This window comes from Micropterus salmoides, unplaced genomic scaffold (genome assembly GCF_014851395.1).
Source record: "Micropterus salmoides isolate LMB-PRFRI ecotype aquatic unplaced genomic scaffold, ASM1485139v1 Ms_hic_scaffold_5, whole genome shotgun sequence".
Classification (NCBI taxonomy): domain Eukaryota; kingdom Metazoa; phylum Chordata; class Actinopteri; order Centrarchiformes; family Centrarchidae; genus Micropterus; species Micropterus salmoides.
In genome coordinates, this window is record NW_024044237.1 from 6,613,376 (window position 1) to 6,685,464 (window position 72,089).

The 72,089-nt window shown below is 40.3% G+C and overlaps 2 protein-coding genes, 3 long non-coding RNA genes and 2 other non-coding genes across 7 annotated transcripts; all 7 read right to left on the reverse strand.

Annotated features, from left to right (window-relative positions):
* Positions 1-1,547: 1,547 nt before the first annotated feature.
* On the reverse strand, positions 1,548-7,940 carry LOC119888802. The gene is made up of 6 exons (XR_005441948.1): positions 7,694-7,940; positions 4,512-5,622; positions 3,882-3,947; positions 2,659-2,716; positions 2,435-2,489; positions 1,548-2,150 (listed from the first exon to the last, which is right to left on the reverse strand). It is a non-coding gene; the product is annotated as an uncharacterized LOC119888802 (long non-coding RNA).
* Positions 2,554-2,625, reverse strand: LOC119889465. Its single transcript, XR_005442058.1, has one exon. It is a non-coding gene; the product is annotated as a small nucleolar RNA SNORD63 (small nucleolar RNA).
* On the reverse strand, positions 3,498-3,693 carry LOC119889464. Its single transcript, XR_005442057.1, has one exon. It is a non-coding gene; the product is annotated as a small nucleolar RNA SNORA74 (small nucleolar RNA).
* A 2,991-nt stretch (positions 7,941-10,931) lies between the features above and the next one.
* Positions 10,932-13,294, reverse strand: LOC119888803. The gene is made up of 3 exons (XR_005441949.1): positions 13,109-13,294; positions 11,633-11,769; positions 10,932-11,394 (listed from the first exon to the last, which is right to left on the reverse strand). It is a non-coding gene; the product is annotated as an uncharacterized LOC119888803 (long non-coding RNA).
* Positions 13,295-17,221: 3,927 nt separating this feature from the next.
* On the reverse strand, positions 17,222-24,138 carry LOC119889334 (UPF0602 protein C4orf47 homolog). Its single transcript, XM_038700263.1, has 4 exons — positions 24,064-24,138; positions 20,882-21,067; positions 20,552-20,715; positions 17,222-18,932 (listed from the first exon to the last, which is right to left on the reverse strand). Exons 1-4 carry the CDS (start codon positions 24,136-24,138, stop codon positions 18,878-18,880), a joined length of 480 nt encoding a protein of 159 aa, XP_038556191.1. The 3' UTR covers positions 17,222-18,877.
* A 4,382-nt stretch (positions 24,139-28,520) lies between these two features.
* Positions 28,521-35,832, reverse strand: LOC119888805. Its single transcript, XR_005441950.1, has 5 exons — positions 34,221-35,832; positions 33,582-33,830; positions 33,054-33,149; positions 29,897-30,101; positions 28,521-29,766 (listed from the first exon to the last, which is right to left on the reverse strand). It is a non-coding gene; the product is annotated as an uncharacterized LOC119888805 (long non-coding RNA).
* Positions 35,833-37,047: 1,215 nt separating this feature from the next.
* On the reverse strand, positions 37,048-43,871 carry LOC119888804 (UPF0602 protein C4orf47 homolog). Its single transcript, XM_038699537.1, has 4 exons — positions 43,782-43,871; positions 43,303-43,411; positions 41,806-42,025; positions 37,048-40,324 (listed from the first exon to the last, which is right to left on the reverse strand). Exons 2-4 carry the CDS (start codon positions 43,400-43,402, stop codon positions 40,129-40,131), a joined length of 516 nt encoding a protein of 171 aa, XP_038555465.1. The 5' UTR covers positions 43,403-43,411; positions 43,782-43,871; the 3' UTR covers positions 37,048-40,128.
* Between the last annotated feature and the right edge of the window lie 28,218 nt (positions 43,872-72,089).

Here is a 72,089-nt window from a genome sequence, read left to right on the forward strand (position 1 = left end):
TGTTGCGTCTTGTCAAGTGAGAAGCTGTGGGAAACTGCGATAGGTCAAATTTGCAAGTCGCACTGAATTCACAGGGATTTGTTGAATGTGCAAAAAGTCGCAATTGCAAGATTGGGAAATCTTGGGACTGACTACAGCAGAAAATGTGAATTATAAAACAGTTGCCAACGCACCTTTTCATCCCGTCTGACTTTGATAAAACTAGCTGAAAGCCATAGACAGGATTGAGAAAAGTACAAACACATTGCTGCTTCAAGTATTTTCATGGCATTTGTTGCAAAATATGCCCTGTACTACGGAGCGAGGTAAATGGCTTATCCAGGTAACTTCAGGAGTAACCTTGTGACGTCGGGTGTAACTTGCGATTAACCCGTACTACCAAAGGTGCATAGGTGTTAGACCTCTGTTGCCACTGCACTTTACGCTGCGTCTCTAAACTGCTCCAAGCAGGTTATCTTTGTGGTTAATTGTGATAACCCTGTGGTCGTGGACAACACACATCTGTACTCTGTGTTACTGAGGAGAAGTAGGATATTAATAACATTTCACCCTGACTTGTTCCACTGGGCTGCAGCTGAAATTAAGTTATTTTTAACACAGCAGCATTACGTCGATATAGCGAGCCCTGCAGCCTCGGTGATTTTAGATCTTAATTAACGTGACAGTTTCTTAGATGTAGCCCATCTCTGGCTATAATTGAATTCTCCGAAATGTTTTCACATAGTCCTATTTAGATCCTATTTTACGTGTCCAAAAAATACAGAGCCAGGGTGGGGGTTAATAACAGAAAAAAGATCCTAGTTGAAAGTGTTAAAATTAAAACAAAAATCCCTGAAATTAAAGTCACAAAATACACCCATTCCACAGCAAAGTCTAAGGTGCATGATTGTGAGCTAAACTCACGAGTATTTCCTCACTACTAAACCAGATTGCAAAGTCTAATAACTTTTCACTGCATGCCTAATACACAGCAGAGAGGTGCGCGATGTTGCAGCCTTCCAAAGTTAAATGTATCTCAAATGTGTGACTAATGTCAGAATATTCAAGTTTTACTTGTAGGTTGATCTTGGAAATAAAATTTTGTCTCAGATGACCCCTCTCTGCAGTCTCCCCACCATATGTGCAGTCATACCTTTACATCTTAATCATTACATAAGAGATTTGAACTACTATAAAAACACTGGAGATAACCTGGCTATAAATTTACTCAATGCCAACAAGCCTCCCTGGCTTTGTCGGCTGCCACCATATTACATTTAGCCGTCTTGTCATTCATACACACACTCAATATGCACTCGTGAAAAAACTGCCTGCACACGCCCTTTTTGTGAACGCACACCAACTCCAGTTGTATTAACAGACTCAACATCTTATCCACTTTCGTAGTACCGTTTAACCCTAGTGTAGACAGTCAGTTTGTCAACCCTGAGTTTGCCTGACAATCCCAAGTTAACTCCCTTCATAGTACAGGCCACTGATTTATTCATTAGTATTGGATTCAACTCTGAAACTGTCATCCCACAATCAACAATCATTAAACGGGACACTGATGCTGCAAAGTTTTATTCAAACACCTGTACATGGTACAGGTGTACATTTAGGATAGACTTTACATTTATTCATTTAGCTGACGCTTATCCAAAGCGACTTACAATTGCTATACATGAGGTGGCATGCCTCTGGAGCAACTAGGGGTTAAGTGTCTTGCTCCACAATGGTGATGTCTCAGTGGGAATTGAACCCAGGTCTCACACACCAAAGGCAGGCATCTTATCTATGCGCCAGACACAGAGCAAGCCCTTACATGGGGCAGTGGCATGTAGAGAGATTTATAGGTGCTGGGGAATTTTACCGGGCGCCAGTGAAGCTGCCATGGCCTAGTGTAAGCGAGAACCCTGGAAGCAGAGTTCTCCACATGTTTATAGCCCGGTACAAATTGGTTTTATACACTTCACCCAGGTTAAATTCTATTGTCAGTCAGGTGACAAGCCGCAGCAACTGTGCTTCATTCGGCTCAGCTCAAACCCTACGTCAGTGTTTCACACAGGCTGTAGGGTTTACCGGTGACTGGCAGCAGCCCAGTCACATCCCAGCAGGTGGACTGAGACAGGAGCTTTTCCAGTAATCCAGACCAGCCTTGCACCATTACACTGAAAACACACAAAGTACATGTATTACCAAACAGCTCATACTCAACTTAGCATAGACAATTACAAGTAGTGTGTTTCAGGTCTTCAGTCAGGTTCTGGTAAATGGTTTTTACTTAAACCTGTGCCAAGTCCTGAGGTTTCTCTCCCAATACTAAGATTCCACAACAGAGAGGAGGAGGTCTCTGCCACGGCAGTACAAGATTGGGTTTACAGTTTGTGTGTACACACACACACACACACACACACACCTGTGCATCACTGCTGTATCCACATGTCATACATACCTGGCTCAGGCTCAGCTCTTTGCTGCCCCCTGCAGACCAGCTGCTCCACATGCCCCTGTGGAGAAAAGAAGCAGTCTGTAGAACCAGAACCACACTGATCCCTGCTGACAATCAGCTGCTATGCTCAGCGTTTAAAGTTCACCATGGTGTTTTGTCAGCATGATGTGTTAAATTTTCACTCATCACAGCACAAGTATTGTACAGGTACAAGGTACAATGCCCACCTTCAGTTAGCCTGCAGCATGACTGTCAGCTCCACAGCAAGCAGCTCAGCACCTCTGTCTGCAACACATTCAAGGAGAAAAAAAAGAAAAAAAAAGTGTCTAGTTACTAACTGACAGCAAGCTTTTTTTGGGTACTACCTTGAATTGACATGTCAGATGTGAATCAAGTCCCATTAAGTACAAGTTCAGCTTCTTGTCTTCCAAATAGCAGGCATGCAAACTGGTTAGGGGTAAAAAAGGTTGTTTAAGCTTACATGTTGTATAGATAACTTGCTATTGTGCACTGCAACATGAGAAAGACACCAACACGAAAGGCGTCACTGTGTTGACAAGTGGTGGGGACATTAAGGGCTAAAATTGGGTGACAATACACTGAGCTCATGAGAGGAGATGATACATATTTGGTGTCAGGAGAGCAAGATGAGATTATATTTTAACACTACTTTAAAGGAAATAGTCAATGCTGAAATATAGAAGTTGTGGGGGTCTGTGGGTCCTCCCTCTGAGCATTAAGTGCAGATTTAGCCATTAGTAGTGACTATTGGTTAGGCATTTGCAGCTATAAAGTTGCATGGCTCATGCTAGAGTAGACTAGCACAAACTAAATAAGAGCCCTTTTGTTTGTCAATGGCATGCCTACTCCTGACTATCTGAATTTATCTGTTGCTATTAAGGCTGGAACTAGTTTTCAAAATGAAGTTTGGGGATAAAAAAAACCCCAAAAAACCCCCCCACTGTTTTAAAACTGCAAGAGCCAGGACAAATTTCATGTCTGACTTCTGGCTTTTGGTCAGGCTCTAAGATGGCTCCCAAAAGCACACCTTGTGGTGTAAATATGCAATGTGCAGCCCTGTACTAGGCCTGCTCTTGGACCAGAACAGGCCACTCTCGTTGGGCCGCGCTCTGCAGCAGCTCAGATGCAGTGGACTCTAAAACAGAGCCTACACAGCTGAGACCAGGTACAGAGACTTCCTCTACCAGCACTGTAACACTGAACCAGGCACAAACCGCCTAGCCAGCTGACTGAGAGCTGGGTCCCTAGTGTGGGTTCTGTTACAACAACAAGTAGTGTTGGGAGAAACCTGAGCATAGCCTCAGGCAGAGGGCCATAACTCAACAATCTACCCTGTGCCACTATTTTAACCTGCAGGACAACAACCCTGAGTTCTCCTTGGAGACAAAGTGATCACTGTAATACTTTAATTACAGTTCTGTGCATTTACCTGAGTCCTGAAGAAAACACGGGGGCCTGGTAGCTCTGTCCCATGGCTGCCGCTCTGCCACAACAGCTGGGGACACAATAAGGGACCCAGCATTTATGGGGGACATGAACATCGTGTTACTACAAAATGATTGGCCACACTAAAAGTCCAACACATGAGCATTATAAAAGCATTACTAGCTATTAACATTTATGACATTTCATGTTAACATTTGATATTGATGCCCGCTTCTACAGCATTTTAATGGAAAAGGGACCCTCAAACTTGCAGACCCATCAAATTACCCAATAATGTAACTAAATTTCTACATTTTAAGAGCACTAACGTACCTGTGCAACTGTTTGGCAGTTTACGCTAACGTTCGCGCCATTTAAACCGTCGCATCAAACCACGATGCGCACTTTTCACTGCAATCCGAAAATTCCAGCGCCAACAGCGTCCATTTACAGGACGCACGTGCTTCGATGTTGCGAGGCTTACTGGCAAATGGCTCCCAGAAAAATCAGAGACTAACGTTATGCTGGCTGTTCTGTCGCCAGCCTACATGGATAACTAGACCACTTGGGCTGAGTCCAATAAGTGCTCATCAGCGATGTGCCGCGGACATTTGTTTAAACTGCTTGTACTCACCATGTTCGACAGAAAGCCTCGCCGCCGCAGAACAGAGAGGCAGAGAGGGAGTCACGCATGGTTTTATAAAGTGCCGTACGACGCTATGCATTATGGGAACGGACACTCCTTCTTCCTCTTTGACATTAAACGGTAGGTTGCATCCATGGTGTCGCATCACTGCCATCTTCTGGAGTTAGTTAACTCCTGAAGCCTCCCCCATCAGCCCTGGGGGGAGTTCAATCTCAAAACGTTTTGCAACGTTTTCTGACTGAATGACATGTTTCCTTGCAACGTTGCGCAACGTTCTGCAACGGGCTTCGAGGTATGTTTTCTCGCGTTTGGTGGGCTCGTCTTACACCAAATCAGCTGCCACAAGTTTGTAAACACAACGGTCGGCGTTGGAAAGGCAAGAAAATTCAGAGCGCTTGCGTACACAGCAGGGTGTTCAAGGCACCACCGTTTCCGTGGAAAAAAACGTTTTGCTACGTTTTGTCGGCGCTGAACTCGCCCCTGTTCTCTTAAGAAAGCTGACTAGACCCCTTCCTATCATTGTCGGTGCTCAAAGATGTTTTATCTATGTTGATGCGAAGAACCGTCCAATTAGAACCAGCATATAACATCAGCATTTCATTTTTTACTTTCTACTAACATCCTGTATATGCAAAATGTCTATAACTACCATCTTCATTTTTTCTGTATCATATTTTGTTAAGTTTAGATCATGCAATATCCAATTAACGTAGGAAACTGAATAAAAAAGAATGTAGTTGTATTTTAAGTATATTTAGTCTGATCCATCACAAAACAACACAGAAACTATTCCAATACACAAGCAGCAGTTTAACAGTTTAAAATCATATCTTGAAAACATCAATATTAAAAGGATACAAATGTAAAAAGTGTTTTTATGACTTGAAATAATGTGCTGTAACAGTAATTACTGTAGAATGATAGAACCTGTAGTCAGTAGTGTTCAGGTGTTGTGGAGTAAAAGTTAAAACAAAGGACTGAGCAAAGAAGTAAGGTGCAGGAGAGGAAAGAGCCACGCTGAAAGCTGGGACTGTTTTTTCCTGTAGAGCTGAACAAAGGTGCTTCATTGGATGGGTTCTGCAATCAGCACCGCTGGCACCTGAAAGACAAGATGGGTAGACATTTACTGACAGGATAGTTTCTTCCCAACTGCCTAAAGCTACTGAACTCTGAGATCGCCTCAGAATGATAACTTCTCTGGCATGCAACAGTAATTAGGCTGGGAATACACTGTTTACTAATATGTGCATTGCTGCTGGACACTGTGCAGTAGTGTATGCTGACAGGCAATGTGCAATAATAATATAAGCTGCAAGACACCTGTTGACCTTGACCACTCAAGTTTACTCTTTATTATTAAGATCTTATTTTATACTTAATATTGAACTGCACTAATTGACTTGCTTTCTTTTGAGAATTCTAATCCACCAAAGCGGCTGTCACACACCTAATTTATCGCCTAAACTTATCTAACTTTACCCAACCTAGGAACATCCCCCTAGTTACAGCCCAGTCACAGGTGTTGTACAGAGTTCTGCACACCTGCCGAGAATTGCATGCAAGTCGCGGGAGATAATACTGATATCAGTGGCGTAGACTAGTTTTTTGTAGTGAGTATACTGTGATTTTTCCTCCCAGCCTCATACCCACCCAACCCAGAGCGAGGTCCCATGAGCACCACTACACTCACTAATACAAACAGTATGCATGTATATGTAATAGAGAGCACTCTGAAGCACAGCTCAGGCTATGTGTTATCAACACTGCAAAGACTTTAACAGCCAATGACAGTTACAGTTGGGCAAGGGCGTCACTTTGTGTTGAAAAGTGGTGGAGACAGAGACAGGGCTCAGATTAGAGTTGTGACAAAACACTTAGCATACGAGACGTGAGAATCCAGAGTGTTGGGGTCACAAGAACAAGACTAGAAAATATTGTAATACTATATAAAAAAGTATTCATTGATGAAAATGTACAATTGGATGATCTGGGGGTCCTCCCCCAGAAGATTTTGGAACATTAAACACGTAATTTCCTGCATTCTGGAGACATTTCTCTGGTGGAAATGTCTTTATTTATATAAAGGGGAACAGGTGGCAGGTGACAATTCTGAATGTAAAATTATAATTGAATATAATGCAGTAATCAGTAACATTTTTTTTTTCCCTTAAGTATTTTTTGGACAATGCAGATCTGTTTTTTTCTATATTTGCATTGCATTGCATGTGCCAAAAAAACCCTTTCTCATAGCACTTCCATTTCTTATTTAATATTTCTTGTTGCAAGCTATTTTTCAGAACATTTTTAACAAATGCTTTCAAAAAGTGGTGGCGACATGTCCCTAGCATCCCCAGTGTAAATGACACCTACGCAGGTGGGGAGAATAGATTGATTTTCTAATGTTTAGTGTTAATAACCATCTAACTCAGCCAGTTAGGAGCTACATGAAGCCTTAGATGTCATATAAATCTGGTCCCTGGAGCCCGGGTTTTATCAGTGCACATTTAACAAAGTTAGTTGCTATTGTTAACTATTGTTAACAATAATGGAGAGCTGAGGCTTATCAGTAGCAGTAATAACAATGAACATAGGCTATGTGCAGTTCTATCACCAAAACTCATTCATTACAGAATATTTGTAACAGTGAAGACGCAAAAAGTGGTCCACATCTTCTCAAGCACACTTATCTTCCAAAACCATTGTCAAACTTAGGTTATGTAGCTACTGTATCAGCTTAAAAGCACGAGCAAGCATCCAGGAACTGCTACTTCTACTACTTACACACACACACACACACACACACACACACACACACACACACACAGACAGAGTATCCTGCATTCATTGATCCATCACATGAACGTTATTTAAGTTAACTAATAATAGATGCAATTTAATATATCAACAATGCTGTTCCAGTTCCATTAATGATAGCGGTTATGATAAACGTATATGTTACGATAGCATCAGCCTCATATGGCTCGTTTTCTGTGTTTCTGTAACTTTAACATTCGTGTCATCTGCTGCAGCTGCAGTGTCCCCCGCTATGGTCCCCCAGAGCGGCAGGAAATTCAGCTGCAGGCTTACGAAAACACTAAAAGAGGGTAGCTTGAGTTTGCTCGCGGTTCACGTCTCCTTTTGTGATTCATATTAGTTAATTCCAAACTCACTCCGAGTGATCGCCACGCAGCTGTGTTGTTGTTTGGTAGGTGACGTCAGATCCCGGTCTCAGGCCACGGAAGCTCCAGACGTCAGTTTAGTGCTTCGCAACACAGACGAGGTTAATTTATCATGAACGAGTGAAAGTTCTGTCACCAGGGACGTGCACAGGGGGGTTGCTCTGGTTGCCCGGGCAACTGCCCGTTTGCCTTTCCTGACTCAAGTTGCCCTTCCGACTCGCCCTTCCGAGAAAAAAAAATAAAATAAAAACATAATCGCGATCGCAAAGCCTCATTCACTTCCATTCGGGCACCGAAAGTGAAAGTCAGTAGGGGAAGGGCAAACTCTGTTTAAGTGGCTGCACTGCTGCAGCGCTGCCTGCACGTCAGTCGATTCTGTTCCCTACCGGAATTCCTGTTTCCTTCCTTTATGCAATCATACTACAACAAATCATGCGTAGTTTTGCCCAGTTACCATACGTGATACGTACCAACAGAAGTGAATACGAGCTAGAAGCGCAACTGAATGTACGGGAAGCCAAAAGGTTAAAAAAGGATTGTATTTTTTTCCGAAATCTAAGCGTTTTTTTATTTAATATTTTATTAGAAGCGAGTTTTCCCCATCTGTCAATTCAATCTAGATTATTTATTTTCAAATAAAAAAAAAAAGGAAAAAAAATAAAAAATAATAATGATTAAAAAAAACAATAAACAATAATATAAGGAACTCTTTTTCTCATATGTATTTTGGTGACATTTATATTGTTAATACATTTTGGATACTGTGTTTAGTGCCTTTTTTCAGGTCAGAGCAACTGCCCTTCAAAATTCCTGTGCACGTCCCTGTCTGTCACTAAAGGATGTTGTTATGTATAATCTTGCTATTTTAAGTGGGTATACGTAAATCTCTGACCGTTCCTAGTGGTTATACGGCGTATACCTGCGTATCACGTAGACTACACCACTGATACATACATATACAAATACATAAACACACTCATATTTTCAGTTGGATGGCTGTTTGGTTTATAGCTTGAACCCCTGAAAGGTAGGTAGCCTAATTGTACTTTCGCTGGCTTGTCTCCTAATGAAACCCATGAGGTATCTGAAGGAAGTAGGCTACAGTACTATAGCAAAAAGCACATACCTATGGCACGCATATTGGTGTACCGGATCAGCTGCCAGTTTGTGTTGAGGGTGCCAGAGCAGATGGGGCAAAACAATGGGCAGAAACGCAGTGATAGCTATGGGAAAAAACTTTTTGCCTGCAACTATCCATAACTCAATTTAACATGAGATCAGCTTCAATAATCCAGTTGAGGCAGATGGCCACCCTGAGGCATGGTTCTGCTCGAGGTTTCTGCCTGTACCCATTCTCATTCCCAAGTTGTCACATATGGACTCATGGTCAAGACCAATCGGTGGCAGTTTGTAACACACTGGGTATGCCTATAGCGTCATAGTTGAACGCAGTGGGGGAAGCCCTGTAGCGTCAGTTTTAGATGGTAAAAGCAGGTATATGATATTTAACAGGAAAGACTGAGTAAGGAGGTGGTTGGAGGGCCAGAACCCAAACTTTCAACCAGGAGACTGGGGTTTGTGTCCCGTGTGAAACAAAAAGTCAACATTTAAGGTTCAGTGTGTAATATTTCTGAGAATCTATTGACAGAAATGCAATTGGTGTATAAAGACCTTACATAATGAACCATTATGTTTTATTACCTTAGAATGAGACATTTATATCCACATAACCACGGGTCCTGTCTTCCATGGACGACTATGTTTCTACACAGCCGATAACGGACAAACAGCGCGATTCGTCACTACGTTCTTCTGCTTCTTCTTGTTGAATTCTGGCAGTGTAGACGCTCATCACTACATTAATACGTACATTCGAAGAAGTAATAATATACAGCAGGGGTTGGCAAATAAGTTTTGAATCGGAGCAATTTCTTTTATCCATTAATAGATGGGTGAGAATATTAGACATAATATTTAGACTGACTTTAATGGTGTGCAGTTAGCTCTCCCTGTCACCTATCAGTTGAGCTAATCCATGATGTGAGAGCCAATCACTTTGCCTGTCACTACCAAAATGCTACCAAGATTTGACCAATCAGATATCGCCCCACTAACAAGAATTATGAAATCCAATCACCTTGTGTTGCGCCTTCCATGATTTGTCCCATTCCCACTGTTGGTCACGGTGCTGGCCGCTTCAGTAGAATCAGGGGGGCCGCCAGGAATTTTGGGCCCCACGACAAAAAAACTCAAATTGTACCCCCTCTGCGCAGCTGTCGTCACCACTGCTCTAGGACTTAACTGTCCCATCAAAAGCTTTACATAACTCTAATTAAAGGCTTGCAAGTGTCTGGCTTCTTGTAGTTCAATATTAGTACTGCTGGTGATTTGTGCATGCAAGTCTGCATACAGGATGCAGTTCACTATTTGCTTCTCAAATAAATTGCCCTTCATGATGGAAATAATAAAGTCTGTATCTATAGATGTCATTTAACAGCCATAATTCAATTTAAATGAACGTATCAAACTGGATTATTTTCATATAGTCTGTAATTTACATGCAGGCTGAGGTAAGCTGCTGTCCAGCATCCAGTACAGACAGGAAGTTGTTTTTTTATTTTATTTATTTCATAATGATCATTATGTGAGAAAATAACTTGTGTTTGAATTTCTGTCATTAAGAAATATTTCATTGTCTTTTTTGTTATGATAAAAAGAGCGAGAGAGACAGAGAAATCCCCACAGACTCCCTGGAATGATGCTAACTGGCATGTCATTCACACAGTGTTGCTCGCCTTCTTCACTGGGACAGTTATGAGGAGACTGGGGTGCTGCTGACTTATCTGTTGTTAGTCTGCTAAAAGGGGTAGGGGCAATGATTTAATATGAATATCTTGCTAAATGTTTCCCTGCACTGATTAAAGGTTGATGAAATGTAGGCTAACGCTAGTCTGTAGCTAGCTAGCTTATTTCACTGTGGACATTAAGCCAACAGGTTAACACCACTCGCAGACTAAAGGCTGCCCACCTTTCTTGGGGAAAAACTGGGTTACAGATTGACATCCTTTCCTTTGTCTTTCCTCTCTTTCCTTTTTGAAAACCAGATTTTGGTTTACTATGCAACATTGGGATCACTGTATTTCTGGAGCATCTACTTACTGCATGTAAACACCATCACTGATGAGTGCGCTAAGGCAGGACCAAACCATTTCACGCAGATACAGGGTGGTGGTCGGTCAATATGGAGGTTTACTTTTTTGTCAATGGGGATTTTTAACTTTTACTGCCAAAAACAAGAAAAAACAAAGAGATCATTCATTTTATTATTATATTTGAAATATATTTATACTCAATGATGATGGTTTATATAATGTATAATATAATATAATTTGATAGTAGTTTATAATTATTTTTTGGGGCCCCTGTCAGTCAGGGCAAGAAGGACAGACGCTTTAATGAACTGGATGGAGGCTGTAAAACGGTGTGTACCTAGTGGCATGTTAAATGCAGAAGTTGTGCTGCGGGATCAGTTTATGGAGCATGTGATAGATGGTGCACTCTGTAGGGAGCTAAAACAGTTTGAGGCCACGGCCACCCTGCCTGATGTTAGGGGAAAGGCAACCTGGTGGGAACGTGAGGGTTTGCCCGGGGGAGTGAGGGCCCGTGGTCACATTGATGCTACGGTGCAGCCACTGGAAACAATAAAAGTAGCTTATTGGAATGACACACTGCTAAATAATCTAACACAATATTTACAGCACACTTATGGTTTTGAGAAGATTAAGACATAAACAAAAAACTGACATGATAATCACCTAGCGTTAGTTTATTAAGGTAATAAATATCTCAACTGAATGTCAAGCTGACCAAATGATATGCTATGTTACAGCCAATATGCACTGAATATGATAAGTTATGAGATTTACATACCTCCTGATGGTCTGCCACGATATTGCTTCTGCTGCTGCTTGTTTCATGGCAGTTGGCATCCAGCTTGTTGGTGCAAAGGACAGGGACTCTAATCAATCATATGTAGTGATACAATACTGACTGGATCTGCCCACCTACTGACAAAAAGATGAACCGTGAGTGAGCAAGCAGGTTAAAGTTTTGCGAGCTGCAGAGCAAGGACTACTTTGGATTCTGCACGCGCTGAGTTTTCCCCTCGTGGGTTACAATACTCAGGGTACAAATTTAAGACTTTTTAAGACCTTTTTAATACCTAGGATGAAATGCCAATGCCAATTAATACCAACTTCACTGCCATATTATATATATAGAAAATGACTATTTACCAAGTTACCTGAATTTAATAAAACATTTTATTATTGTTATACTCACATTAATATTTAATACACAATAGCTTTTTGGGGTGTGTTTGTACTCTGATTACATAAAATGAATACAACATTCGTTGCATTAAGAACTCTTATATTATGAACCCAAAAATACATAAACAAACAAACAAATAGAATAATAAAAAATGAAACAAGTGCAGTATGAGTTGTTACAATTAGTTACACCTTGGCTAGATAAGGTAATGTAATAGAATATGCCAATGTAAATGCCAATTGCTTTAGTGATTATTGATCCTGTTCCGTTTTTGCATTCTTCTTCCCGGCGATCGGCGCATCTGGGTGATGTAAGTTTAATGTGTGTTAGCATGTTGGATGTTTCCATTCACATAACGGTACAACAGCGGCGCAACGCCGCCACACAGACACAGTCCTCGTCTTAGGCTACGTTCAGACTGCAGGCCAGTGTGACCCAAATCCAAATTTTTTGCCCATATGTGACTCAGATCTGATCTTTTCCAGTTCGGAATTGGTCCACCTCCATATGTGGTCCAAATCCGATACAGATCGGATCTTTTTAAATGCGACCTGAGTCTGGACACTCAGGTTGCATTTGATGCGACTTTGACGTCACTGTAGAGCAGCTGTTCTGCCGCAGACGGAGCCGCGCTGAACGAAAAAGCTCCACAAAAAGCCTTTATCAAACATGTGGCTCTCTTCCTCCTCTACCTCGCTATCATCTGCTCACAAATTCCCTTTCTTCCACCTGAAATCCACCGGACCGTAAGCTCTCTTCTGAGTTACGTGCATGCTATTTGTCCGAACGGACAGAGTGGGGAGAGAGAGAGAGAGGGAGGGAGGGAGTTGTGGGGCAGTTGCATTGTCCAGAAACCGTAATGAGAAGAACAGAAAGTTGTGACCACTTGTCATCATTCGGGTGAAATGTGACCCGTGAGAGGACAATAAAAAACGGGAGTCTCCCGTGAGCTAACCGGAGCTAACCTCTGTTGCTCCTTGTTTACTTTTGTAGCCTGCAACAGCGTGCTGCCTGCAGTCTGGACGTAGCATTAGATACAACTCTCTCAACGCTGCTGTTGTAACATTCACTGACCAGGAACCTGCAACGGGTCTTCCAGTTCTGCTGTTTCATTAGTGCTCGCCATAGTGTGACTGACTCGCATTCCACTCCGCTTGTTATACTGTCTTCAGCCCCACTGCCCTCAGCCTCGTCCGCCAACTTGTCCGCATCTCTGGCCTTCTGAACTTCAGACCAGCTAATGTTAGCTTATTAGTAGCACGTCAGAGACGTTTTGTTTTCTTTCCTAACAACTGACTAATTCACACCAGAGGTTTGATGGCAGCACTTGTGCACCACAAACACTCCACAGTCCATAGCGTAAAGCTAAACACTGACTTAAACAGTAACGTTACCTTACTGCTTTATAACATCAAACGGAGTAAATTGTAAAGTCACACACACAAAAAAAATGTATTTATGATGTTACGGCATTTTCTAATCTTACGAAAGGACAAGAAAAGATTTAAGACCTTAGTAAACGAAATTTGAAACTTTTAAGGCCTTACTTAAAAGTACCCTGAATACCGCTTGAATCTAATGACCTCTTGCGTAAATGTTCTTTGCAAGATTTGGCAGTGATATGCCACCTTATTAAACTCTATGGATTAAGAATGGCATGTAAAGGCAGATGACCCAAAACTTTTAGCAATATAATGTGTGTGTGTGTGTGTGTGTGTGTGTGTGTGTGTGTTTGTATACATGCATATTTAATTTTTTAACCTTTATTTTAACAGTAAAGCCCCATTGTTACACAGTCTCTTTTCCAAGTAATTTAGGTACACAGAGGAAACTTCACTTCAGTATATGTATTTATTTTAAACATAGCTTACAATTTCCAAAAGACTGGAAAAACAGATGGTAAGGTTATATATGTAACCAGGCTTTGAATTAAAAATATATCTTAAATATCAAATTGATTTAAATCTTAAAATGTCCAATATTAGATAGATAAGTTAGATGTTATTGTCCCATGGAAAATTTGTCTTGAACATAAGCAAAACATTAAAAAAGAAGAACGCATCAGTTGCACAAGCCCATCTACATCAGAGAAAGTGTACACATAGTACAATAAATAATAATAACAGTGATCAACAACAAGAAGGACTGCCACGGCATACACACATTTAATTTTAATGGACAGGGACAAAGAAATATTTGAAGCAGTTTGAAGCATTTGTTATGATTACATTAATATGATCAAAAACTAAGTCAACAACTTTGCTAACAGTCAAACATCAAGAAAGTGGGAGAACACTTATTTCACGAAGCAGGCCTGGTATGACTACAGTCTAGACCTACGCTATATGAAAAGTGCCCTTAGATAACCTCTCTTATGATTTAGGGCTATATAAGTAAAATTGAACTTAATTGTATTTAAGGTATTATTAATGCAAAGATTTGTGAAAAGATGCAGTAAAATAGCTTCTACAGTTGCTACCAAGGACAGTGCATTAGGCAGGTGCTGCTCCTCCAAAGTCAAAAGCAATTTCGCAGTCACGCCGACCTCAGCAAAGAAAGTGCAATTCTGCGTTGTACTTCTGGCATGTCATAGTAATCACGTAGCGGTATTAATGATTATGTCAGTGCGACCGCGCTGGGAAATTGTTATTATGCTGGGTCGGGAAAAGCCAACTTTCCTACAAAGCCCGTCTGCTTGCCTTCTCATCGGAGCAGACAGTATGGACTATACCATGATGGGCAACAGTAAAGTGCACTATGTACACCAACGTCACAATTTACCCAAAAGTCGAAAGCACAAAAAACACTACGTATTTCGTTAACTGCACAGCTACCTGTTGACAACAACTTTTCTACTTTCTGGGGATGCCCAACTCAATTCCCGGACCAAGTAGACAAACTGAACTCACCACACTGGAGACAGACAGCGTCGTCCAGGTGGTCCACGAATTGGGTGAGTCTTTGGGTCTGGTGATAACTGCATCTCCCTGTCTTTGTCCAGGAATTGACATGAGCCATGGAAATTTGTCCTCTATGATTTCAGTATTTTCAGATATTGACCTGGACTCATAAAAAATATTGCAACTAGGAATCTATCAGCTGTAGCCAATGAAAAGGCCCGAAGGAAGAGGAGGAGGGTTAATGTTTTATGTTAAAGATAATATCATCTGCCATCAAATCCAGTGGCGTTGTGATAATTTGGTTGGATTTATTGGTCTTAATATTACGCTGTCTCCACAAATGTTTTTTACCCTTGTTGGTCTGTATAGACCACCCTCTTTTTTTTTTACCAGCTAACTAATATACTAAAAGAATGAAATTTTGAAAAAGAGGTTATTTTAATGGGGGATTTTAACATAAATTGGGAAGATAAATGTATAGTATAGGCGCAGCCCTCTAAGGCTATCGCTATTGGGTTTACCCCTCTGGGCGCCTGTGCTGCACCGAGAAAAGTTGTCTACGCCCACCCACAGCGTGGGCCTCTCCTACGTCCGCACCTTGTATATATACAACGGTGAGACCTGGCCTTCAAAACCTATACGAAATAGAACAGAGGTGCCCTTAAACAACTAACGAAATGCCTTTGATCTGATACAGCTAATTAAGGAACCAACAAGAATAACACAGCAATCAAAAACACAGATAGACCTGATATTTAGTAATGAACCAGAAAGAATTGTCAAAACACTTAATATAATAACTGGGTTATCTGATCATAACTTAACCCTTGCAGTTAGGAAATTATCCAGAAAGTGCTTTAGTTGTGGTGTAAAAAACCCCTGTGAGCCCACTCAGCTCAGAATACCTAAAGGAGATAAAAATAATTTGGTTAAAGGGATTAAATGGAATAATATTCTGTCTCGTTCTGATGTTGACTCTGACTCTCAGATTTTTCTCTCCACAATCCAATGTATAATGAATACCTTTTTAAGGAAAACTAAACCTGGCTGCAAACAAAAAAGCACTCTTCCATGCTTAAGAGGTGATATACTGTTGAAAGCCACCCTAAAATCTGAATTAGTAACGGATAGATTAAGAAATACCTTTATAGAAATAAGGTAACAAGAGACATTAGGAAAGCAAAAGCTATATTTTTTATTAATGTTATTGTCCAAGCAAAAGGAAATACTAAATTGATTTGGGAGAAAATAAAGAGGCTGACAAGTAAACATCATAATGGTAACGTACAGCGCATTACTTTTGTAACATGTTAAACACTGCCTATAAATTATAATAAACCTCCCTTCCCTTAAGAGTTCCTAAGCCAAAGATGTGCATGGACTGGACACAATGTTCCTGAAAATGTTCAATGAGTGTTTTCTGACCCACTAACAAATGCTATCAATAGATCCATTAATGAAGGGGTCTTTCCAAAAGCATGGAAGACAGCTATAATAACACCAATTTACAAAACAGGTGATCCATCAGAGGTATGCAATTATAGACCAATTAGTATAGAAGCTATGGTGTCAAAGGTAATTGAAAGGTATGTAGCAGAACAACTTACTAGCACTAGATTGCATCCTATGCAGTTTGGCTTTAGATATAACCATTCAACGCAAAGCGCAAACTGCTTTTTCCTTGAGAATGTGAAATCTAAACTAGAAGGGGGAGTTGTTGTGGCCATATTCTTAGACCAAAAGAAAGCCTTTGACACTGTGGATCATGATGTCCTACTTGCAAAGCTCTCATTGTAACTTCACCCCCAATAGTATTAAATGGATGAAACCATTTCTTGAAGGCAGAGCTCAGAAGGTCAAAGTAACAATCAGGTGTCATCAGCCTTCAATTGTGGTACTGATGTACCTTTAGGGATCAATTCTGGGCCCCCTGTTCTTTAGCCTTTACATAAATTACCTATTCACTGTATGCAATGAGTTTGAAATTCAAATGTACGCAGATGATCATGTATGTACATGCGACAAACAAACAGCAAGCTGCATGTAAGCTCACAGCAGTGCTGGCCGATGTCACACAGTGGCAGCAAGCTGAACATACAAATTGTCTTCATTTAAACTAGTGCTGTCTAACAATTATTTTTTTCTTAATTGCGATTAATCGCTGAATTTCAATAGTTATTCTCCATTAATTGCATGTTTTATCACATGATTAAAATTCTATTATTATTATTATTATTATTATTATTATATATCTTACTATATAATCTATATCTCTATAAGTCTGTATTAACAATGATAACAATTCTTGCCAGTGTATCTTCATTGGAAATCAAATTAATGCAAAGAAAGTTAGTTTTTGAACTTGACTAAGATTTATTTGATTATTTCAAATCAAAAGATGTGCAACGAGACTGAGGTAAAACAATCAATGTAAATAAAATATACTCTTCCTTAAGCTTGCTTTCAAAAATTCTACAGCAAAAGTGCATGTACAAAATGTACACACATTATTATAAAGTGCATAACAAACAAAATACTCCATTGCTACATTATTTTTGAATTCAGTTGAAACCAATGAGACAGCACTTGCTTTAAGTAGAAGTTTCAGTTTGACAGCTTTCTCTGTTTCATACAGGCTATGTATGCGTGCAACAATTGTCCCCCGCAACGACAATGTATATAACTTACACTCTCCAAAATAGTGCTTTGCCTCAGTCGGCTAGCATCAACCTGATTAGCTGTACTAGCTGTATGCTTAGCTCGTTGATGGTAACGTTAGCTTAAACTCGAAGTGCTTTGATGATATTTTAATTCCTTTTCACGCAAGGTGCATACTGCTTTTGACTTGTCAACGGAGCCGTCTGGGACTGTGTTGTTGTTCATCTCCATGGCTGCAGCAGGAGGTAGGAAGTGTCTGTCATGACAACAAGTAAAGGTGCATCGAAGGGTCAGAATAGTAGCAGCCAAAGATCTTTTTAGCAAGGATTCTTTGGTAACAGCGCCAGTGATGGTGTAAAATAAGAATATTTGACACACGCGATTAACATAATTACAAAGCATTATGATCAGTCCTTAATCCCATTGCGATTAACGCGTTAATGCTGACAGACCTAATTTAAACATAAAGAAAACAGCTTGTATGTTCTTCACGAAGAAGTCTCCAGATGATCTCACACCCAATATTTACATTGCAGGGGAAAAGCTGACTGTGGTTTCTGATTTTAAATATCTTGGTATAATAATTGATTCTAATCTTACATTTAAAAAACAAACTAAGAAGGAAATAAATGCAGTTAAGTTAAATCAGTCGAACTTTTGCCATATCAGAAACTAACTGTCTAACTGTCTAACTTCTAAGGCAGCAACAGCATATTTTAATGCCAGGATTATGGTATGTTTGTCATACTTTTTGACTAGTTGGGCACGAGCTTCCTGTGCAACACTCAAACCTGTGCGGTTAGTATACCACCAGGCTTCCAAGGTGCTTGACAGAAAGCCAAATACTTATCACCACTGTTACAGCCTAAACAATCATAGTTTACTGAGCTGGGACAATCATATTAAATTTACAGATTGGTTGTCTTGATTTTGCATGACTTGACTCCACCCCCTCCCCTTATTGCTTTTATAAAGCAGAAAACAACTGATAATAGACACACTAGGTCTGTAGCAAGAGGAGATTGTGTAATAACTGTGAGAAGGACTTTTACGTGTTCTTGTAAGTACTGTTGTTCCTGTTTTAGTGCATTTTATGTAGTTATGATAACACCTGCCCAGGGACTTAAGGCAAACATTAGCCAAGCTGGCTAAACTGGCACATTTACAGAGATGTTTATTAATGTGCACTGTCTCTGTAACCTTAAACTGTATAAATAAAAAGATAAAAATAAAATATGCAGCAGGTAAAGAGTCAGACATTGCCGGTGCAGCATGGGTAATGTAGTCAGAAGGTCATCACAGTTGGAATGGTTGAGGTGTAGTTAACAGAGTGCACATTCCTGAAACAAGAAAAAAGAAACTATATATAAAATATTGCTTAATAGATTATTTGCCTTTTGACTTTTTATCTTGTAGAATCTGGCAGGTGATATTACAGCTCACCTCAGCTGAAATGGAATATACACTCACCTAAAGGATTATTAGGAACACCATACTAATACTGTGTTTGACCCCCTTTCGCCTTCAGAACTGCCTTAATTCTACGTGGCATTGATTCAACAAGGTGCTGAAAGCATTCTTTAGAAATGTTGGCCCATATTGATAGGATAGCATCTTGCAGTTGATGGAGATTTGTGGGATGCACATCCAGGGCACGAAGCTCCCGTTCCACCACATCCCAAAGATGCTCTATTGGGTTGAGATCTGGTGACTGTGGGGGCCATTTTAGTACAGTGAACTCATTGTCATGTTCAAGAAACCAATTTGAAATGATTGGAGCTTTGTGACATGGTGCATTATCCTGCTGGAAGTAGCCATCAGAGGACGGGTACATGGTGGCCATAAAGGGATGGACATGGTCAGAAACAATGCTCAGGTAGGCCGTGGCATTTAAACCATGCCCAATTGGCACTAAGGGGCCTAAAGTGTGCCAAGAAAACATCCCCCACACCATTACACCACCACCACCAGCCTGCACAGTGGTAACAAGGCATGATGGATCCATGTTCTCATTCTGTTTACGCCAAATTCTGACTCTACCATCTGAATGTCTCAACAGAAATCGAGACTCAGACCAGGAAACATTTTTCCAGTCTTCAACTGTGCAATTTTGGTGAGCTCTTGCAAATTGTAGCCTCTTTTTCCTATTTGTAGTGGAGATGAGTGGTACCCGGTGGGGTCTTCTGCTGTTGTAGCCCATCCGCCTCAAGGTTGTGCGTGTTGTGGCTTCACAAATGCTTTGCTGCATACCTCGGTTGTAACGAGTGGTTATTTCAGTCAAAGTTGCTCTTCTATCAGCTTGAATCAGTCGGCCCATTCTCCTCTGATCTCTAGCATCAACGAGGCATTTTCGCCCACAGGACTGCCGCATACTGGATGTTTTTCCCTTTTCACACCATTCTTTGTAAACCCTAGAAATGGTTGTGCGTGAAAATCCCAGTAACTGAGCAGATTGTGAAATACTCAGACCGGCCCGTCTGGCACCAACAACCATGCCGCGCTCAAAATTGCTTAAATCACCTTTCTTTCCCATTCTGACATTCAGTTTGGAGTTCAGGAGATTGTCTTGACCAGGACCACACCCCTAAATGCATTGAAGCAACTGCCATGTGATTGGTTGATTACATAATTGCATTAATGAGAAATTGAACAGGTGTTCCTAATAATCCTTTAGGTGAATGTATATCAAAATATAGCATTCAACTAATGTCTTGAAAATGTTCATTCACAGGCAATGTTAACTCACTTTATTTTTATATAAAAACGGTATGGTATTCATTCCAAGAACAAAAAACAATAACAGAAATTTTCCGTGTATAGCAAGGCGACAGTGCTAACCACTGCACCACGATGCCGCTTTGTAGTGATATATATTAACATTTATTCCTGTTGCCTTAATTATGGTCCTCCAAGTGAGAACAGAGATTGGGGAGATCAATAACAGAGAAAGGGATCAAACCTGTTTACATTAACTGTGATGATACTCTTGACAGGTGTGCTCTTAGGACCAGGAGCAGGACGAAAAATTGGCTCTTGATTGGCTGATTTGGAATGGCGAACGACGTATGGATCAGCAGAATGTAAGGGATAAGTATCAAATGTCCCCGCTTTCATTCCTCCAATCTAACACAAGACACATTCACATAAACACGCAGATAAACTGTTAAAATAGTAAAACATCAACATCACATGTCATGTCATTAATGTCACTGAATGATCAGCAATAGATTTTTCAGTCAGATATTCCCCTCTAATCCTGATACAGTACAGCAGATAAAGGGATAATCACCTTCTTGCCGGGGGAAGGTGGCTTGAAGGGAACTGGAGAAGCTTTCTGTGCAGGTGGGAGTGGTGTGTGTCCTGGTGGGAGGGGCTTGTCATTGCGGTATGGATTGCCTTGGAAATAATCTCTGGGGTGAAGGTTGAGTTTAAAGGGACCTTCTCTTAACTTGGAGCGATGGATTGCTGCCTCCTTCTGTATCATACACACATACAATTGAAATGTTAAACTTAATGTTAAATAAGAAGTTTTTAATTAAAAATCACAGTGGTTTTCACCAGTACATGTAACACTTTAAAGACCAGGGGTCTCATTTATAAAACTGTGCGTAGAATCCTCACTAAAAGTGTACGTGCGCCCAAAAGCCAAATATGGCGTACGCCAAAAAATATTCAGACTTATAAAACCGTGCGTACGCACACTTGTAAACAAGTTCCCTTTATAAATCACAATCAACTTGAAATGTGGCGCATGTGAGGGAGCTCCATGTCCGACCCTTCAAATGCCCATAGTTGCCTATAAATTGTCAGTGAAACGCCCCTCATTAATATTAATACGTCCTGACTGCAGGAAGAAAAGGAGGCAAATTCTGACAAACTCTGACAGAAAAGCTACAAAAAGAAATTTAACTCAGTCCTTTTGGTGAAGCTGAAGCATGGTGTGTGGTGGGTAAAATAACGCACTTTCACGCAACGCGGAGGAAAGGGGGAACCGGAGCTCCACCCCTTTATAACCGATCTGCAGGAAGGGCTATCCCTCCTGAGTAGTGACGTCACTGGCTGGAGGGGATGACCCAGGTACCCAGGTTGGATTCCCCCGTTTGAAAAGAGGTGAAACCAAACGCATTCCGCTTGTGTTTGAACATTTATTTAGGCTCCACACACAGCCCACTCACTTAATGAGGCTGCCGATGAGTTAAAAGAAATATGACTTGTTGTAAATGACATAAAATAGGGTTATATTTCCATAATGTATTTTTACAAGCAGCGCATCACATCCACACGCTGGCGCACAGCGTTTGGCTCCATAAGGAAACGAACATGTGATAATAATATATGAAACTATGCTCGGGCATTTGCACATTGAATACGGCATCAATTTAAATGTAATTTGTCCTCTTGTTCACCTTATTTATCTGAATAAATTGCGCTGCATGGATATGATTCCTGATTACACTGTACAACATATTTGAGACATTCTTTTGCAGAAACAGATGTCTCCATTTGTGTTTATGATCCTAAAGAAAAATGCACTATTGAATATTCTGTGTGAATACGTGTATGCATATAAATAATTGTATTGGGGTTTTTTAGTTGTTGTTTTTTTATTTTATATGTAACCATATTTTAATGTAGGCCTATACTTATTTATACACTTACACTTATTTATATGTTGTGTGTGTAGCATGAAGGAACTTTGGACAAAACACAGAAAGTGCATGTGCACAAAAATTTTCTGATTTACTGTGCAAACTACGCTGCTTTCCCTTAATAAATCACAATCATATTGAAATGTGGCGCATATGAGCCAGCTCCTTGTCCAACTCTAAATGTTTATAAATAGTCAGTGAAACATCCCTCATTAATTTTAATACGTACTGACTGCATGAAAATAAGGACAGAAAAGCTTTAAAAAGCTTTAAGAAATTTAACTCAGTGTGACACTGATGTTCCTTTTAGTGAGGTTGAAGCAAGGAAAATTATGTTTGGTGGGTAAAACGCACATACACGCAATGCTGTGCACCGGAGAAAAGGGGGCACCAGAGCTCAATACAGACCAGTGATGGTGGTGGAAGGGGACACATATAGGCAAGATGGATGACCCAGGTGCATAATTTCTTAACTAAAAGGGAGTAAATGTAAATGCTCCGTATTTGTATAGAGCCTTTCTAGTCTTTTCGACCACTCAAAGCGCTTTTACACTACATCTGTATTCACCATTCACACACAATCATACACTGAGCCTAAGTGCTCAAACAGAAACTAACATTCACACACATTCATACACTGGCGGAACAAAATACTAAAAATAAATATAATTAGTTTTATGTGACATAAGTGGTACACAGAAAGGAAGTTTTTCCTTGCCTCTGTCTCCTAGTGCTGCTCTTGGTAGGAACTGTTGGGCTTCTGTAAATAGCATCATAGAGTACGGTCTAGACCTGCTCTTTTATGAAAAGCGCTGTGAGATAACTGTTGTTGTGATTTGGCGCTATATAAATAAAATTGAATTGAATTGAAAAAGATTAACTTAATAAATAGTGTTTCCAAACCGTGTTTTTGCAGGCAATGCATCACATCTACAGGCTGGCGTACAGCTCAAAAACTATAAGGCCATCATCATGTGATATGTGAACAATATATATGAAACTATGCACTCTTATTTGCTTAACTATGGCATCCAAAACGGCATCAATTTAAATATCATTTGTCCTACTGTTCACCTCATTTATGAGAATAAATTGCACTGCATGCAAGTATTAATTACTATGATTCCCAATTAAAATGTACAACGTATTTAAGGTGTTCTCTTGCAAAAACAGATATCTCCGAAAACCGTTTCATCCCTCTCCAGTTTATGTGCATAGGCATGGCTCAGAGTTTGCATGAAGGACCGCACATTCTCCTGTCAACTTTGGTTTATATAGATCAGAACCCTTGAATGGGAAGTGGCATAAGCAAGTTTCCAGCCCGGTTTTGTGCATACACACTGTTATAAATGAGACCCTAAGACATGCTGTGTCTTAAACTTTGTTTTCACGGTGAAATTAGTTCATTGCAATGGAGGAGGCAAAATGAATCCAAGTTTTAGGACACCCCTCCGAGTCATTGAGTTCAGGTGTTCCAATAACTTCATGGCCACAGGTGTATAAAATCAAGCACCTAGGCTGCAGACTGCTTCTACAAACATTTGTGAAAGAATGGGTCGCTCTCAGGAGCTCAGTGAATTCAAGTGTGGTACCGTGACAGGGAGCCACCTGTGCAATATGTCCATTTGTAAAATTTCCTCACTACTAATTATTCCACGGTCAACTGTTAGTGGTATTATAACAAAGTGGAAGCCATTAGGAACAACAGAATCTCATGGCCGAGCAGCTGCATCCAAGCCTTCCATCACCAAGTGCAATGCAAAGCGTCAGATGCAGTGGTGTAAAGCACGCCGCCACTGGACACTACAGCAGTGAATCACACTTCTCTGTCTGCCAGTCTGATGGACGATTCTGGGTTTGGCAGGTTGCCAGGAGAACGGTACTTGCCTGACTGCATTGTGCTACGTGTAAAGTTTGGCGGAGGGGGGGTTATGGTGTGGGGGTGTTTTTCAGGGGCTGGGCTTGGCCCCCTAGTTCCAGTGAAAGGAACTGTTGATGCTTCAGCATACCAAGACATTTCGGACAATTTCACGCTCCCAACTTTGTGGAAGCAGTTTGGGGAAGGCCCCTTCCTGTTCCAACATGACACAGATGAGCGAGTTCGGTGTGGAGGAACTTGACTGGCCTGCACAGAGTCCTGACCTCAACCCGACAGAACACCTTTGGGATGAATTAGAGACTGTGAGCCAGGCCTTCTCGTCCGACATCTGCGCCTGACCTCACAATTGCGCTTCTAGAAGACACACACCTAAACCTCGTGGGCAGCCTTCCCAGAAGAGTGGAAGCTGTTGTAGCTGCAAAGGGTGCACCGATTCCATGTTATTAACCTTCATGTGCATGTAAAGGCAGGTGACCCACATCTTTTGGCAATATAGTGTATATCAGTACTTATGTGGGTATAATGTTATTATAACCAACATAAATGATGACCACAACTGAGTAAGAAAATAAGATACAAAGGGAATAATCCAATATTTCTGTCTGTTACCTTCAGTAATTCTTTGGCTCTGTTGTAGGGGTCTGAGGCATACAGCTCAATTTTGGACAGTGTCACATTGGGATAACTGTAGGAAATAACATGGTATTTACTTCAACAAAAGTGACGTACAAAAAGAATATCTTTGTTAGAGAGTAGGTTTTAATTATTAAAAAATACACACATTTTATATATTTAAAGGGGCTATATGTAGTTTTCAGCAGCCCGAGCGGTGAGGTTTCAGATTGCAACCACACTACCTTCCCAAGTGTGTGTTTGTGTACGTGCTAAAACTTATCAGATTCCGACACAACGGAGACGGCTTCCCACAAAATGCTGCAAACTCAGGTAAACTCCCACTGCAACGTAATATTATTATCAGCGTAACATTGAACTAATCAATGATCGCTGCATGACAACGTTAGAATGACTACATTTTGCCTTATATGTTGGCATGAGCTCACCTGCTGGCTTTTCGATGACTGTGTATGTTTGTGTTACTGTATCTTTCACTGGAGGCTCAGCAAAGTCAGCATAGCAAAATTTAATGGATGATAACAAAAACAATTAGTGAGCTAGACTGAATATTATAAATGAGATTGTTGGCACACTTTCTAACAGTTAGACCTGATACGCAACATTACTGTAGTGAATGGGTCTTCCACTGTAGTGTTTGTCCTGCATAGTTATGTTGCATTATTGAATATTATGTGGGTCACATAAGTTACAGTGACAACACTACTGCAAATTACCACAACACGACAGCAAATCACCACAACACTACTGCAAATCACCACAAGACGACAGCAAATCACCACTACTGCAAATCACCACAACACTACTGCAAATCACCACAAGACGACAGCAAATCACCACAACACTACTGCAAATCACCACAACACTACTGCAAATTACCACAACACGACAGCAAATCACCACAACACTACTGCAAATCACCACAAGACGACAGCAAATCACCACAACACTACTGCAAATCACCACAACACTACTGCAAATTACCACAACACGACAGAAAGTCACCATCCCACTACTGCAAATTACAACAACACTACTGCAAATTACCACAACACAACAGCAAATCACCACAACACAACAGCAAATCACCACAACACTACTGCAAATTACCACAACACAACAGCAAATCACCACAACACTACTGCAAATCACCACAAGACGACAGCAAATCACCACAACACTACTGCAAATCACCACATCACTACTGCAAATCACCACAACACTACTGCAAATTACCACAACACGACAGCAAATCACCACAACACTACTGCAAATCACCACAAGACGACAGCAAATCACCACAACACTACTGCAAATCACCACAACACTACTGCAAATTACCACAACACGACAGAAAGTCACCATCCCACTACTGCAAATTACAACAACACTACTGCAAATTACCACAACACAACAGCAAATCACCACAACACAACAGCAAATCACCACAACACTACTGCAAATTACCACATCACTACTGCAAATCACCACATCACTACTGCAAATCACCACAACACTACTGCAAATTACCACAACACGACAGCAAATCACCACAACACTACTGCAAATCACCACAAGACGACAGCAAATCACCACAACACTACTGCAAATCACCACATCACTACTGCAAATCACCACAACACTACTGCAAATCACCACAACACGACAGCAAATCACCACAACAGCAAATCACCACAACACTACAGCAAATCACCACACTACTGCAAATCACCACAACACTACAGCAAATCAACAACAACTGCAAATCACAACTGCAAATCACCACAACACGACAGCAAATCACCACACTACTGCAAATCACCACAACACTACTGTAAATCAACAACAACTGCAAATCACCATAAAACTACTGCAAATCACCACAACACTACAGCAAATCACCACAACACAACTGCAAATCACCATAACACTACAGCAAATCACCACACTACTGCACATCACCACAACACTACAGCAAATCACCACACTACTGCAAATCACCACAACACTACTGCAAATCACCACACTACAGCAAATCAACAACAACTGCAAATCACAACTGCAAATAACCACAACACTACTGCAAATCACCACACTACTGCAAATCACCACAACACTACAGCAAATCAACAACAACTGCAAATCACAACTGCAAATAACCACAACACTACTGCAAATCACCACACTACTGCAAATCACCACAACACTACTGCAAATCACCACAACACTACTGCAAATCAACAACAACTGCAAATCACCATAAAACTACTGCAAATCACCACAACACTACAGCAAATCACCACAACACTACTGCAAATCACCACAACACTACAGCATTGGTGAGACTGAAACGGAAAGGGTAGGTATGTATTGGACACTGATCCTCCTCCTTATTGGTTGCGCATCTCTGTCAGTCATGTTGTAAAGCATCTGTGTGTAGTAGAGCTCTACTGCAGTATTGCAGCTTATTTTCAAAGGAATATGGACCAAAACATTGATGTGAGTGAAATAATTCAGCATTATTTCAATGAAGGACACACATACAAGGTCATACTTGATCTGCTGTCAACTTTACACAACACAAGAAGCTGGGTTATTCTGGAGAAATAACTTCTCTCCCTTAGTAGATGTAAGGAATGCAATTTTGATGGAGTTACGTGGACCAGGGCAGTTGTTTGGTTACCGCACTATGTGGTACGGACTCAAACAGAAGTACAAACTTAGTGTTAAACGGAGTACTGTGATGAGGTTGTTGAAACAACTGAATCCGTGAGGGACTGAAATAAGGACCTGTCGTAGATTTGTTCGGCGCACTTATCATTCTATGGGCCCAAACTACATATGGCATGTGGATGGATATGATAAACTCAAACCATTTGGCTTTGCTTTATCAGGCTGTATAGATGGCTTTTCTAGGCAAATTATGCGGCTTGTTTGTGGACCTACAAACAATAATCCATAAATCGTCGCCCACAATTACATTAATTGTGCAGAGTATTGGTGTTGTCCCTTTGAGATTACGGACTGATCACGGGACAGAAAATGGGATAATGGCAGCTATTCAGTATACTCGCCGCAATCATCATGACGACTACTATGCAGGCTTATCAAACCACAACTATGGGTCATCTGTGAGCAATCAACGCATTGAATCCTGGTGGTCCATTTTCAGGAAAGGAAGTTATGTTCATTTGTCTTTTTACTAGTTCATAAAATAATGTTATATTTGGAATGCCACATATAGCATGACAGGTGTTGCATTAAAGGTAAACTACTATTTCTAGGGCTCAGTTTTGGATGGATTTGTTCAGGGACCTAAGGGACTCTGGACATTTCAATGGCAGCAATGAACACAGGTGCTTACTGAGATTCTGCTTCAGCAATCTTCTACAGAAAGACCTCAATGAATACGTCGACTTCTGGAACAAGCACAGGATTCGGCCATCCAGACCTGCGTCATGTCCCGGGGGAATCCCAAATGAACTCTACCTTTTACCTCACAGGTAATCAATATTAGGCCTAACTCCTATTAAACTGCACTGATAAATGTTGTTTTCTGTTCTTGGTTAATCACAGTGTTCTAGGTCTGATATTTGTTAGAGAACCGACCACTGTCAATCGTAATTTACTGTTACCGGGTAACAGATTTGAGCACTTCCTGTCATATCAATCCGCTGATAGACGTTTACATACCGCCTAAAAAAGCCAACATTTGTTCTAATGAGATTTCCACTAAAAAGATGTTTTATTAAAGGCATGTATGAATCTTTACAGGTTCGGTTCAAGGGACTGTGGATTTGCTATTGAAGGAATGGAACTGGAGGCATTTACTGAGTCAAGGCAGATCTTTTCTTCATGCGGTGATCCAGACATTCAGGACTATTTAGAGCATGCAATGGTACAAAATGGATTGCAGAGGCCAGAGCATTGGGAGGCATCATTAGAACTGTACTTTGATCTCAAGGAAATATAGATGGATTATAAATAGAAAATGACCTTCCATTGAGATGCAGGTCACTAATGACAGCACATGTACAGACACCTGTTTTTTGTTATTGTTTTTACATTTTATTACATAGATTTTTTCTTTGTTAAATGGAACCTCAAAGGACAACAGCCAATGGGCATGAATAACGATAGTGTCAAAAAAGTGCAAAATTCCTAAATCAAAGCGAAAGGCAATGCATTCTACAAACACTGTTGCTTCTGCCCAGGGAAAATGTACAACAAATGCAATGTGCTAAGGCAAGGCTCTTAAGCCATTTTATTTTCAGTGTAGGCTACTAGGTTATGTAGGAACACTCTACAACATCCTTTGCAAATAACACTGATTTTGTTTTTAATGATTGTGTAATTTTCAGCCTGGATCTTATTTTCCTATGTTTTTGTGTTTAAGTGACTGGTGGGAACAATAATTTTTTTAATTTGTAGTAGGCTTAATAAGCAAGACTGTTGCAGTAGGCAGTGACGAAACAAGCTAAAGCTACATTTTAAGTTATTGGGCAATTTAAGTCCACAAAAAATGCTTTCTGTAAGACACTGATCATGTCTGTGGTGGGTAAAACAAGCACTTTGCGCTCCTTCAATTTACTTCCACAAAAACATTAAAAAAATTAATATTACATTGGAGCCTGTTTTACCACTGCTGACTGCACCAGTCTGGCTTAACACTAGACCATTTACAAAGATTGTTGTTACCATCAGTCACTTAGACACAAAAACATGGTCCAGGTTGAAAAAACTGAAGATACCCTCTAAGTTACAATATCACATTCATTTACATGCACCCAAATCCTGGGGAATTATGGACACCAAAACCCATGTTTGTTTTGAGTAGACAGTATGAGTCCAGATGTGGTAACCTCAGCTTATTGGCACATGTATTTGCCATCGGGAACAGTGAATTGTTAAGGAATTCAATGCTTGGTGCAAGTGTTATCCCTGCAGGTGGCATTGATGACAGCCCTGTGGCAAACATTAGTACATCTTCCAGAGATACTGTAGTCTGTGTTTCTGCAAGATAAAGGAAGTCAAACTTTTAGTGCTTTAGTAAGTGTAGTGCATTACCTTAAAACACAATATAAAATATTTATAGCATACTTTCAAATATATGTTAATGTATAAAAGGTTGAACATTTCAAACCTTCAGTGTCAAAGAGATAATCAACCCAAAATTGCAGCGTTTTCCCTTCCTCCTGCCTTCTGTTGCTTCCTGCTGGACTTAGTTCTGGTCTGAAGAGGGCCTCCATGTCTGCCGCAGTTAGCTTCCTGTTTGAGTAGCATAGGACAGGCGCTAGCACACCAGGATGCTGCTGCAATGCTGCAGACTTCCTAGACCATCTTTGAATCTATTGACAAATGGTTAATTCACAAATTTTAAGTTTCAAATGAGACATTTAGCAGATGAAAAGGCACACATTTACCACTGATAATAGCGTATTCAAAGCATCTTTATCACAATCTTAGCTAGTAACTAGAAAATACATTTCCTGCAGAAAAAGCATGTGAATGCTGAGAGCTGAAATAAAAGTGTTTGGTGAAAATGCATTAATATAAAAAAACTGGGAAATATTTTGCATAGAAAATCTCAAAACTCAAATACACTGCACTGCAAAAAAACCTGCACTTAGTAGTTGTAGCAGCCTCAGCATGTGTAGCAGTAGCAAAAGAAAAGAAAGAAAAGAAAGAGGGAGAGAGATCAAACAGACAAAGGTCTAATCAGACAATAAGCATCAGCTGTGTGTAACTGTTTGTGGAGTAGGGTTGTGCGGTAATACCCTATACCAGTGAATATAAAAATAGTAATAGTATTACTTTAATTTAATAATTTTGTCTATGCCTTAAGAGTGTGTGTCTGTGTCCAGCAGCATCAATGCCTGTGTTTGAAGATGCTTTAAAAGTGTTACAGGCTCTTCCTCCCCCTGGTGGCCTGGTGAGAAAAATTATAGGTGGGACATAGTTGAATTGAAATCTTTATTTCGAACATGCAAGAGAAAGTATAAAAAAATAAAACAGTGATTAAAGAAATAGGAGAAAAAACCAACAACAGATAAGCAGCAAAAGTATCCTTCTTTCCTGTGTTAACATTCTTCCATCACGTGTGCAAAAAGGAGTAGTAAGAAGCAAAACTTAGGTAATCCTACCCCTTTAATTCTTACATTCCTTCAATTAAAATTTTGATATTATTATTATTATTATGTTATATATATATATATATATATATATATATATATATATACATAAAAAATACACATACACAAACATACACACATTTTTAGTTCAGCGGGTGATGGGTGGAAGATGGAACCATTGTCTATGGATGGAACACATTGATGTGAGGTGTGGGTGTGATCGCGGTGCCGCCCATGCTACAGGTGTTTTTGGTGTAAAAGTTCCATTATGCGCCCAGTTAAAGTGTACAGTCGTGTTCCAGCGCCCAGTACCACCACTGCAACATCTTCCTAATTCATTTCTCTGCAAAGTTGATTGGAACACTAAATATAGTTAGTTCTCCCAACTACAGTCAGAGCCAAAAAGCTGACAGATGACATAACTGCTGTAAATGATGTAGGCTCATCGCGCTTCATCTGACTTTGTAAGAGGAACTACACGGCATCAGAAGCATATGAGCTCTTCTGAAGACAGGGGAGGATGCTGTAGAAGTACTGAATAGAAAAACTAAAGTTGTGATACTTAATAAAAAGTTACCGCCCCAAAAAGCTGTCAAAACACCCATTATAAACTTAGGAATCGGCTGAAAAAAGCATAAAACTAAAACAGTGATTTTTCAAAAAAAACTCCAATATTTCAATAAGAAGTGATTTAGCTTCTTTCGAAGGGGGGTAGTGCGTTTAGGCTGAGGTGGTGGAGCGCAGCGGGGGGGCGAAAAAACTTGAGATGGATTCAACTTTTAGAGAAACGCAGTCCGTCACGCTACGGTGGCCAATCATGTAACCAGTAATCAGACTTGGCAGTCTGTTTTGAGGTGGTGTGAGAGTCCTGTACAGTAAACACAACACACCACTGCCTCTAAAAGTTTTAAAACACTGTAAGATTAAAAAGTTAACCAAATCACACCCATAAGTTTGTGTAACAGCTGACTGTGTCCTGCAAGACCAAAGAACAGTCCCTCAATCTCATGGTGCTGTTCTGCAGGAGGAGATCTTGCAGAGAACTGAAAAATATGACCTAAATGACTATTGGTTAACAATAACAAACAAGCCAGACAAATGTATAAAAAGGCTCATTACAGATGGCTAGGGTTCCCTCTTTTGACTCACTGTATATCCTCCACTGAACATTCTTAAAACAATGCTAAATCTTTTTAGAACTCTAGGTTGTATTATTACCTACCCATGACATACATCAGTTGCACCTGAGCGCAGGTTATGGAAAATATTTTCCTTCTCTCCTCTCAATTCCGTCCCATTTATAGCTACACCACATTTTACAAATATATAAAATCACATGGTTTGTAAGCCATGGGAGTAAATTGGGAAAGAGAGAGAAAACCCTACTGTCTGGAATCCATTGATGAGAGCAACTGATAAATATAACCACCAATATTCAGATATATACTGCATACACTGAACAGTACAATCAGTGCTCTAGCAAATTTCAGTATTGATTTAAAGAAATTTAAAGAATGTGAACTTCACGAGCATGTCATTGTTTTCAGAGTAAGAGCCTAGGACAGCTCCATCCCACACATCTGACCTAGCTACATTAAACCTGCTGACTTTTTTGTGGTCAAGAGCAAGTGACAAATCTGTAACGATTTCTTGAGCAGATGCACTTGTGTGACTAGAAAAAAGTAAAAATAAAGTAATAAATTACTTCAGATGTAAAAGATCTCATACTTGCATATTTAAATCACAAGAAGTTGGAACACAAATGCATACAACATAATTATAAAGGAAACTTCTGAGAGTACAGTCATTTGGGCACAGTACACAGTTAGGCAGCATTGTTTTTCAATCCATAGTTTTACCAGGATAGAGCAGCCAAATATGCAGCTCTACTGGGAGTCAACAACAAAGTGCAGAGTACCTGTTATTACTGTTATCCGACGAAGGTTAAAGTCAAGGGCAACTGGACTTGGTTGAAGATACTGGAAGACGTTTCGTCCCTCATCCAAAGGACTTCTTCAGTTCTGACTGACTGGCAGGGAAACTCAGCTATTTAACCATTTAACCACTGAGTTTCCCTGACTTTAACCTTCGCTGGATAACTGTGACCTGGATGACTGAGAATCTTCACAGACATCATGTTATTACTGTTGTAATAATTTAGTGACTTACTCAGGTTCCTTTGTCAAAATATGTCTTTCATTAGCAATTTCCTCCACCTCATCTTCATCATCAATGACAACTGGCGAATACAGGTCTGTGTACTTCCTGCAAAAAGAACACCAACGTTTTCTCATACAAGAAAAAACTTCCACACTTAAATACACACCCATAATAATTGCTCCTGGTGGCAGAAGATCCTGTGGTACTTTGAATAGCTTCCTCTGTATCAGACAGTATAATCTGAAATATGTAGAAAATCATTGGTTTTTAAAAAAAAACGTGATATATTAAACTACAAAAGATTCAAAAGTCTGCCAGTGCAATACCTGAGATGGGACATTTTATATTTAAATGGGGAGAAAAACACAGTACTTCACATAAGGTTGCTGGAGTCAAATGTATGTATTCCAGTAGCCACCTTTTGTAAAGAATACCTACCTACCTACCTATTACCTAGAATAGAAAGCTCCAGCTAGAAAGTATTGGGGAAACTGGCAAGTACGCCTGGTGCCTTGTGGGCCCTGCCAACCGTCTTACCTTTCTCAAAAATTTGTGATCCTCTGATATGCTTTCCCAACTTGTGCCTTATATTCCTTCAGCACAAAAGGACGGTCTGTTCAAGGCACATCAACATGAATCTGGGTACAAGAGGATGAAGGGTCTGTGGTCTTCAAGATCCCTATTGAAGTCCTTCATCTTCTTCTCAGGGTCTATAAGCAATGGAAGTGTTTTTTCACACAAAGGTTTTAAAACACCCTTCTGCAGTGCCATCAATCCAATATTTATCTGCAATAGAAAACATGGAAAACTCATTTTCATCTGTTTATATAGCAGGTATATTAAAAATACCTGCACACATAAACACACATAAATGTACCAGTATATTTAAAATCCTGTCTACATTACAGCTCATTTTATCAGTTCTGTAACCAGTTTACCACAGTCTATTCTATTTTACAGTATTATTTGCTATAGGCCTTTGTTGCTTTATTTTATATTTTAACCTGGTACTGTTTTCTCTTTTTCTCTTTTACTACATGTGTGATTTTCATTTTGTAAAACATTTCATTGTCAGCATACTGCTTCAGTAGTATAATAGTTGTGCACATGACATTAAAAGAACTTTGACATTAAAAGAATTTTGATTTGAAAGTATTTTGATAAAACGTAACTTACCTCGACACTTTTCCCATTCCCCCAAATGAAAAGTCTTTCCTCTGACTTTTTCTTGCGGTATTGCAAAAAAGTACAAAGAGTTGGGTTTGTGGATCCGCACTGGTTTGACACCAACTCTGGATGAGAAGCAAAAATAACATTAAACATTATCTGGCAAATTATTTAGACAGAGCTCAAAACCGTTTTCTGCTTTGCAAAAAAAGATTATGTTGCACCACAAGCTTCTCAACTATCATCAAATGATAATGTAACGTTGCCAATTAAATAACGGCATACTACATTACTTTTTTAACAGGTGTTGCAGAGGCTTTACCAGCTCACCTTTTGGGTCGTTTTGGCTCAATAGCGTGACTACGATACAGCTTACCTACGACACTGAAGTTTCGCAGCTTCCGATTCGGCAGTTAAGGGGGAAATTATTTATTCACTGCGTTAAGGCTTTGCCCAGAATGCAGCTTTCACAGCAGTAAGAGGTGCAAAAAAGAATCGGTTGCTCAGCAAATGTAGGTTAACTTTCACTTAAGTTCCCCTTAACTGCCAAATTGGAAGCTAGGTACAGTGTCGTAGTTTACCTGCGGTAGGCAGAACTCGCCATGACTCCTAGCTTACTAGATGCTAGATGTCTGGTGCCGGTTTTATATTTCGTGGCTATAACATAATGTTACATAACGGTATATGTTAATAACAATGCATTACACATCACTTAGCTTCAAATACAGCAAAGTTGATAATGTTAATGTTGTTAATGTTACCTGAATACGCTGCGCTCTCAGGTGTAGCTTCATCAGTGGTGGCTTCACATTTGTCAAATAACACTCTGGGAAGCCCTTTGCCACAGCTACTGTAAAAACTTGGCTGTAGTTTTGAAAACAATTTCTTGCCACAGTAAGAGCAATAATACATTGTAACGTTAACATCATTTCTCTTTCCACAGTAACGTTAGCCTCTACCCTACATTCCCCCTTCACTGCCGATGAAGAAACTGTAAAAGTTTGTTATGCATTGAAAATGACAGACAGAGATATGCAACCAATCAGGACGAGGATCAGTATCCAATATGTACCTACCCTTTCCATTTCAGTCTCATCAATGCTGTAGTGTTGTGGTGATTTGCAGTTGTGGTGATTTGCTGTAGTGTTGTGGCGATTTGCTGTCGTGTTCTGGTGATTTGCTGTCGTGTCGTGGTGATTTGCTGTCGTGTTGTGGTGATTTGCAGTTGTGGTGATTTGCTGTTGTGTTGTGGCAATTTGCTGTCGTGTTGTGGTGATTTGCAGTAGTGTTGTGGTGAGTTGCAGTTGTGTTGTGGTGATTTGCTGTAGTGTTGTGGTGAGTTGCAGTTGTGTCGTGGTGATTTGCAGTTGTGGTGATTTGCTGTCGTGTTGTGGTGATTTGCAGTAGTGTTGTGGTGAGTTGCTGTCGTGTTGTGGTGAGTTGCTGTCGTGTTGTGGTGACTTGCTGTAGTGTTGTGGTGAGTTGCTGTAGTATTGTGGTGAGTTGCTGTAGTATTGTGGTGATTTGCTGTAGTGTTGTGGTGAGTTGCTGTCGTGTTGTGGTGAGTTGCTGTAGTGTTGTGGTGAGTTGCTGTAGTGTTGTGGTGATTTGCTGTAGTGTTGTGGTGATTTGCTGTAGTGTTGTGGTGATTTGCTGTCATGTTGTGGTGATTTGCTGTAGTGTTGTGGTGATTTGCTGTCGTGTTGTGGTGATTTGCTGTAGTGTTGTGGTGACTTGCTGTTGTGTTGTGGTGATTTGCTGTAGTGTTGTGGTGAGTTGCTATAGTGTTGTGGTGATTTGCTGTAGTGTTGTGGTGATTTGCTGTCGTGTTGTGATGATTTGCTGTAGTGTTGTGGTGATTTGCTGTCGTGTTGTGGTGATTTGCTGTAGTGTTGTGGTGAGTTGCTATAGTGTTGTGGTGATTTGCTGTAGTGGGATGGTGATTTGCTGTTGTGTTGTGGCGATTTGCTGTCGTGTTGTGGTGATTTGCAGTAGTGTTGTGGTGAGTTGCAGTTGTGTTGTGGTGATTTGCTGTAGTGTTGTGGTGAGTTGCAGTTGTGTCGTGGTGATTTGCAGTTGTGGTGATTTGCTGTCATGTTGTGGTGATTTGCAGTAGTGTTGTGGTGAGTTGCTGTAGTATTGTGGTGATTTGCTGTAGTGTTGTGGTGAGTTGCTGTAGTGTTGTGGTGAGTTGCTGTAGTGTTGTGGTGAGTTGCTGTAGTATTGTGGTGATTTGCTGTAGTGTTGTGGTGAGTTGCTGTAGTGTTGTGGTGAGTTGCTGTAGTATTGTGGTGATTTGCTGTAGTGTTGTGGTGATTTGCTGTAGTGTTGTGGTGAGTTGCTGTCGTGTTGTGGTGAGTTGCTGTAGTGTTGTGGTGATTTGCTGTAGTGTTGTGGTGAGTTGCTGTAGTGTTGTGGTGAGTTGCTGTAGTGTTGTGGTGAGTTGCTGTAGTGTTGCGGTGAGTTGCTGTCGTGTTGTGGTGAGTTGCTGTAGTGTTGTGGTGATTTGCTGTAGTGTTGTGGTGATTTGCTGTCTTGTTGTGGTGATTTGCTGTAGTGTTGATTTGCTGTAGTGTTGTGGTGATTTTCAGTCGTGTTGTGGTGATTTGCTGTAGTGTTGTGGTGATTTGCTGTCGTGTTGTGGTGATTTGCTGTAGTGTTGTGGTGATTTTCAGTCGTGTTGTGGTGATTTGCTGTAGTGTTGTGGTGATTTGCTGTCGTGTTGTGGTGATTTGCTGTAGTGTTGTGGTGATTTACTGTAGTGTTGTGGTGATTTGCAGTTGTGTTGTGGTGATTTGCTGTAGTGTTGTGGTGATTTGCAGTTGTGGTGATTTGATGTGATGTTGTGGTAATTTGCTGTTGTGTTGTGGTGATTTGATGTGATGTTGTGGTAATTTGCAGTTGTGTTGTGGTGATTTGCAGTTGTGTGGTGGCGATTGTGGTTTGCACTTCAGGGCCACCGTGGTCCAATAGGATCAAAGACAACTGTGTCTGTTTTGTAATGTTAAGTGCCCTTATTTTGTAACACCAGGAACCGGAAATGTAGAGTACAGAAGTTGTCAGAGATGTAAAACAAGCAGAACGAGGAATAACGTTAGTGCCCACTTAGAGTAAGAAAGCTTTTGGTGTGCCAACCCTGCGGATGGATTGGGATGCATCCAATTTACCAGACGCATGCTGGCGATTCAAACAACATGCCGAGCTCATGTTCACGGGTCCACTTAAAAAGAAAACAGAGGAAGAGAATTGCAGCTTTCCCCTGCTGTGGATTGGGGTCAAAGGACGGGATATAAATAACACATGGACATTATCTGAGGATGACGCTAAGGTGTTTAAAACCATATATACGCAGACATCCAACTGGGACCACAGAAGAAAATACTGACATTTAAATTGGACACTGGAGCACAAACAAGTGTGATACCAGCAAAAGACTTTGACACACTCATGTCTGGCACACCACTAATGACTGCTAAACGCAAGCTGTTTGGCTACAGGGGGCATCTGCTGAAAGTGAGCGGTTACTGCAACCTAGTAGTCAGATACAAAAATAAGTCAACCACCCAGAGGTTCCACGCCATGAAGTGCAACGGCCCTCCCATCCTGGGTTAAAGAGCATATAAAAATCTGGGACTCATTAAGGTGGTGTATGCAGTCACAGACACTAACACCCAGCCAGCTGACATACTGAGTGAATATTCAGACGTTTTAAAGGCATTGGCGAGTTTCAAGGTGAGTGCAGCTTCAGGATAGACCCCAATGTAGCACCAGTAGTCTGCCCGCCACGGACGGTTAAAAACAGAGTTGGACGGACAACATGGCAAGGGACGGCACAATCTGGAGTGACTGAACCCACCCAGTGAGTTAATGCCCAGGTGACGTGTGACAAACCAAAAACACACAAGCGAGGGGTGAGGATGAACCCAGACAAATGCTGTATCTGTGTGCCTGAAGTGAGTTACTTTGGACACAGACTCACAGCTAACGGCCTGAAACCAGACCCCCTCAAGGTAAAAGCAATCAGAGAAATGCCGCCACCAGCGAACGAGGCAGCGCTGGAGACGATCCTTGGCATGATGAATTACCTCGCCAGATTCGCTCCCAACCTAGCTGGGGTCCAGAACTGTATTTAGCTGCATGGAACTTTAAAGGGCCTTAAGAGGGACTGATGACCTTTCTAGGGTGTACTTTCGGCCGATGTAAGCTGGGATTGGTTCCAGCCCCCTGTATGCAGGAGAAGTGGTTGACGATGGATGGATGGATGTAACTTTAAATGATGATTTAGTCACAGAATTCAAATGGGACACGGCACATGAAAAAGCTGACAGATGAAAGAGACTATCACAGCTGAGCTGGGGCCAGTGTAGGCCTATTTTGACCCCAAAAAGGAAGTGACACTTCAGGTGGACATGTCGAAGAATGGCCTTGGTGCAACTATTACGCAGGAAGGCAGACCACTTGCAACAAAACTACGCCCTAACGGAGAAGGAACTCTACGCTTGATGTAAACAAGCAGAACGAGGAATAAAGTTAGTGAAATATACTCCCAGACAACTGCGTCGACCTGGAATTATTTATAATAAGCAGGCAAGCACATGTTTTGTCTGTTCCAGAACAAAACGGAGGTCTCTCTCATGACTCAAGCCTTTCTGATATTGACTGTGTTTTCACCCGGCATCGATTTGATTCTCATTTGACCTGACGGGCTCCAGGGCATGAAACAGTTTTGTTATTTTTTATCCTTAAGCTCTGGACATACTTGCTTTTAACTACTCAAGATGGCTGCCATGCTGTGTCATATGATGTGCAAATTCGGAGGTTGTCAAGGAAAATAATCTGGTGTCGGCGAGGGATGATCCGGTCCTGGTCTGCCCCCTAGTGGATTTACGTTTAATCCTCCAGGTACACGCAAAGTATGCATGCAAGTATGTGAACAATGTTGTCTGCATCGCAGACGCCTCTCTACGCCTACGCATTGTTAAAAACTGTCGGGGGCTTATTTTTTGGCTTGTAACCATTTGGTTAGCTGCGGTGTTGTAGCTGTGTGTATGGCTCAGAATCAGAAGGCAGGATGCTCGGGAGCATGCATGCAGAAAATCTGACCCAATTTCCACACATAAGATTAGAAGAATAGTGGCAGTTCCAACAAACAGAGAAAGCAGGCGTGTGGTTCATCAGCCCATTGACAAATAGACAGTAAAAAGTGATTTATTGATGTGATGTTATCGTGTTAGTGATTTTATTAAAAAACTACATATAGCCCCTTCTACTTCAAAAACAGATAGTATTAGTATTGTCAAGTACATCTCCAGTTGTCTCAGTATGTAACTCTTTCTTCTGTTACACAGCTATTCTTATTGTCATTGGGACTTTGGCACTGTGATAATTACACATTACACTTCAAAACAGATTTATCCTCCCAGAAAAGCTGTGAGATTTGATTTATGTTGACTGGTTATTACAGTGTCAGGGGTCAGATCATTGATCACATGCAAATTCAATGCTTACATGCTTACATTTGTAAAAATGCATTACTCCCCCTGGTATTGTAATTGCTCAGAGGGGAAAAAAGTTAACTTAATTTGGTATTTTTGAACCTGTGCTCTATTTTCACATATTTTTGTGTTGACGTGAGTAGGAGGTACAAAAGGTTTTGGAATCTGTGCAGTAGATAGCTTTAGTCGGCAGCTAAACTGGCTTCCTTTGTCAAAATGACATCTACAAAAAGTGCTTCTTTCTGCCACTGACAGGTTCAGACTGTTAAACCAGGTGTCTGAAAACATCATGGAATGGATCCCTACGAGGGACTCATAGTGACACGTTTTGTTTTTGATGGGAAACTGTCTCACTCAAGGACAATTCTCGCTCTAAAATCTCATTATATTAACATATATCATATATGATATAAAAATTATCCTTAAAATATGCTTGTTAAGAGGTTGAAAACTACATTAGAAAGAGTTCTTGCCATATACCTGTAACCACTGCCTTTCTTGGGAGGTGAGGTGACCATGTTGCGTCCAGGTGAGCGATAGGCTTTCCGGGCAACTGACAGTGGACTCATGGCTTCAACTGGTCCTGACAAAGTCCCATAATAACTACCTGAACCACAGCTGGAGGCAGAGAGAAATGATGTAATAGTGAGAGAGTAGTAAATATAGCAAATGAGTAGATGTGATTGTACTTGTGGTTTTAGAACTATGTCACAAGAAATTACATTTCGTGCTGAATCCCCTAAATCACTGTCCTGCGATTCAGCATTAATTTTTTATCTGTAATTTGATTCTTACCAGGATAAAAGGGAAACTTGTGAGACCACATTTAAAGCAGCATCTTTAAAGGGGGCTGTTTATTACCATCTAGGACACAACGCTCTCCACTAATGGAGTTATGTAAACTGAGGTTCAGGAACAGGACCACGCCTCTCTCACTAATCTGACCACCTGCGCCTCATTCAATTCCTCCAATCAACCACTCGTGCTTCACTCATTTCATCCACCTGTGCCTCTCTAATCCAATCACATGCACTCACGTATCTAAGCCTGTCTAACTCGTTTTCTCTCCCATTTCTCAGTTCTCACTTCCCTCCCACCCAAACCACGTTTGTTGTTTGTTGTGGCCCAGTGGTCAGCACTGCAGCCTCACAGCAAGAAGGTCCTGGGTTTAGACCTCGCTCAGCCCAGGCCTTTCTGTAGAGTTTGCACATTCTCCCAGGACCACAGGAACCACAAGGGGGTTCATAAGACCAAGCCGCTTATCGAGATGAGCCCCCACCCTGAGTCTTGACTCCTCGGGTTCCTCGCCGCTCCAGCCACCAAACCTGAAACAACCTCCTCGACCCCTTCATCCCTCCATCCTTGATCCCTTCATCCCTCCATCCTCGACCCCTTCATCCCTCCATCCTCGACCCCTCCATCCCTCCATCCTCGATCCCTTCATCCCTCCATCCTCGATCCCTTCATCCCTCCATCCTCGACCCCTCCATCCCTCCATCCTCGATCCCTTCATCCTTGATCCCTCCATCCCTCCATCCTCGACCCCTCCATCCTTGATCCCTCCATTCCTCCATCCTCGACCCCTCCATCCTTGATCCCTCCATCCCTCCATCCTCGACCCCTCCATCCTTGATCCCTCCATTCCTCCATCCTCGACCCCTCCATCCTTGATCCCTCCATTCCTCCATCCTCGACCCCTCCATCCTTGATCCCTCCATCCCTCCATCCTCGACCCCTCCATCCTTGATCCCTCCATCCCTCCATCCTCGACCCCTCCATCCTTGATCCCTCCATCCCTCCATCCTCGACCCCTCCATCCTTGACCCCTCCACCCTCGATCCCTTCATCCCTTCATCCTCAACCCCTCCATCCTCGATCCCTTCATCCCTCCATTCTCGACCCCTTCATGCCTCGACCCCTCCTTTCATAACTATTCATTACAATAAACCACTATAACATCTAACATTGGCGTGGTCCTTGTTTTTGACATTTTATGCACAATCTTAGTATACACACCAAGATTGGAAAGTAGAATTTAAAACATTAACATATATGTTTGTGCATGCGTTCTGTGTGTGTGTGTGCTTGTGTTCTCTCACGGCTTCTTGACCCCGTTACAGGGCAGAAAGGCCTTGCCTAGGTTCTTCTTGGCCTGCTGGATGCGGTTCTGTCGAGCCAGTCTTGTCGGGTCACTCAGTGCCTCACGTTCAAATATCCTTTTAAAAGACTTATCAAAAAAGCCGCTCTGCAGAGCACATCGTTGTTTAGCGAAGCCCGCCTGCATCTGCCTGCTACGATAGGCTGACTCATTGAATGGACCTGAATCGGAAAGGGAGACGCCAAAGGTTTACATTGAAACCTGCATTATTTTTGATAACAATCTCTATACATGCATCTGTGTCACCAAACAGGTGGATGTAGGTGATGTTTAAATTGAAGTAAACCTCTGCTCATCAAACGTGAGTATTTATTCATGACAGCAAGCTAAGTTAACACAAACATACAGCATGGCATTGTCTTCTTTTATGTCACCATGTAAGTGCTTACATGAGAAGAGCACTAACACTCCTATCACTACAATTCATGGTTTTCAGTCACGTGACATGCGCTGTGACCTGTAGGGCAGAATAACAGACCAGGACGGCGGCTCACACTGGACTCCCCGTAGAGACACAGCAAAAGCGTTAACATTTCCCTTCCCACAGTTATTCGGATCACCTCTCAACTCAAGAAAAAGAAAGATATGGACACAAACTGCCTCATGTTGGGGTCTTGTGATCCATATACAGCACCTGCTGCCGTATTTCTACCGTTAAAAAACGCCATGTCCCTGTTAGAGCTCGACTGCGGTGATGTTTATGTTTACCTTGTGGAGAATCCCTCACCTTACACATTACGCTTCACCGCTTCACCTCGTTGATTAGTCTGATAGCACAACAACTATCCGGCTTAACTATCACAGTTAACCCCTTAACGCCTGAATTTATTTACAATCAAAAAATAAAAAAAATTATTTGTGTTTTCATTTGCTTTCAAGCTGAAGTAAATGAAGATTGTTAATATGTGTATAGAACATGGAAAAGATATAAATTCAGGTATGTGTAGGTATGATGCAAATTAGCGACAGCAGGCATAAACGAGAAACCAGGGCTTGCAAAAGGTTCCTCAGTACGTATCGAATATGCACCAACAGGCATTGGGGGAATCTTGGCTTGCAGTCTGCAAGGAAGAGGTATGATGCGAATTTGCGACAATCGGCGTCAAGGGGTTAAGGGGCGAACAACACTTTACTACGAACAACCCCCTTAACAAGCCCCTTAACTGTGATATAATAAGCGTATACCATGAGCTATTGCTTAAGTATATAACTAAACTAAACTATTGTTTCATTTTATGTTATTTATTTTAAATGTTAAAATATTTTAATACATATTTGAATATCTGTTAAGTTCTGTGTGTAACATGAAGGCACTACAAACGTTTCGTTATACCTTTTGTTGTATCATGATGATACTTGTAATCTTGTAAAAAAAAATCATATTTACTATAGGTTATAGGCTGAATCAGACAGATAAATAAATAGATACTGTGCTTACGGTTGGTGGGTGGAGCATACTTGTCTCCTATAGAGATGTAGCTCATCTCTTTAAAGACACCAAGGCGCTCCATGTCAATCTTCCCATCAACTGATGGCATCTTTACACACTGGAAACACACACACACACACACACACACACACACACACCTGTAATACTTGTGTATAACACTTCTGGGCACTATTAGAAATCATAGTGTGTACCTTCAAGGAAAGGTTTAGGCAAGTTTTTTTTAATCTAAAGCAGATTGAGATGTTGCACATGGTTCACTCACTGTAGGGGACAGAGTGAACCATTTTAATATAATGCAGTCTTATGCAACCGCTAACTATGACATGAAAAATCAACTAATCAAGTGAGCACTGTAATCCTGTATTAACTTGACAAAGGAGGACACATGATGTAAAACCATAGACTGTATAACACACACAATAAACAAAGACAGACTTAGAGACATACAGATACAGGTCTTAACATACCTGCAGGTGACGTGTAGCAGTTAGAGGACTATGTGTCTCTGTGTGTACTCTGTTGGTTACCTTGGAGAAGGGGAAGTAGAGGATCTTTCCTGGAAGTAAGGCAATTTTTGCCTTCAAAATAAAGGCATACAATTTGCTTGATGAATTAAAAATTGTGTACTGTGTTTTTCTGTATAACTTTATTTCAAGCATGTACTCTCTTTAGAATTATTTTAGAGCACAATGCTCTTGGGCCTGTTGTAATTGTAGTGCTAAAGATATTATGGATATTTTAAAACTCGAATCCATTCCACATGTGTGCAGATGTTGGCCCAGTTGAAATACTGAACTTTATCAGTAGTAAATTTAATTGTTTACTACAGCATTCCCAAAAATACTATACATAATGGATTAACATTTCAACTTTTGCATGTCATATTCATTTTATTCAATCATATATTGCAAAAGCTTTGACACATTGATGCAAATGATTCTGTACAGTTGTCTGCTGTTTCCTACATTTTCAGTTGGTTATGTCATGCTGATCACAATGCATTATACCAGTCTCTGGTGAATAGTCTTACCCCCCCAAAACATCTAGGCACAAGTTCACCACATAAGTTACCACATGCAGAATGGTTGACAAGTTGTTAGTTAGTTAAATAAAGTCACACTTTATTGTCATCCTTCGCACACAAGTATACAGCTGCATGAAATTTTGTTTGGTACAGACCATAAACAAAGTAAGAATAGACAACAGCATATCACAACATGCTACAATAGCAACACTCAGATCATTCACCCACAATACCACACACAGTAAAAAGAAACAATACACAGTGAACATTGAATACTGCAAATTGCCAGTAGATGTGTGTGTGTGTGTGTGTGTGTGTGTGTGTGTGTGTGTACGTATAGACAGACAGACAGACTAAAATAACTTCATGAAGCAATGAAATGAAAACTCCATACATGCCATAAAATGTGCTCAATAAGCTAGTGGTTGAAAGACGGGGTGCAACATAAGAAAGCTATATTAACCTAAAATAGATATAGCCTATGTTCATATTAAAATTTAGTATTTCAATATTCAGCCTCACATAAGAAAAATAAAACCTATTTATTGTAACGGCTGCGTCAGGGTGTGTGAAACGAACTGGGAGCAAATTCTAAGCACTAAGTAGGCTTATCCTGCTGTACTGTAAAAACCTTTAGGCAACAATAGCCTAAGGCTTTTAATCAGTCTCTGTAGGATTATATCGCTATAGTCAGGAGTTTCTCCACATCAAACATAAAGCAGCCTATTGGCTAAAACAATCTGTGGGATTTCCTACAGATGGTGATGTCATTTTCCAAGAGAGCTGATTGGTCAGTAGGCGACGTGGTAGACTTTTTAGATTTTGAGCAAGTTAAGGGCTTTTGCAGGTAAACAACTGTAATGTGCTGTACTACCTGTTTTGAGAAATGCACTTACTGTGCATTGGCAAATGTTAAGGATGATTCGAGAAATGTACCAAAGTGACTGAGAAAAACTGTAACTGTTATGAGTCTGCAGTTCTCCTCCCTGACACCTTGTGTTTATGTTCTCTTCCCTCCCTGTGTCTCCTGTTAGTCTGTCTGTCTCTCTGTGTTGTCTGGGCGCGGCTTCTCAGTCTGGGCCTGGCTCTCCACCTGCACACCTGATCCACATTCCACTAATCAAGACTCTGGTTCTTCACCTCTCTTGTCACCAGATTGTGAGCTTACCTCAGTGGTATTTGCGCTGCGGCCTGCAAGTCTTAAGTTTTATATTCTGTTGTTTGTTTTTGTGAGATCACTTACCTTGTCTCTCTGTGCTCAGGGTCACTGCCTGCCTGGAGATTCTGCCACTGCCTCATCCAGCTCACTGCCCGCCTGGAAATCCACTCGCTGGTCTCCATTCCCCGGTCTGCCCTCTGCTCTGCTCTCACACCCCTTTTCAATAAACTTTAAATTCCTGGATTTAAACCTGCCCCAAGTCTGCTCTTGAGTCCATTCGCCTAGTCTGCCGTAACAGTAACATGAATGTTTCATTTAAACAATGTTGCTAAAGTGGTTTCAAAATCATAAAGTTTACATTTGAATATGACAACAAGATTAATCCAATCAAGACAAAAAATCTGAATACTGTCTGAGGCAGTGAAGAAGCCAAAAGGGATTGAAAGACAGAAGTCACAAAAGGAGGCATTCAACATACTGTAGTGTACCAGCTACTCACTAAATAGAAGTTGCAGTCCTGTAGTCAAATCATGACCGGGAAAAGATAACTAGCACATGGAATCTCACGTCAAAACAAGTGGACCAGCCGGCGTAAACGTCGGAGAAGGAAGACAGGAAAGCTAGCGAGGAGAAGAGTGAAACTACATCAGGTTGGACCAAAGGCTTTCCCTCTCCACAGCCTACTACTGGCTAATGTCCAGTTGCTGGTGTAACAGTGTAAATAATTAATGTTTATGGTTAAATTCCTGTTAAACTTGGGAACCATGGTTCTTCTACTCAGCTGTTTTTTATTTTGTTAATGAAAATTCACAGCAAAAGGGTGTTTTGTGCTAAACACAGTGCATTATGGGGGGCCCAGAGTAGTTGGGAATGCCATGCTATAGTTCGAGCGAGAGCGGACATCTGATCAACTTCTCATTCATGATAAACAACTGTGGTTGTGTTTGTGTCCCATTGTTGCAAAGTAAACTACTCTGAGTGCTCCATCCATTTGACTCCTGCGAAGTTTTTGGGGGATAGCAGACAGAACTAGATAGAGGAGGTCACACTGGCAGTGCTTTAAGTGGGAAAAAAATAGGTGCCAGTACTCTCCAATAACGTGTTGGTGTATGTATTAGCTGCCAGCTACCAAATAATCAAAACCATTTATGTAGAACAACAAGTTCAACAATTCAAAAGTTTGCAGTCTACAAGGGCGTTGGCTGAGTGCAGTCTAAGGTGTGGACCCAAATGCAGACAAGAAGTTACAAGAAACAAGAAGTTGCAGATAAGACGTGCAGTTCAAAATATTTATTAAATATAATATCAATATTTATTAACTCAATAACCAAACTGAAACAAGCTTAAAGGCAGGGTAGGTAAGTTTGAGAAACTAGCAAGAAACTGCTGGATTTTGAAAGTATCCAACAGAGAAACTCCCACCCCCTCCCTTCTGGGCTCCTTCCAAAGCCACGACCCCAAAACATGTGAAGTGTGACGAGCGGAGAGGAGCGCAGTGCAGCGGCTCATATCAGGGGTAAGAAAACATCTAACTTTATCATTATGAAAAGAAACAACTTACCCGGCTGTTAGTACTCACTATCAAGCTAGCATGTTATATTGGATAGGTTTAAAAAGACCGAGTTTTAATCAGTAACGAGCTGGCTAGCTAACTGTTAGCATCAGGTAGCTGTGCTAACAGCTGCGGAAACACTGGCCAAAGCTAAAAACAGGCTGATAAATTTTCCCGTTTCCATCAGTTACACTACATGAAAGTTAATTTCGTGTTAGACTCATAACATGTACGTTGTTTTGCATGTTAGAGCTTCCATGGTGACAGCATTATGGTCTCTGATGAGGACTGCACTCCAGAGCCAAGCACAGACCGGGACAGGACCGGGGTCAAGGCGAGGCAGAGGAGGGAGGGCAGCCAGGGTCCGAAGAAGAAGAGGCAGGACGGGGAGGACGAGGTGCAAGCCAAGGAGCAGATATTGTAGGACCTGCGTCGACCTCCAACAACGATATATGAACAGGTGTGTATATATATATATATACATATGTTAATATTAGTATATTATTTCCCAGTGTGCTTGTCTTAAAGTTTCTCTGGTGTTTCCCCCGAAGCCCTTTTGGTGTCAAAACATAAAGTGCTTTATAAATGTAATCCATCACTATTGTTATTACTTTTTTATTATTGTTTACTGATTACAACAACTAACTACAGCTCTGCTTCAGCCATGGGCTCATCTGTGTCATGTACATTGACCTGGTGCGTCTACCAAGTAGAGCATTTTTTAATTTAGTGACTGAAAACAACCCACAAAAATGAAACTGCTGTTTTGTCCAACTGGAATTAATATTATAGGCTACTAATGGTAAGCTTTAGTAGCCTGTACTATTATCTGAAATTATAAAAAATATACAAACATTAGCACTAATCAAACCTTAAACACAGTGGTGTCAGAAAAATATCAGAAAATGGTTTTATTTGTGAAACAGCTGATTCTCAACTACTAAACTATCTGTAGGCAGATTATGCAAATAAAGTGTAACCTGTAAATATATTATTATACTAACATTATCCTTTCTATTTAATGTTATTTATTAAAACACTAATTTATACATTTACTCCTTCAGGTTGTGGATATATTTTGTTTATCAAATAGTCAGAAATAACAAGAAAATGTATAGATTTTGGTTGTAAGGCAACTCCTTGCCTTTACTGTTAGAGTACAGATCATGCTTACTGTTGCAAGAATTCAACCCCCAAAGGTCCATTCTGAGCCAGGAAAAACCCTGGACGAGAAGGTGCAGCAACCGGAAGGGGCCATCCGTGCTCCGCCACCAGGTGAAGAAGATGTACAATTTTATGTTGACACCAAGTTTGTAGGACAAACGGTGCAGTAGAACATAGATGCTGATCGACGTATATATTATATCAACAATGGGAATTTCCTAAATAACAAGTAAATGCGTGTGAGAGCTGCCAGCTGTTAGCTGTGACTACTACCACTGCAAAGTGCTGCTCATTCAGCAATTTTTCAAATCCTGCAGTGCCACCTACAGGAAAAAGACTCATTATATGCCACAGACGTGCACCGCAAACGCCAATCCCACTGTTGCAGAATAAAATGAAGACACAGAAAACAACTAATCTCATGAAAGACTTATTTCCATGTGAACAATGATTACATTTAACAATGCAGCATATTTTATATATTGGTTATGAAAAATCTTACCAGAAAAGCAGCCAGATAAATGAACTGAAGTTAAAAGCACGATATTTTCCTCTGAAATGTAGTATAGTGGAAGTATAAAGTCACACGAGTTGGATGTATTAAAGTAAAGTACCTCAAATTTGCACTCTAGTAGAGTACTTGAGTAAATAAACTTGTTTAAATCCCAAGGTGAATGTGAGACCCTGTTCTAACTAACAGTGCATTTGTACAATACAGCTACTGTTGTCCTTGCAGAAATGACTTGTGTGTGTTTTGTGATGTCATAGCTATAGTTGTAAATCTGGGATGCTTTTTGTTTATTTATTTATTTTACCCTGGAAATGATTCGTCCTGTCGGAAGCAGTGAATATTTTATATATATATATATAATATATTAATTCACATAAATGGTCTCATTTAAAAAGCTTGAGTTACATTGTTTCTTTGGCCACGAGGTGGCAGGCCAGCCTTGGAAATGAGGGCAGAAGATGTTAAAGCGCTCTACTGTAAAAATCCCAACTGCTCTCAGCTATTTATTGAAGAGCACTGAGGTACATAGAGAAATAGAGAGGGGAAAGAGTGAGGCAATGTATGACTGAAGAGATGGAGAGATAACAGGAAAGGTGGCACAGAAAGGAAGTTCATGAGAAAGTAGGTAAGACAGTGACAGACAGAAGAGGAGACAGACTGATACAATAGATTGGGTCACACAGTAAACAGAGACACAAAGAGACATGAATGAACAAAGACAGACGATACAGAGGAAGCAGCTTAAAATAGAGGAGAGAGAGGACATTTAACAACATGCACAAGGGAAAGAGATAAAGAGACACTGGAATGAAAGGGCTGACTCTGCAGGCCAAACGTCCTTGGAGAATAGGGGAGGCAGCTCAGCAAAAGCTGGGTCACACACACTGACCAACATGCACACATCACATATACACACATCTCTGTAGATATTTTACACAGTAATAGAGAAGGAAAACAATAATGATACTTAGCCCAGTGCACAGCATGAGACAAACACACAGAAATGTGCTATTATTAAATGATCTAGCTGTGAACACCGGTATGTGTATTCCACTTCTTTAGATTTATTGGGGAAAATGGCCTATGCAGCTTTTTAATACTGCTTGTGTGAATAATATAATATATTCTTGTGAATTCCAGTCTACTGCCAATAGGAAGATGTGACTGTCCCTTACTACTCAGTCTGCAAAGTAGCAATGTGTACCTTTCAGATAGACTGGACACTGTAAAAACTCAACACTTTATTTTAACCCCCTTATTTTGCATTTCTAATCAGTACATAAAGACTTAATAAATGATTTCTAACACAATATAATGTACTCCTCCATGGTGTACAAACAGAAAATGAATGATTGACAATATAATGATGTTAATTGTCATCTAAAATCTCATTCAGGTTTCATATTCATGCAAGCAGACCGACTCAATGCATGTCGGCGAAAGGCAACCTTACACTGACATCATGGGCAGCTCTCTAAAGATTCATTTGCCAGATGACTGAAGTGTTACTGTAATGATACAGTAAATTTCGTAAATTCTAGTTTGGCTTAATACCATAGGAAGAGTTTTGATACACAGTAAGGATGAGCCTGATTCATAATTAGCCACTGATGTGCCATACCTGGATGAGTGGTGGAGATGCAGAGTGGCACCACACTAATTATAGGGGGAGTTGAGGAATTAAATATTCACTGTGCATATCAGTAATTTAACCAGGAAATTACAGGACATGGTCCATAATAGATGTGGACAGCAGGAAAAAGACTAAAGACAAAGGCAAAAGCCTCCCCAGAGTGCGCTGGAGAGTCGAAGGCGAGGGAGGGAGAGGCATGAGGCATGCAGTTCGATGTAGGCCTATTTTAGTCAAAAATCATAAAGTCAAATTTGAACAGGCAGGCATGTAAAACACATACTGACTTTGCTGTGATCTCTCCCATCATGGGTCAGCGAAACTCCTTTTGACATTGAAGCAATGCACCCACAGCATAAAGTTGCTCTGGACTTTGGGTGTGATGACAATGTGTAAGATGTAAGCCTTCCTCACTAGTCTAGGATTGTCAGGGTGAAGAACCCTCCAGAGTCACATCTATTCTGTAGCACCTTCAGCTCCTCTGAGAGCAGTTTTACCTCTGTCTCCAATGTGGTAGTAATGTGTGAGACATTAGTGGCACCTGACTCCAAGCCTGTTATCTTCCTTATCTCACTCATTTTTTTCAGCCCCTAAAAGTCTTGGTCTTGTCTCGGTCTCGATAAACTCTGGTCTTAGTCTTGACTTGGTCTCGGTTTGGGCGGTCTTGACTACAACACTAGTGTCCACAATGGTGAACCATTTATTTCAATTGCAGCCTTTTGACAGTTGGACTGTCACTCTGTTGTCACGTTGGTAACAGCGCTGCACTTTGCCTGAGAGGTAAGTAAAAATACACTTTCCTGAGAGGATTTTTATATATCTCGGAAACATATGATTGTATTGTTGAAAACAACCGTTTATTGTATTACAGAATAAAATATTAGTCAGTTATCAAAGAAACCATAATGTTAATTATTTGAGTTGCTAGCTAGCTAGCTCATAATACATATATTAGCTGGGCTGGTTAGAAGGTAGAGGAAGCCCTTGTCCAAGCCAACATAGCCACCCAGGGAGTTGCAGAGTCTTTCCTGAAAGTGTCCCATGTCACGCGGACAAGACGTGCACATCAAGGAACTGCCAGTAGTCCTGATATAAAAAGCCTCCAACCAGAAGCCTCCAATGAATCATTATTTTGTGCTGATCTGCTTGTCAACAAAGACAGCTCGTGTACCATGAGACAGAAAGAAGGTGCTCATTTTCTGGAGTTCAGCAGTAAGGGTGTTTCTGAAAACAGACATCATGAACAGGCCAAATGGGTCCAGCTAAAATTTAAAAGACATGTGAGCACATTAGTTGGCATGATAATGGGGAATGGGGAAATGGGAAACCCCTTCGCAGAGGACAGCAACAACCTTTTGAAGCTGGGCTCAAGAGAATTAGCAGACCACGCTCTTGTGGATGCTGTTCGGTTGCAGAGAGGACGGGCCAACAGCAGTACAAACTTTTTTGTTGCAGAGGAGACAAGCACCTCTTTTTTAAAAGCTCAGTCCAAGACAAAACTTGCTGAAAAATGACGGTGCATTATTTTCCAGACTTTAAATTGCCTGTCAGACCTGCGATGGGAACAGAGAAAACTTCTTCAAACATGAAAATCAGGCCTCCCCTCCAACACTCTCACTTCATGGAGGACTATGCTTAGGAAAGGCTGGTCTGTTAAGTTGCCTAGAAAACAGTATGAGCAGTGCCCCACACAGTGCCTCACGAAACTGCCCCAGACAGTGAGGTCCAAATACTCGATAGGTCAGCATCATCAACATGCTGAATTACTTTTCCAGCAAGATCTTCATACATTATATTTAAATGAGAAATGTGAAGGGCCGACAGCGTGGATGTTGTATGTGACTGTTGAAATTAACAGCTTAAAGTCCCAGACAAGACAGAGACAGGGAAAGGGGACAAAAACAAGAGTGGATGGATAAAACAAGATACCAAAGAACTGGAAAGGCTTCCTGGGAGTGGATGAAAACAAAAGAGACTTACACCACTAGATGGTGTAAACAGTCTTTAGACACATGGAGAACTGTGTAAACACTGATAGGGAAGACAATTATTATTAATTTTTAAATAAAGATTCAACAACAAAACATGTCTACATCACAGCAAATTTGAAAGAGAGACCACACAGAAGACAGAGGGGAATGTTGTGACAAAGGTCCCTTAGCTGATTCTAACTCAGGACACTGTGGTTTCACGTTGTGGTGTACCTTATCTACCAGCATGGCCCAGTCACACTTGTTTTATTTGACCACCTCGTTCCCTTCACCCATTCATTTATCCATCCTCCATCTCTTTCTGAAGTCATTAAACAATGGGACTCTAAGCAGTGTGTAGATGAGGAGAGATAGCAGACTCTTTCTTTCCTTCACTCCACACCATCTTTTTACTTCCCAATAAATCATTGAGAGATTTTCTCACTCTCTCCACACGCTGTAGTGAAACTGAGGCAACACTTTTTTCTCTATTTTTTTTTTTTGTACAATTAACACTGTATGTTGGAGGTGATGTGCTTCATGTTCAGACGTTCCACATCATCAACAGTGGACAGGATTAGATTTACAGCATAATGAAGGTAATAAAATATCCAACATGCTCCTCCAGCTATTTAAATATGAGTGAAGTAGTTTTTAGCCAGCAAAGAAATACAGATGCAATTACATTACTGGATGTAACAGACTAAGAGACAATGACTTACAATATACTGTTTTTCAAAGATTTTGTCCTGGTTAGCCTACAGATTGCTCTTATTACGGGGGTCCATGATAGCAGACTTTAGGTCATGTAATGTGAACCTTGCTTTGTTACACTCTATTGTTTTTGGTGCAAGGTAACATTTTAGAAAATGTAAATAAATTCTTTCTGAGAGTGACGTGAGAAAATATATGTCAATCTAATGGTTGCACATTACGTACAGAGCTTGGGCCAGATGTATAAACAATGCATCCAAGCATAAAATATACATACAGAGATGAACAATAGGTGAAAGGTGAAAGACATAATCTAAATAATAACACATTGTTAGATTAGGTTATCAGTCAATTTCCCTTTTAATCTAATTTTATTGCAGTCTACCAGCTTGTAAAATGTCCATGAAAGGCCCATTTACAAAATTAATTTAGATTTTGTGAGATCAAATTGTATCCTTTTGTTGGAGGCACCATTTTATTTTCTTGTATTTATGGTTTCATTTATCCTTTATTGTGAAACATGCTATAAACTAAATCTTTTTTATGTTTAATACCTATGTTAGAGCTACAGTATAGTTGAACCTCGCTGATGCAATTATTTGCCATTCTTTTCAGTTACATGTCTATAGACTAGTGTGCAAGTCTTGCAGCTATCATTTTTTCTATTCTATCCAAATGTTTAGTGCTATTTGTGCACTGTAGTGCACTTTTCAGATGGTGATCAAACATTACATCCTACAGATATTTTTGTGTGAGCCACGTACAACACCTGTGCTGTGTATGGTTAGGGTGCAATGAAATTTAACAACATTTTCCAAATCTAATTCCATGTTGCCTCTGTCCACTTTCACTCACAATGAAATTCTGTATGAGTGGCTGAAACTCATCTGATCGGAAACTCAGCAGGACGAGAGTTAGAGTGTAGCACTTCACATCATAGATTACCTCAAGTAATGTACTTTTTCTACCCTGGATATAATAACTGAGGCTAAACAGTGCTAGTGTAAACTGTGCATTTCACCAGCTTGGTTGATGATAATGAGATGTTGACCTCATGTATAGGGTGTTGTTGTCACTGTCCCATGCTCCTTCTTATGACCCTCTGACCTTCACCCTTCTGTTTCTCTCCCAGTCTCTCTCTTTCCCCCTCTCAGGACAGCATGATGTCATGTCTCGGTGCCTCCCATATCCCATGGGAATATAACTAATCAGCCAAAGTGCTGTCCCCCCACTGAACCTCTTAACTCTGGAACAAGCTCCTGAACTGTCACCTCTTTATTATCTGTCCAGCGACACATACCACTGACACCCTCAGTGTATTCTTGCGTGTGTGTCGAGAGAGAGAGATTACATAGGTGGCTACAGAATCTTTGTCACTGTGTTCATGTGCTGCACTGTATCAATCTGTGTATAAGAATGTGAGCTTTTGTACATGTGCGTCAATGAGCAACAATTTTGCAGTCATAGTCAGAGGTTATCGGTTGCACGCACAGCCTCTTCCCACAGCAATAACCATTCAAAAGTGAAACACACACGTGCACACAGAAGAGAGCTTCTGGCAAAAGTCACTTCATCACACTTAAAAGCCCACATGGCAGGCATCACACACACACACACACACACACACACACACACACACACACACACACACACACTAAAATAATGAATTTTTGTGAAGGGATAAAAAAAATACATTGTAACAATACAGACAGACAATGCCATGCAATGAATGACATCTTAAGGATTTAACTCTGCATCACATAAAAACACATTCTGTGAGTGACAGCTCAGCTTGAGTCAGGAGTTGAGTAAAATAACACCAACAGAGAATATGTTACAATAATAATAACAGCCCTATACTCAAATGTTAGCCCACACTATGGTGAGTGGTAGCATATGCACTGACATACTCCAAAATTACTGTTGATGCAGGGAGTCAATCATATCCCCAGACAAGAACAACATTACACTTTCTTATCTTTTTTTCCTACGGTGGGCTCTTACGAGCTGTGTAAATGCGTAAACATGATGAATGCCTTCTGTGTGTAACTGAGCACGCATTAAACTTCATGCCCCATATGTCAGGAAGTATATGAAGAATATGTCACAGAACCTCCCGCGCCTCCACTGCACCTCCTTGGGTTGGGTGTCGTTTAAAATTTTACGATACCAGTACCAAAACCAGTACCCTTAAAGTGATATCGATACCAATAGAGTACTTCATTTGATACCTTGCATAAAATTCCACCTGTTGAAGCCGTAGTAGTTGGTTGGAAGCCTTTCTTGTTTCAAATAACTGCTACATAAAAGTTTTGAGAAATTGTGTCGGATTCTCCTCGTCCTAATTAGTTCATCCTCACAGGTAGTATCATAGGAGGAAAGACTACTGTTTGGGAGTTTTATTTATATTTGAATGAGAGAGGAGGAGTGAAATAGTTTTGTCACAAAATAAGTTGTGGGAACAAATATATGGTACTTTTTTGATATGTGTGTTGAAAGTAAAGTATCCAATAAACTGAATTGAAAGGTCTCAGCGAGTGCTTTTTCCTTTATTGGTGAGTCCAAAAACGACAGTCACAAGTATAAAACAAGAAAGCAGTCTGTTTAAACAAGTCACTAAACTACACTAAAGACTCAGAGAGGCTGCACATCCAGCCGATCAAACCAGCTACACCTGAAGCAGCCGCAGCCGGAGGCTCCGTCAGTAAAATCAGCTGATCGATCAGTGACATGTGATGTGAACAGCAAATAAAAATATACAGAGAAGTGTTGAATGATACCAGGAGATGAAACCAACGGAAAGTCTTTTGTTATACAGTTTACGGTGCAGGCACGTAAGGAGAAAAAAGCGGGCTCTTCTCTTTCTTTTGGTGTGTTGCTCGTGTGTTTGGCTGCAAGCAAAACCATACAAAAAGTTTTTTTTTGCTGCAATCTGGTTACAAGTAGTAATGAAGCACTGGTTTGACCGGAGACGTTTCGATTCTACACGATGCTGGGCTGTTTCGGTTGATACCATAAAGGTATCGAGTAGCTAGTGATACCCATCCCTAGTCTCAACCCTCCAGTGGCCGTGTAGATGCAGTCCTACAAAGGCAGACTCCAACTGAATAAACGAGACTGCCAAAGAGTTAAAAGAAATAAGACTTGCTTAATGTGACATAAGCTGTACATTGAAATCTACTTAAATCTACTTGAAAAAGTGTTTATCCATACTTTTCTAAATCATCAAATTCAGAAGAAATCACAGATTTCACAGAACTCTGTCCATTAGAATTTTAGTTTTGTGGTGGAAAATAGGACGGTTTGGCCTGATGCCCGTGCAAAGGTCAGGGTGATGCCATTAGGATTCATCCTGTGGGGAACCTAAACACTTGCGAAAAATGCCATTGAAATCTGGATATAGATTTAAAGATAACTTTTCATGAAAAAGAATTTCATTCTGATGGTGATGGTAGAGGAAAAGTAAATGAGAACATTCAGAATTTCATTCACAGTGAGAATATGCCCATCATTGCTTTTTTGGCCAAGAATTGAACTGCTTTATGCTGCTTTCAGAGGTTGTCTTCTGCATCTAGAGATGTGCGGGTTCTTTATCAAATAGATGCAGCAGCCTGAAAGTGCATTTTCTTCTGTGAGCTGAGGTGTAGCTTGCATGTAATTAGTGAAGTGATGTCAATGGAGGATCATGCTACAAACAGGAGGAGATATCTCCACCACTAACATGCAGTTAACATTTAGTTAAAAATGTTAACTACATGTAGTTAAAAATGTTCCTTTTTTAGAGTCAGGCTGGCCTCCAGACAGAGGACCCACAGGCCACCATCCGGGTGTCCCCAAACCAGAGGAACAGGCAAAAACAAGATACCTTAAAAGAAGAAGCAGAAGAAGATCATAAGACCTTAAGACCTGGGGCCCCTCCTGGCTTTATAGTCTTCTGATCAGAAGACTGCAGTCTGATGTCACTGGCACTAAATGAATAAAGATTACCAATTGTATTCTTCCATGTTTGAAAACCAGTTGCTGAAAAAAACTAAACACATTATATGAATAATAGAATTACCCACTTTGCAGCAGGAAGCCTATAGAAATAGGCTGTTAATCCAGGTTTAAATGTCATTAATTGTCACTGTTTTGGATTGGTTGGGTGTGTTTGTAGTTCTTTCCTGTGTTATGTTGGAGCTTTGTCTTGATTTACTGTCTTTTTGAACTTTGTTTTTGAATGGGTTTTGTAAGTTAGGCACTCGTGCCAATTGTTTTGTTTTATTTTGTGTTATGTTTCCTTGCATGTTTCTGTGAACTTTACATCCTGTTTAAGTTAGTAGTTTGTCTGCTCATGGTGTATTATTGTCATGTTTTACGTCTTGCGCTTGTCTCTGATTATCTTAGTGGTTTCACCTGTGTGTAATTAGTTTCTCTCTCACCTGTGTATTCAAGTGGTTGTCTGTCTTTCAGTCTTTGCAGTTCATTGCTCTGTATATAGTGTTCTACAGCTGAGGTTGGATTACTCATTGTTCATTGTTTGTTTTTCGTGGCCGTCTACCAGTGATCCTGTGTTTCATGGATTGTACATCTCCTTTGGATTTTGTTGTTCAGCCCTGGACTGTGTATCACTTTGTTTCTGTTTTGGACAAAGTGCCTCACCTGCACCTCTAAGATTCCCCCTGGTTTGTGAATAAATATCACTCCAGGATACTTTTGTCTCTGCGTGCCCACACTGGCACCTACAAGTGCAGCAGAGACCAAGTACATATGGTGAAAAAATATGAATTTAGAGGAAAAAATGTTGGCACAAGAAGCATCTGTAACTATTTTAGCCTCTGACTGACTGACACATGACATGTTGGTAGTTAACCGTATACTGTGACTAAAGTGTTCCAGCTGAGGCTTGACCTGCTCTTGTTCAGTGCAGTGGTCACTTGCTTATACAAACTGAGGAGGCAGGTGTCATGCTAAAGTTTCTTGGAAGTCTTCAATACCACAAAAACACTATTAGTATTTTTAATAAAAATGTTGTGGCATTGTTTGAATGTAATGTTGAATGTTATGAATGTATGAGAAATAAATATGTTTAGCTAAATGTTTATTATCATTGATGCACTCATCTACCAAAATCTATTTGAATTAGAATATTTTAAATGCTTATCATGGCAAATATCAATATATTTGATTAATATTGATTCATTCGATTAATTAATAACAAAACTACAAACAAGTTAAAAAACTTGTAATTAATTATATACATTTATTTAATCATTTGACAGGCTTATTTATTATATGTCTATTATTATTATCAAGGTGAAACTTCAATTAAAATCTGACCAACTATCAGTGCATGAATTAAAAATAAATGACATGTGCATTACAAATGCTGCTGGCACACTGGATGTCTTCATCTTTGTATTTTGGCACTCATCACAGAAAAGGTTGCCAACCCCTGCCTTAGGCTATTGTATTTTTTTATTTTTTATTTCCTCCCTGTCCATTTCACACAGTCTGTCACAGCCGTTAAAATAAATGAGATTCATTTTTCTTATCTGAGGCTGAATTTTAAAAGCAGTTTGGTAGGGATGTCTTATTTATTTTAAGTTAGTAGGCTATCTACTACTACTAGGCTATCACAGAGAATGGTCACGTTCGCCGCACCTTTTGTGATGTGGGCACAGGTAATGAGGTGAGTTTTCAGCAGCCTAAAGGTTGAGATTCTGTCTTTCAACCACTATTTGAGCACATTTTATGGCATTAATGGTTTTTTCGTTTCATTGCTTTATGGAGTTAATCTAGAACAATGTTTGGACACTTTTGAGTGTGTTAAATAAAAAAATCTAATTTTTGAAGTAACGAGGAGTTCTTTAAAATGAGGTGGAGTTGATTACCAGCTTCGTGGTATTGCTTATCCCGATAATTGTTAGAGTTAGTGAAGCCAGATAACAAAGAGATCCTGGGTATGTTGAACTCCCTTTGTGGTACAGGCCCCTGATCTCCTCCTGAGGATGGAAAAGTGAGGCTCATAAATTGGACTGTTGTCACTTAATTTTTATTGCAATCTCTCCGAGTCCTGGCTGGGTTAAAATATTGCCTACAGGATGCAGTGGGAAATGTACTTAATTAATTTAATTAAATGTGTGTGGATCTATTGAAAACTCAAACAACAACAACAGACCAGAGGTGAATGCAGGACAGCTGTACTAAAATGGCCTTTGTCACAGCATTCTGACTTGTCAGTAGCAGGAGAAACACAGGTGTTAGTAATAAGATTAAAAAGGGATCTGTTTTATTGAAATGTCCCAGTAAGTTCTGCTAGTGAGCCATCCTGCATGATAAGTACAATATAAATGGAATGCATCCAGCATTGGGGATACTGATTACACCTATTAGTTCAAAAACAAAAGACAGGAATAAAGTTGTACCTGTGTGGTTATAGAGCCTGAACATAATGAACTATAAAATACATTTACAATGGAGTGGTCTATTGTATTGTTTTAAAGCTTAAAGTTTAAAGCTCAATTTAATCAGGTAATTTAATATTTTTCTCTTCCCTTTTGGTTTCTTTAATGACTCCTGCTGTAAACACACCATTGACACATTTATCAGTTTATGAAATGATTGCTAACTAGTTGGTTAACAGTTACCTATTTACACATCCAGCAGACACAGCAACATTTGCATTCATACTGCATACATACGGAGAAGGTTATGTTCCAGATAAGAGATTAATTCTATAAAAACAACACCTACTGACCAATCAGATCTCTTGGGAAATGACATCAATATCCATAGGAGATCCCACAGACTGGTTGATGCAGAGAAACTTTTGTAGAGTTTTGTAGAGAGTCTTGTAGACTACTGTAGGATAAGCCTTTTTACCACTTTGAAATGTGTTTTATATATTTTTTGCTCCCAAGTACGTTTCATACAGCCTGTCCAAGTTGTTAAAATAAATGGGTTTCATTTTTCTTACGTGAGGCTGAATATTATGAGCATATTTTGTTTTTGTAATTTGTTGTTTTGTAGACTTATTGAAATTAAGTTTATTATGAATGTATTTATTTTAGGTTAGTAGCTATTTTATATTACAGAGACTGGTCATGTAGCCTACCTCCCACCTTTTGCAATGTGGGTGGAGGTACTGTTGGAGAGTTAAATGATTCAGTCTTTCAATCACTACTATTTAAAACAATGTTTGGAACACTTTCAAATGCGTCAAAAAATTATTAAAATTGAGGTGGAACAACCACTTAGTCAGTATCCGAATCTTTTCATGTGGACATGCCGGCACACAGCCAAGCTGAAATAATAAGGCTAATGTTTTTATAGACGCCATTATAACGCATCAAATCAACGCATTATTATAGAGTACGCCTGTTCATTTAGCCTAGGCATTCACACTGTCTTTGATTTTCTGTTTTCCTTCATGTGTCAGCTGCAGCTGTGTTACTTAAACTGTTTCTTTGTCTAATATTACAGTTTGGTCTTCGTTTGTAAAACATGCTGCCAGTAGCTGCTAACACTCCTTCTTTTATGTGAACGTGCTGGGTTTATTTACCGAGTTGATAACCAGCTTCCTGTGACCGCTTATCCCAATCGCAATTGTTAGGGTTAGTGAAGCCAGATAACGGAAAGATATCCTGGGTATGTTGAACTTGCTTCGTGGTACAGGCCCCAGATCTAAGCAGTTACTTTTTATTTGAGTTTTTTTTTTATTTGAAAGGGGACAGTGTACATTAATCAACATTAAAACAATGTGAATGTACCCGGGTTAGCTAAAAAGTGCTAATTTTCATCGGTAGTCCCCCAGCCAGGTGTAAAAAAGGTTTTGGTGATAATCTTATTGCAGGTTGTAATAAACACATTTGTCTTGCTTAGGGCATTAAGCTTGTAGTCATTTTGACACTGAACTCGGTGCTGTGTCTGTCTGTTCTACTTCCTTCTGTGAATGTTGTCACATCCTGATTATAACAGCTGTCATGTGAATAAGACAAATATACTGCAAATATCAACTGAGCTATGTTTAACTGTTATGTTATGTTATACTGTATATTTAACATAAACATACTGTTAAATAAATCATTTTGTCGTAAAACTGATAACTTACATTAAAGCAATTTTTAATCTGGATATGGCAAAAATGTGTGTGTGTCTCTGTGTAAGTTGGTGAGAAACCTCAGTCATGAGTCACTCTGGGACTTTATGGCTCATACACTTTTCACCAAGCTGTCTTCTGTCTCTCTGTAACACTCATCTCTCTGCATCACTAATTTTTCTCTGCTTTTTATTCATTTGTAGCTCAATGCCTTTATTAAATCTCTCTCTCTCTCTTTGGTCCCTGCTGGCAGTGAGTTCTAATGAGAAAACACAGGGGACCAGCAGAATAATTAGGTTAACTTAGATTTGAATGTCCCCATTCTCTCTCTCTCCACACACACAGACACACACTTTGTAAATATGATTATTGTTGAAGGAAGGATAGTACAAATCTATGTGCATGCGTGTCTGTGTATACTGTGCACATATGCTCTATGTGCAGATTTGGTTGTGTGTGTGCGTGTGTGTGAATGGGTGGTCGGTAAGTGGGTGCGTCACAGCAAGCTCCCCTGCACCTTATCACACACACTCTCTCTCTCTTTCTCCAGGGACTAACAGATAGCGCCCATTACTGTCAGGCTCATCTGCCTCTAATTGGCTATGATCGGAGCCCGTTGCCCCCCGGAGGGAGGGGCCTCAGATTCAATTAAACTGTGTGATTGGTCCCTTTAAATATTTAATGCCCAGGACTAAAAACAACCAGGGCAACACTTCCTGGAATCAAACTCACCATGACCCACGTAGTTTGTGCATTTAGTCTATTTGTATCCATGCATGGACAGTATCTATTTGTCTTTCTGGATCTGTGTGTGCCTGTGTGTGTGACACCTTGTTTCATTTTATTGTGGCGTGTGCTTATGTGTGTATTCATGCGCATACATCTGCAATGTGTATGTGTTTATGTGTGTGTTCTGAAATACAGTATATAAATATTTTCTGTGTTGTCCCTTTGTCAGTGTGTATGTGTGTGTGTGGGTGTACGCATGTGAATGTATGCATGGACAGTTGGCAGTTATATTTTACATACTGTGTATGTATACATGCTGCAAAGTGTAAGTGTGTTTGTGGGGTTTTTGTAAGTGTAAGTGTGTTTGTGTGGTTTTTGTAAGTGTATGTGTGTTTGTGTGGTTTGTGTAAGTGTAAGTGTGTTTGTGTGGTTTGTGTAAGTGTAAGTGTGTTTGTGTGGTTTGTGTAAGTGTAAGTGTGTTTGTGGGGTTTGTCTCGTTGTGTGTTTGTGTGTGTCCCAGTTAATCTGGCAGGCTCAGGGGAGAGTGACTGGAGCCATCAGAGGCTTTTCTCCTCATCCAGTCAGTGCCACAACAAACATGCAAAACATGCGCACACACACGTACACACACATACTGTAGATTGCTGTGGTCTACCGATTATCAGTAAGACAAGAAGAGAGACTTCACTCTCAATGCCACTTAATGAAACATATTAATTCTAAAAACAGAGTGGGAGTCACACACAAACACATGAAGGAGAGAGGCAAGGACAGGGAGGGAGATGAGGAGGACAGAGAGTAAGATATATTGAGAGACACCAAAGAGAGACTACAAACTTTATTCACAAAACATCTTTTGTGTGTTGTAATGTTGGCTATCCTCAACCACTGGAGACTGACAATGTGTAAAAATGACAAATACACATAAGGAGTGTAAGAGTGAGTGGGAGGGAGACAGACAAAGAGAGAAAGAAAGACTACAGCAAGGATAGAGTGGGAGGTAAAGAAGAAAGGAAAGATGAAGGAGGAGTAGGTGGACTGTTCTGTAGAGCAGAAGGATAAACAGAAGAGAATAGGTGAAGAGAAATGGATGTACAGAGAATGAACAGATGGAGAGATGTTAGAGGAATGAGGAATGGACTTTCTTATGAAACACACTGCCCTGTATGTATTTAAACAATATCACAGAATTCATCATACATGATCATCTCTCAAGACAGATGCATTTTTTCAGCCCTGTCATGGTTAATTCAGCAGAAATGGACCAATTCAATTTACTGGTAATGGAGGGAAGAACAATACCTAGACAGGGATTGGATTTTCTTAAAAACCGATAATATAAGTTATAAACTGTTTGGGGCAGATTAAATTTTTGGGGGATTTGGCCACTTGGGGGCCAACTAGGGTTTTCAGCAAGTTCCCCATAACAACATATTTCAAGTGACAAAGCCCTCTAGAAGCTGTAGTAGTTATGACCGGAGTAAATGAGCGTGTAGGGACAAGGTCAGAATCAATGCATGCGTTGACAAAACATCAGACCTAATAGAGACTACTGTTGGTTTCCTGTTTCTTTCAACCACAATCATCCCTCAGAAACACTTGGTTAACCTTAAAGGTCGGGTATGCATTACATCTCTCATTAGGGAGGGTTCCAACAACAGATGTACAAAGAGACATGGATTCAGCACTGGAGGCGGGTCTCCATTAATTCTTATGAAAGCTGCTCAGTGGCGCATGAAGTCAAAACAGTTCGACTTACAGGTAAAAAATGATCTGGACATTCTTCATATCTTCTGCACTGTGAGGCCCCACAGGAGTAAGCGCACTAGTGTTTCCTTTATCCCCACCTCCCTCTGCCATGACGGCAGCCCATAGAGCAAGCACAGCAGAGAATTCCACCTCCGAGCCAGCTAACTTCCAGGTTTAGCTTCAGTGCAGATAAATCATTTAATCATGAGGCTCTTCTAAATGTTATCAGACCGAATGGATCAAATTGTTCTTGCAGGGGGTTGTGACACTCAAAAAAATTTATTAACTTTTTTACAGCCGCTTCTTTCAAAATGTAAGTCTACGGGGAAAAGTCTTTTGTCCCTCATGTGATGAACCCGGAAGTTTTAATTCCACGGTTTGGCCACTATGTCAAATTGAATTCAAAGCACAGCGCACTTCCTGGGGGCTGGGATGTCACAGGCAATATTTCACATCTATGACCAACAATGACATGTAAATGGTAGGAAGTTTTTATAATACTGTTAAAATAACCCATTAAATGTATTGACATGTACTGCTGAATTACTGTATTTACAATAGATTCTTAATCAAATCTGGTATTCAAGCAATAAATTCAGCAAAGAGTTCAAGTCCACAGTATTAACTTCAGTACAATAGCATGGTGTTGTCGTCCTTCCATGCGGAGGTACTACCATAACTTGAGCCTGCATGGCGAAGTGTCCTTGGTATGAATGTGTGTAAATGGTGAATGCAGATGTAGTGTAAAAGTGCTTTCAGTGGCTGAAAGATGCCTAGAAAGATGCTGTACAAATATGGAGCATTTACATTTTACATATAGCTCAATAAAACAGAATCTGAGAGGCATGAGTGAGAGAAACCTGACTATTTAAAGTAATTACAAGGCTCCTCGTGAAGCATATTTTTGCCTTTGATATGAAGGCAGTATTTGTTTGCAATCATTTTTAAATGATCATTTTTAAATGATTGCAAACACGTGGCCTTGAGCAGTGAGGTATACATGCTTTGTCTATGGGCCTCTGTCACGTAGTCAATTCAATTCAATTTTATTTATATAGCGCCAAATCACAACAACAGTTATCTCAGAGCTCTTTTCATAAAAGAGCAGGTCTAGACCATACTCTGATGTTATTTACAGAAGCCCAACAATTCCCACCAAGAGCAAGCACTAGGCGACAGAGGCAAGGAAAAACTTCCTTTAAGAGGCAGAAACCTCGAGGAGCTGGAACCTGGTTCCACAGGAGAGGAGCTTCATAGCTGAACGCTCTGGCTCCTAGTCTACTTTTGGAGACTCTAGGAACCACAAGTAACCCTGCATTCTGGGAGCGCAGTGCTCTGGTGGGGTAGTAAGGTACTATGAGCTCTTTAAGATAAGATGGTGCCTGACCATTAAGAGCTTTGTAGGTAAGAAGAATGATTTTAAATTCTATTCTGGATTTTGCAAGGAGCCAGTGTAGAGCAACTAGAACAGGAGAAATGTGATGTCTTTTCCTGGATATATTGGACAGTTCAGCAACTGAGAAGTTTTTTTGTGAAGCATCAGTGAAATATGTACTATTCCATTTTATTAATAATGAGTATTAAAGGGAGATCCTTCCTGATCTAACGTTAAACTTTCTTTAGTAGGACTTCCGGTGCGCCTCCATCATGGCAGCAGCATAAAAAGTGAGCTCCCCGATGTTAAACTTTTGAACGCCCTATCCACTGATCAGTAAGCAACTGGCCAAAGGTTAAATACAAATTAAAAAGGGCGATGAGTATGCCGAGAGGAAAATTAGGAAGAAAACCCGAATTAAGCATAGATACGTTAGCATCAGAGCTAACAGATCCGTCAGAGCCAGAATTAGCGAGTGCGAGCCGCAGCGACCAGGGCGAGGAGGCACGGGCCGCTCAAAGCAAGGCAAACCTTGGAGACGATACTTCGGGAATTGCGAGATTTTCGTCGCGAAAACTCAGACATTCTAAATGAAATTAAGAAAGATATCAGGGTGGCAAATAACAGGGTCGATAATGCCGAGAGGCGGACAATGGAAGCAGAGGAGCGTTTGCAGTGCGTTGAGGAGGCTACAGAAACGGTTTGAAAACAGACTGGTGGATCAGGAGGGAAGCTCGAGGAGAGAAAACATCAGGATTCATGGGGTGAAGGAGGGAGCGGAGGACAACGCTGGGTCGATGATTGATTTTATTGATAACCTCCTGAGAGAAAAGCTGGAGTTGCCTACATCAATTCACATACAGATCCAGAGAGCCCACCAGGCGCTAGTACCACGCCCCCCTCCCGAATCCCCACCGAGATCCATAGTGGTAAGATTCATGAGTTTCAGAAACAAAAAAGAGATAATAAAGATAGCATGGCAGAAAAGAGGCTTTATGCACGAGGGGAAGAAGGTGTTTTGACTACCCACTGGAGATATTGAGCTTCCAAACACCGTTCCTGGCAAAACTACGGGTGTTCTACGAGGGAGAAATCTGCGTGTACAATAAGGCTGAAGAGGCAACCAAGGACATGGCAAGGAGAGTGCTACAGGTGACAGTGGTGAAAACTACAGAGAGTGGACCAGAAAGGATCAAACGCCTAACTTGGCTAAGAGGATCTAAGTCCATCAGATGGACTTTGGATTCAAAGACAGGATTTAGTTTATGTGTAACGCTACCTGGATCATGCTCTGCACAAGATTATGGTGAGAAAGGGATACCTTAAAACAGAATAGGATTATTTAAAGGTGCCAATTAAAAAGAATAAATAAATGAATAAAAGGGCTATTTCCTTTATGGGATATATATTATATATTTTAAAAAAAAGTTGGGGACACTTTTGTTTTTTTATAGCTCCTTAGTTTCTATTTTTTATACGTTTTTTTTGTTTTTTTTTGAGCTGTTGGACACATGGACAATGCTGACTATAGCATAGAGGGCCCACTTCCCCTAGGAGGAAGGGCATATCCCTCAGAGCAGACTAGACATCAGGACTCAGCTAGGGTCAAAATGCAGACCCCACACAAGGAAGTTTTTTGGTTAATCACTAGTTCATTAGTGATTGTTGGTGTGTTTGGATATTTAAGGTCAAGGGTAGTTGGCCAGTTTTGTAGCATAAGGGGTAAACATAGGAGGGATGAGGCGGAAGATTGGTTAATATGGCAACCCAGAAAAAGTTATTAAAAATAGCATGATATAATGTGAATGGAATACTCAACCCAATTAAAAGATCCAAGATACTAGGTAAAATGAAGAAAGAAGGGGTGAGGGTGGCTCTGCTGCAGGAGACCCACCTGTCAGAGAGGGAGCATGAAAAGCTTAAAAGAAATGGGTTCAATCAAGTATTTTCCTCATCTTATAGGACAGGTCATAGGAGAGGAGTGGCCATTTCAATATCTGTGAAAATAATCTTTGAAAAACCCTTGGAAATATCAGATAAACAGGGACGGTATATATTAATTAAGGGGAGGTTGGATGGAGAATTAGTCACTATTCTAAATGTATACACACCAACAGGATCAGACTGGATATTTTACAGGAAAATGTTTGACTTGATGATATCAGAGGGGGAAGGTATTCTGATTTGGGGAGGTGACCTAAACCTCCGACTAAACCCACAACTCGACTGCTCGGCCAGTGAGATACAGAAGTCCACAATTGGTAAAAAGTTCAGAGGGCTACTGGCAGAGTTGGGAGTAATTGATGTATGGAGAGAACTGAATCCTGAAGGAAAAGATTACACATTTTTTTCATCATCTCACTCAACATACTCAAGGATAGATTATTTTGTATGTATGTATAAGAAGGACAGTTACAGGATTGAAAAGTGTGAAATTGGAATAAGAGACCTATCAGACAATAGTCCAGTATATATGACTTTAGCTATGTCCAGAGAAACAAAAGCAACACTGTGGAGGCTGAGCATAAAAGCAAAAATGAGGGAGTAATATGTTAAAGAAATCCACGTATTTGAAAAGGCAAAAACAGGACAGACCTAATACACTAGCTTAAGAAACTAGAACAACACAAAAATAAAGTAGAAGGAAAACTAAACAGAGATAAATGACATCCTAGCACAGGAGATTAAAAAAAAGCTGATGTACTTGAAACAGAAGTATTACGAAAGCAGGGAGTAAATCAACAAATCTGTTGGCCTATAGGTTGAAAAAGCAAATGGCAATTAATAATATTTATAAAATCAGGGATTCATCTACTAATACGACAAAATATAAGACAGAAGAGATACATAAATGTTTTGAAATGTACTACAAAAATCTTTAATCTCAACCAGACATAAATAATAGGAACCAGATAGACTTCTTGCTAGACTCTTTAAATCTGCCACAGGTAACTGATGACCATAACTCAACTCTGACCAAGGAAATATCGACTGAAGAAATCAACTCAGCAATATCAAAGCTGAAGACCAACAAGTCTCCAGGCACGGACGGATACACGTCTGAGTTTTACAAAGTGCTTCAGGAACCATTGATACCCCTGCTAAAAAATGCATTTAACTGGGTGCTAAAAAAGGGAGAAATCCCAAACTCCTGGAGGGAAGCCTTCATTTCTGTTATTGCAAAAGAAGGAAAGGACAAATTGTAATGTTCTAATTATAGACCAGTGGTGATGGCGCATATATAAGATGCTTGCCTTTGGTGTGGGAGACCTGGGTTCAATTCTCACTATGAGACATCCACCATTGTGTCCCTGAGCAAGACACTTAACCCCTAGTTGCTCCAGAGGCGTGCGACCTCTGACATGTATAGTAATTGTAAGTCGCTTTGGATAAAAGCGTCAGCTAAATAAATTAATGTTAAAGACTGTGGACTATTATCCTAGCCAGACGGTTGGAAACAATTCGGCGCACATTACATGTAATGCAAAACATTATCACAAAAAGGTCAGAAGCAATACTAGTGGGATTGGATGCAGAAAAGGCATTTGACTCTGTCAGGTGGGATTTCCTGTATATGGTGCTGGAACGATTTGGTTTTCATGACATATTTGTCAAAACCATTCAATCTCTTTATAATAAACCCACAGCAAGGATCAAAATAAATGGAAATCTATCAAACCCTTTCATCTATCAAATCTATCAAACCCTTTCATATTAGAACGTGGATGGCATGCCGTCATGGCTGCTCAATTAGCCCTCTCCTCTTTGCGATTTATTTGGAACCCCTGAGCCAATGGACAAAACAAAATGAAGATATAAAAGGTATAGACATAGAGGGGGATGAACAGAATAGAATTATTTGCGGATGATGTAATAATATACCTAACACAACCCACTGAATCTCTTCTAGCACTCATGTCAACACTTAAGAACTTTGGTTTATTATCAGGCTATAAATTGACTGTGAAGAAGACACAGGTCCTCACATTCAACTATGTTCCGGACAGGGCTGCTAGAGAAGGCTAAAATTAATTGGGACTCAAAATCCTTTAAATATTTGGGAGTGACTCTACCTCGAGACTTATCTCAACTGAAATCTATAAATTATGATCCATTAATTTCGAGAATGAAATCAGATATTGTAAGATGGAACTTAATCCCATTCACAAGCTTAGTTTTAAGGGTAGAAGCGATCAAAATGAATGTTCTCCCAAAGTTACGGTATTTATTCCAAACTCTGCCAGTAAAAGTAACAGATAAAGATTTTAAGGAATGGGACAGATTCATCTCTCGTTTTGGCAAAAAGACCACAAATAATATTCAGAACTCTACAGCTTCCCAGAATTAAGGGGGGACTAGCTCTGCCCTGTCTTAAGAACTATTATCAGACGGCACAACTAAAAACCATGTAGACCTTGTGTAATCCTGCCTACAGGGCCAGATGGAAGGACATTGAAGGCCACACGTCCCATATTCCAATACAGGCCATAATAACGCTGAGAAAACATCTTAATGAGGAGCAAAACCTATGGCTGAGTGTATCTCTTAACATTTGGCTTGAGATTGTATTAAAGAATGGCCTCACAGAGCAGAGTAGGTTACTGCGTTGGATTGCACAGGATTCAGACTTTACACCTAATACATTAGACAGAAGCTTTAGTAGATGGGGCGGAGGACCAATAATATTTTGGGAGCTTTTTAAGAAGAATAAAATTAAAGGTTTTGAAGATCTAAGAATTCAATTTCATTTAAAAAATCAGGATTCGTACATATACTTACAGATGCAACATTATATAGAGAGAACGATAAAAAAGTCCAGTTTGGATGGGGCAGAGTCAGGAATTATAAAATTATTCATTTTAGCATATGAATCAGATCTGGGCAAGAAAGTACTCTCAAAATTGTATAAAGAAGTGGAAAATTTAAAAGCCTATAATACATTAAAGAAAAGTGGGAGAAGGAAGGGAGCTGTATGTTGTGGAAGGAGGAGTGGGTAGGGATCAATGAACAACAATGGAAGACAACATACTCCCTTTCATGGAGAGAATATGGTTGGCAGAACATATTGAGATACTTTATTATACCAGCACAACAGATCTCTCGCGATACTAAATGTTGGAGACTATGTGGAGAAAATAATGCCAATCACTTCCACATCTTTTGGGAATGCCCCTATATCATACCCTATTGGCAAGAATTAAGGAAAAGTATGGAGAAAATTTTGAAAGTGGAACTTCCATTTACATTTGTTGTTTTGTACTTGGGAAAAGGGAATAACAAATTCAGGGGATAAATACTTATTCAGAGTAATGTCAGTGGCGGGTAAAAAATGGAGGATTGGGTTGAAGTAATGTATAATATTTTTATTATGGAAAAGTTGACTTTTTCAGTTAGACTAGAATCAGATAAATTCAAGAATCTATGGGATAACTGGGTTGACTTTGTAACACCATTGAGAACAGACTTTATTTGGTAAAAGCAGTGTATCTTATGCACCCCCCTTGGTTCTTGCTGCAGATGTTTAAATGTTTACTGTTCACAATTGTGTTTGGCACTATCCTTTATCAGGAGTAAAAGGTCTCTACAGGAGAATGATGGAAAAGTGGAGGGCAGAGAAAAATCTACTCACCTGTAGGTTACTGAATTCTGTGTTTAATTGAGAATTTGTGTCTATTCATGCTTTTGATGTGAGAGATGCCACATGTCAATGTGACAATGCTGAATGGAATCAATAAAACGTTAATGGAAAAAATATATATATTTCTTTAGTAATAGCATCTAGTATCAACCCCAGTATCTATGTTTTTGTTTCACCTGGTGGTTCAGATCACCTGTAAAGTTGTGCTGGAAGAGAGGAGGGACAGTGCCATTTCACTGTGGGACATGCTGACACATTCTGGATCAGCTGAGTCTTAATGGACTTTTTCGAGCAGCCTGATAATAAGGAATTGCAGTAATCCAGCCTAGAAGTAACAAATGCATGGACTAGTTTTTCTGTATCATTTTTAGACAGGATGTTCCTAATTTTCGCAATATTACGCAGGTGAAAAAAGGCGGTCCTTGAAATTTGCTTAATGTGACAGTTAAATGACATGTCCTGATCAAAGATAACTCCAAGATTCCTCACAGTGGTGCTGGAGGCCAGGGCGATGCCATCAAGGGAAACTATATCTTTAGATAATGCGTCACGGAGGTGCTTGGGCCCCAGAACAATAACTTCAGTTTTATCTGAGTTTAACATTAGAAAATTACAGGTCATCCAGGTTTTAACATCCTGAAGGCATCTGAAGTTTAGCTAACTGATTAGTTTCATCTGGCTTGATCGATAGATATAACTGAGTATCATCTGCATAACAATGAAAGTTTATGGAATATTTTCTGATAATATTGCCTAAAGGAAGCATATATAGTGAACAGGATTGGTCTGAGCACAGATCCTTGTGGAACTCCATGACTAACTTCTACTACTCATCGTTAACATGTACAAACTGAAATCGATCTGATAAATAGGACTTAAACCAGCTTAGAGCGGTTCCTTTAATGCCAATGAAATGTTCCAGTCTCTGTAATAGGATCTGATGGTCAATGGTATCAAATGCAGTGCTAAGATCTAATAAAACCAGTACAGAGACAAGTCCTTTGTCTGATGCAATTAGGAGGTCACTAGTAATTTTCACCTGTGCTGACTCTGTGCTATGATGAACTCTAAATCCTGACTGAAAATCCTCAAATAAACTATTGCTATGTAGAAAGTCACACAGCTGTTTAGCAACTGCTTTCTCCAGGATCTTAGAGAGAAATGGAAGGTTAGATATAGGTCTATAGTTGGCTAAAACATCTGGATCAAGTTTGGGCTTTTTCAGCAGAGGTTTAATTACAGCTACTTTACAGCTACCTTGTGTTTAGACATCTCACGATTCTGCCTGTCTGCTCTGTTTAGTTTATTTCTCTGCCGGTTTTCTGGTTACGTGGTCAGTTCTGTATCTGTTATTTATTCCGTTGTATTTTGGGTTTCAGTCCTGTCTGTCTGTTGTCTTGTGTTCAGTCTGCCCGGTGTTAGTTTATTAACCTCTGCCTGTTTTATGGTTTGATGTCAGTCTGTTCTGTGTTTCTTATTT

Coding starts and splice junctions, on each gene's coding strand:
- LOC119889334 (XM_038700263.1), bottom strand. CDS start 24,138: ATGCAGTCAGGCAAGTACCGTTCTCCTGGCAACCTGCCAAACCCAGAA. Junction 21,068..24,063: donor TCAGACTGGCAGACAGAGAA/GTGTGATTCACT, acceptor TGTATGATACAG/AAGGAGGCAGCAATCCATCG. Junction 18,933..20,551: donor ATCACAGTTAATGTAAACAG/GTTTGATCCCTT, acceptor TTCTTGTTTCAG/GAATGTGCACTCTGTTAACT.
- LOC119888804 (XM_038699537.1), bottom strand. CDS start 43,402: ATGCCATCAGTTGATGGGAAGATTGACATGGAGCGCCTTGGTGTCTTT. Junction 42,026..43,302: donor GTATGCTCCACCCACCAACC/GTAAGCACAGTA, acceptor TTTCCGATTCAG/GTCCATTCAATGAGTCAGCC. Junction 40,325..41,805: donor TGTAACGGGGTCAAGAAGCC/GTGAGAGAACAC, acceptor CTCTGCCTCCAG/CTGTGGTTCAGGTAGTTATT.